General features: G+C 42.5%; 1 pseudogene; it reads right to left on the minus strand.

Moving 5' to 3' along the window:
- Positions 1–22762: 22762 nt before the first annotated feature.
- On the minus strand, positions 22763–23784 carry LOC119816596 (annotated as a pseudogene).
- Positions 23785–66217: the final 42433 nt, after the last annotated feature.

Consider the following 66217-nt stretch of genomic DNA (forward strand, 5'->3'; position numbering starts at 1 on the left):
ATGTGTCAGGTGGGTTGCTTGGATGTCAGAGGCAATGTGAGCCACAGTGAGAAGGCTGTCCTAATGCTTGCATCAAGCCTATCAAACTTAAGTAGGGAAAGAGAGGCTCCTACATCAGGACCTCTGCAGGGTAAACAACTCTGCCCACTGCTTCAGTGTTAGGGATTCTGGGTAGAGAGTCTTGGAAAAACCCTGCTAGGATTTTTCACACAGCACACGTCTTTAGCTAGGCCTCGTCTTCTGCATCCAAGAGCTATGCATTCAAAAAGGAGGTTCTGCCAGGTGTGGTAGGTAGCACAGACACCTCTAATCCCAGCTCCTAGGAGGTTCTGTGCATTCCAGGCCAGCCTGGGCTGCATAGCAAGACCCTGTCTCAACAATAACAACAACAAAACCACTGTCACTACCAAAGCAGCTGCCGACGGCCACTGAGCCATCACAGAGACTGACTATGGGGCTGACATCAAATAATTATGAAATTGCAGTTGACTCTATGAGCAGGATATTATTAAAACGATCAAGTCAAGATAAAGTCGGGAGTGTACAGGGGCAACCCATCACATGATGGAAATGGCTCGTCTAGGAAGGAGCATAAATGAGTCACAGCAGGTGTCATAATCCCTCCCCTGCAGCCGGCACAGACCCCTGGGGCTTCCTCTAGCGCAGGGCGGGGGGGGGGGGGTAGAAGAAGAGAACTTGTGGGCCTGATTCTCATTTGCAGGTGCAGCTGTCGGTCAAAGTGAGAGGAAATAGACCGTGGTCCACTGCAGCCCCAGGCAGGCTGGGAGGAAAAGGCCGAGAGGGGCAAACAGCAGCAAGTGGAACTGAGAGCCTTTCTCTAACACATGCTGTGTATATTTGTGTGTGTGTGTGTGTGTGTGTGTGCCCGTGTGTGTAAAGGCCAGAGGATAGTCTGAGATGTCATCCTCAGATGCCATCTGCCTCCTTTAAAGCAGGGTCTTTGATTGACCAGGTGCTCATCAGGTAGGCTGGACTGACCAGCCAGCAAGCCCCAGAGATCCTCGTGTCTCTGATGACAAACGCAATCTGCGCTTCCTTTTCCTGTGAGTTCTGTAGCTCACACTCAGGTCCTTGTGCTTGCGATCCCATTCCTGACTGGGAGCCTTTGGTGGAGGGAAAAGTGACTTAAAGCACCAGCTGGCTGGTCGCGGAAGCAGATTTGGGTGGACCCATGGGGACAGGCACTGAGTCTGAGAGCATCAGCGCCTCACATTGATGTTGACTGGGAAGAATGGAAGGACTGCTCTGGAGATGCCAGGCAGCCCTGCCCTCGGCCTCTCTAGTATTGAGCAATAGACTCACGGATGGAGGGGGCACAATGGCCACTGTGAAGTTCTGCATTGTTTTCCCATTCACCAAAGCAGGTCTTGGTGCTACCTTGGCTGACCCTCCAGTGTGCCAACAACAGAGTCAAGAATGCAGCTCTCCTCCTGGAGAAGACCGGATGAGTGGAATGCCTCCGTCTTTCCAACCAGGCAGAGAGCACTTGTGGTACCCTGTCAGTACCATACAGCACTGACAGTGTTCCTGGTTTTCTGGGTCAAAACTCTGCCTCGTACTACAAGAGTCCTGTTTTATATAAGGAAGGTGTGTGCACAACGACCCTTTTCATGGGGTCCACTGATCTATGATGAATGTCACCAGGAAAGGATAGAGAAGGCGAAACTCTGGGGAGTCATGGTGCTACCCTGCCCTGTGGGTTTGGAGGATGTATTTAACTGGCGGCTCTTGTGGAGGATGCTGTCTCTATAATGTAGAATATAAAGGATCAGCGACCAGAAAGTTGAAAGAGGAGCAGACCCTCTTACTGCCGTAGAGATGGACCCATTTGTGGAAGTTAGTATTGCTTCATGCTCCTACAACTTCAGGCTCTGATGGATGGAAAAGCCCTGGTCTCCAGAAAGAGGGAGCTCCTCCATAAAGTGACACAGGAAAGTCCATCCATCTGAGAAAGAGCTGCTTCTTATAGACTTTTAGGTTCCCAAGCCAAATGAACTCATTTTGATGGTAAGATGGTAAGGTATAAGCAGAACAAGGAAGTTGCTAACACTGGGGCAGAAAGGAAAGGTGGGGCAGCTCAGAGGGTTGTTTAACCTCCTCCTTTGCAACAGCTTGAACGGGATACTGAAGTCTGGGAAGGGCAAGCAGTAGGACATACAGACCCTTCAGGAGCAAAGAACAGGCAGCTAGATGGGCTGAGCTGCTGCCTGGGTGGCTGAGGAGAGTAATGGGTACTGACAAGAGAAATGGATATTCAAATGTCATCAAGATTGGTTCTGGCTGTAGTTTAGTGACAGAGCAACCAGCCTGGTGTATTTAAGGTCCTGAGTGCCATCTACGTGGATTGTGTGGAGGAATAAAGAAGGAGAGAAGAGAAGAGAGGAGAGAGGAGAGGAGAGGAGAGGAGAGGAGAGGAGAGAAGAGGAGAGGAGAGGAGAGGAGAGGAGGGGAGAGAGGAGAGGAGATAGGAGGGGAGAGGAGGGGAGAGGAAAAGAGAAAGGAGAAGAGAGAGGAAGAGGAGAGAGGAGGGGAGAAGAAGACAAAAAGGAGTGGAGAAGAGAAGAGGGGAGAGAAGGGGAGGGGAGGGGCCGGAAGAGGTAGGGGAGTGAAGAAGAGGGAAGAGGAAGAGAAACGAGAGAGATGAGAGAGAGGCCCACTCCTGATCCCCAAATGAGAATACCTCCCATGGTTGGACTTAACCTGTCATAGGCTGTGAAGAAAATGGAGGCTCACACATTGCTGGAGGGAGGGGGAAAGACATGGAACCCACAGGAGGGGAACAAAGCAATAGCTAGCAAAATTACATACACATTTACCCATTTCTAGGAATCTATCCCAAAAGTACACTGCCAAAAACCTGAATTGCCATTGGCACAAAGCTGCCTGCTGCCAGCCTTCCTTGTGCTCACAAAAGACCCAGAGGGATGCCACAGGGAACTGCACTTCTTTGGCGAAACCCTGGGGAAGGGGTTGGAGTCTGGACAAAACGCCGGGTGATTAATTTGTTTCTCACTAATGTGTCCTGAGTGCCTGCGATGTGCCTGGTGGTTTACACGAGCCAGTCTGCTTAACTGTTCAATGTGGAGCAGCAGTCTTTTACCTAGCGGTTCTCAGGATAGCAAGGAAACATAACCAAAAATGGTAAAAATTCTGTGTAAGATGTTTGTTTACCGAAATACTTTTCTGGAATTAAAAAATCTATTCTATCAAAATCATGCAGGCACATAGTAACTCCACCCCCAAACACACACACACCCCACTCCCAATTACCACCCTCGACACACAAGCAAAACTATTACCTACATTGGTGCCAAATGCAGAAGTACATGTGATGAGTAATGATACCCACAATCCTCCATTCTGCACCTCCCTGCCCCCAGTTTAGTCTCCAAGGGCAACCAAGCCTTTTGCACAATTTCAGTTTTATATCTTGAACGGGCTTTGTCTACATCCTTAAATAATGTGTTTGTGTGATTCTGGCTTGATCGAGTTTAGATGTTATGGATTGGCTTCCAGCTATAAGTTAGACTAGGACCTCTTTACAAGTAAAAATGACTTTTTATTTCTCTCTAGAGACCCAGGGCCTGGCCTTGGGAATGCTCCGTGAATATATGATATAGATGGATAACCTGAGGGATTATGGGAAGGGAAGGCATTGGAAGCGCAGAGGAAGGTGGGGTGTAAGGGCAGAGCCCCCTTCTCCCGTGTTGCCTGGTCCTAGCTGAGAAGATGAGAGTGACCGAGCAGATGAAGCCCAGGCAGGACACTTGTCCCTTGCTGGTGTCAGCCCATCTCTGCTCCCTCCTCACTGGAGCGAGGATGCAGGTTTCTGGAGGCGGGGCAGCCATTCGCACTCACATTCTGAAGACGGAAGAACGAAATGACAGAGGAAACTGGATTTCTGAAGACATTATTCCATTCCGCAGAGCCCTGGACGGCAGGTCTATAGACTCTGCAATCTGTGGTGAACGGTGCTTTTTGTTTAGAAGCGTGTAAGCAGGCTTTCTGTTGGTTGCTGCAGCCTATCTTCTTCACTGAGGGAGATGGAAAAGAACGGCCCACGCTGGGTGGTCATGGCTGGTACCTGGGTACATTCCATTATTCTCTCTGGTTTTGTTTACTTCTAAAATTTTGCACAACAGAAAGATTAAAAAGAAGCTGCACAATACCATTCTATTTTTGTTTATTTAAAAGTTTTCCACCATAAAAGGTTTAAAAGAACCATGAAAGCAAACAATGCATCTAAGTCATCCTTGCAATGTGAAATCCAGAAAGAAGCGTTGTGAGGCGCATTGCTGGGACAGAACCAGGGTGCTGGGATGCGCGATAGATTTTAAAACATTGTTATGGGGGCTGGAGAGATGGCCCACTGGTTAGAGCATTTGCTGCTCTTGCGGGGTCTTGGTCACCATGCGATTCCTGATAGCATCCTAATTCCATTTCCAGGGAATCTAACGTCCATTGAAAACCTCTTCTGATCTCCGAGAGCTCCAGGCAGGCACATGGTGGTTATACAGACCTGAGGACAAAACACTCACAAAATAAAAATCCCAAATACTATAGAAATTTATGGTGGTGGTGGTGGTGGTGGTGGTGGTGGTGTGTGTGTGTGTGTGTGTGTGTCCATGTATGATATGCATGCCACAGCTCAAATATGGAGGTTAGAGGACAATTTTGTCAAGTCGATTCTATCCTTCCTTCTTTATGTGGGTTCCAACAGTGGAACTAACAAGTTCCCCAAGTTTCCTCAGACAGGAGGTAGCCCTGTTCACCATGTAGCCCAGGCTTACCCTGAACTCACTTGTAGACCAGGCTGACCTCTAACCCAAAGAGATGTGCCTGCCTCTGCCTCGGAAATGCTGGGTTTAAAGGAAAGTACCACCACACCGGCCCAAGCCTTCTTAATGGTTAAAAATTTGGCAAATTGGTGGTGACATCTAAATCCACACCTCAGTTTGGGGAAACGGTACAATGACTTGTAACTTTTCTCTTTTTAACCAAGAGAGATTATTAGCACAACTTCTTCCACTATATACCAAAGTGAAGTCAAACTATTTTTTTGTTGGATTTCTTATTTAAAACAAAAGCCATTTTTAGCCCCGTTAAACTGATAAACTGGTTGGAAGCTGAAAGCAGAGGTTATGACCTGCTGAGTCTGCACGTGAGTCAAGCTAAGGCTGGCAGAGTCAGTCTTCTTGGGTGGGCCACGCCTTGGACCCTGCTCACATTTGTGAGTCTTGCTGTCAGTCAGCATGGCCGGCAAACAGAGCGCTCCTCGCTGAGCTGTTTCCCTCCTTCCACTCAGTGGGGGAATGCCTATGGAGGTTCACAGCCCTCAGGGGAGCACAAGCCAGAGATGTAGGGGGAGTTAACATTCCAATCAGTAACATCACGGGAGCATGGGAGCCAATGGATCCCTTCTCCCACCCCACAGATGAGCAATTCTATACTCTGTACTATGGCATTAAACCAGACCAGAAGCACAGCCTTGAGCTGGCTTCCCTTCGTCTGGGTACAGGAATTCACCAGGGACCACTCCTCTCAAATCTACTTGGGACATCTTGGGTTTCACCACGAAGTCTCACCTTTTAGAAAACCTCCCAGTGTCCTACAAACCGGGACAGCTGGTCAGCGTACCATTCCTCATTCCTGCACCTGACACCGCCTACTAAGTAAATCTTCATAGAGGCGACTTCTTGACTCAGGCTGTTGTCAGGCAATGCATCTGAGTCACCACGGGGTGCCTGCCTCTTCTGGAAGTACGCTAACATATTCGGTACAACCCCGTACAGGAGCTCCCAAGAGCATCTACAGGTAGCGGAGGTGAAAAGCATGGCGCTGCTTTCTGTCTGCGCCTTGGCTAGATGCTCATGATGAGGCCACAGCTCCTCAGGAGGAGTGCTCCCTGAGAGGCCAACAATCATCAGCAGATTGAATGAACTTTGTGTCTCGGTCCCCAGAATGACTGCAACTAAGTTCTGGGTTATAATGTTATCTGATTACAAGTGTGAGTGTTTTTTTTTTTCTATTCCAATTAAGGCCCAGCTAAATCAATTTCTCCCAGAGGCTCCAAGAAGCAAAACTGACTCATATTTTTCACCAGAAACAAGGAATTTACGCCCCCTAGAGGAAAAATATGTGTATGACACTTTGGGGAAGCCAGTTACTCACCCCTATCTCGACATATGCAAGAATTTTTTACTTTCCTTTTCTAGGGAAAAATGCTATTGCTTAAATTTTATATTTATCGATATTGTAATAATTGCTTTTGTTTAACTGAGAAATATCCATCCTATATGAATGCCATTGGATTTGAATGGATCTGAACGGAAGGACTTGAAATACAGAATCCAAGGTGATTCTAGAAGGCCAATAGGTATTTGAGCTAATTTCTGGACAAGTAGCCCCAATATGCCATAGGTGGGGAGGGAGGAATGTATTTGGTATTAAGGACAGCTTTTAATTAATTAGGTCTCCTCTGTAGGCTTGGAGGCTGCTATGACTCCCGGCCTCTGAGGATTACCCAGTAACAGCCCAGTAAATCAAAGATAAAGGGATTTCTTGTCTTCCTGGGGCCGGGTCGGGATGTGAGTAGACGCAATGGGGGCGGGGCAGCTTTCAGAAGGAAGCCTCACCTCTGATCCTTAAAGCGTGAAAAGCCCTTCAGGCTGAGGGAACAATTAAAGAAAATCAAATAGCAAAAATGCCAGGATTACAAAAAGACATGAGCTGCAATTTGTATGCTGTAATTTATGTTAATGTATTTTAAAAGATTAAAGAAATCAGTCTTCAAAAGGAAGGATCTTTTAATAGTTGTCTATTTAGAAAAAAACAGTTTGAAGTGAAAAGGGAGAAGATACTGCTCTGCTGAATTAAAAACCTTTGAATGAACGGTAAATTTCACGTCTTTACAAGAACGAAATAAAATATTGTGTGTGAGATAATCTTGAAGAACAAGCTGTTGCTAATACTAATCTCAGTCTGTTCTTGCCTTCAAACCTAAGCTCTTTCCTAACAATTTGGGTAGAAAGAGGAAAAAAATGCCTTTGGTTGAATACCTTCAAGGTGCCAGCCTGGTTATAAAATAAATATGCAGCTCAGCCCTAATAATATGTAAATTTAGTCAGGTCAAAAATCGGTAGTGTAGAAACATTAAGAAACCCTTCAGTAGGAAGACTTCTGATCAGGGTTTAAAGAATTCTGGCACAGTCAGGCACAGCAGTGCAAGCCTTTAACCCCAGGCTTCCAATGGCAGAAGTAGGCAATTTCCTTAAGTGCCAGCCTGGTCTACAAAACCACTTACTGACTCAGAAATAAACTCATGTAGGTAATGTGCTCGTTGCAAGGAGGACACTTGTTTCGTTCCCAGCCACTTAGCCCTGAAATAACCACACAGAAACTCTATTATTTAAATCACTGCTTGGCCCATTAGCTCTAGCTTCTTCTTGGCTAACTCTTACATATTAGTTTAACCCATTTCTATTAATCTGTGTATGGCCACGTGGCTGTGGCTTACTGGCTAAATTTCCAGCATCTGTCTCTGGTGGGGCTACATGGCTTCTCTCTGACTCTGCTTCCTTCCTCCCAGCATTCAGTTTAGTTTTCCCCCACCTAGCTCTGTTCCCCTATAGCTCTGCTATAGGCACAAAGCAGTTTCTTTTTTAACCAACGATATTCGCAGCATACAGAGGGGAATTCCACATCAAGTGTTTGCTTTGGATAGAATGCTTTTGGCATAAGTGTGAGGACCCAAATCCATGTAAAACCAGATACAAGAAAAGGAGTCTAGTCCCAGCACTCCCATATGGAGTTGGGAGGTAGAGACAGGTAGGAGAATCCCCAGAAATTCAAAGGCCAACTAGGCTGACATATAGTGGGGACATCAAGAGAGTTTCAAATGAGACAGAAGATGATGACTGACACATGAAGTTGCCCTTTGACCTCCACATGAGTGCTATAGTAACCATGCATGTGCACGCACGCACACACACACACAGTCACAGTTGTCTCTCAGTATCCAAGCTTCTGGGATTCACCTTGTACTTTGGAATCGAATAGTATTGGCATGTAACCAGTGAACTTTGGTCATCTCTAAAATATTTATAATGACTCATACACCATAAATGCTATCAAAATCATCACTAGCCTGTATTGGTTAGAGAATAATAATAACAACAACAAAGCCAAATTCTGTACATGGCTACTACAGATGTGATTTTTGTCCTGGGTGTTGAATGTGTTCTTAATTTTTTCAATTTGCTGTTATGGTTGGATTCACAGATCTGGAAGCCACAATTGCGGAGGGGCAACTCTACTCTGTAAAACAAATATAAAGAAGCCCTAAGCCCTGCTGTCCAGTGACCTGTGTGCAGCCTTGCCTAGATGCTGCATCCATATCTGTGGGTTACAGGGCTTCCGTTTGCTGCCCTGGCACATGACATCTGACCCCATTCATAAATTATTGAATGTGCAGCGATTCTGCAGTGTTCAATTTGAATCCTGTTGGGAGTTCCAAGGTGTCTCATTTCCTCTCTTGAGTTCCCATTTTAAATTATCGGGACCCTGTTTATCTGGAGAATTTGTAGGTAAACGACAGATTGTGCAGATTCTTAAACTTATTAGTTTCCTGCCCTCAAGAATTCTTTCTTCTCCCCTTGTCTTGGTAGGCCACCTCTCTCTCAAGTTCTGGGCAGCAAGGTTCTGGTCTGCATGAAATTTTAGATCCCGCTTGTAAGATGTCTGAACTCAGAAAGGCTTTGTTATGTATACACTGCGCCCTCTGGTGGTATCAAGTGCTCACTGCAGACTGGCTCCAATGCCCTACATCCCAGAGGAGCTAGTCTCTAAGCCCCTAGGCATCACCAGGTGCTTGACTCTCCGGATTCAAAGGGGCATTTTCTAAGCCATACGAAAAAGGACTCTGCGAGTGGAAACTGTGTCATCTTCTCCTGAACGCACCCACTTCAGCCAGTCTATTCCTCAAAATAGTTTTCACTTCTTCCTTTTCTAAGGAAAAAATAGCATCAATTCATTTGTTTTAATTCCAACAGGGAAAGGTTGGCTTCTGCTGAGTGGGCAGCTGGTATTTTAATTATCTCAGTTTTCCCTGTGTCACAGGGCAAGGACTTTCGCCGCTCTACTCCGTGGTGTGGGCTTATTATTACGGTGGGTTCAACAGCTCCAACCCTACCCGGGGGTGCAACTGTCCTTTGGTGTTGGTTTTGTTTGACTAAGACCTTAGCAGAATTCTAACTTTGTGGGTACCCCAAAATGCTAATCTTGAAGAGGAGGGGCGTGTTTCAGGATGAATATGCATCTCCTGCGATCCGTCCCAGCTGAGGGATATTTTAAACGCGTGGAACAGAAGCCCTCACAGGGAGAGTGGGCTGCAGATTCTGCACAGAGCATGGATTCACCGCAAAATCAGCTGCTCTGTTTGGAAGCTTGAGGAAGAAAAGGAAAAGAAAATTAATAAAAGCCATCCAGTCTTGCCCAAGTATGCCCTTTATCAGATGGAGTTCTGTTTAATTGTCTCCTGATCCCCTGGGCATCCCCCAACCATGCACTTCCATCAATTCGGATTTAGCCGGTAGAGCTCTCAAAGAACAGACTCGAAGTGTGTGTGTGTGGGGTGGGATTAAAAACAACAAAGAAATTAAATGCTAGTGCATGTGCATTTAGTTGTCTTCACTGAAGCAGGAGCTCTGATGAAAACGCATGGAATTTAGTTAAAGATGACTATGGGTCTTCCTCCCACACAGGAACAAAAATGTAAATGTGATATTTTAGCTCCCGAAGGATGCTGAGTTTAAAATTTTAATGTTTGAAAAAGCCAAATGAAGTGAAATATCCAAATTCTCTGGTTATTTTTTATTTCCTGTACTGACATTCAGGAGACCGTGAGTGCAACTAGCTGAATTACTCTGAAGAATCAATATTTTATGTTCATATAATACACATCCAAAACATTCCACTTAAAGTAGATGGTTTTGCCACTATATTTCTTTTAGAATCTATTATTATCATAGCTGCATGCTTGATGCCCCCGGTTCAGTCTTCAGTACTACAGGGGGGAAAACCCTAGTAATCAAAATGACTGATTTAATAGTTTTTTTTCTAAACTTTACAAATGATGAGGTTTTAAGACAATACATTATTTCTAATTACCTGGAGATTTTTAAAGAACTAAAATTCAAAAGAAAAGTAAGTATGTAAAAACTGCATAATTCCCAGGTGTGGTGGCACACACCTTTAATCCCAGCACTGGGTAGGCAAAGGTAGGCCCATCTCTGTGAGGCTAGCCTGGTCTATACAGTGAGTTCTAGGCTATTTAAGGCTACATGTAAGACCCCGTCTCAAAAAAAAAGTCAAAAACAAACTAACAAAACAAGCAAATAAAAAAATCCTACATAATCCCAGACAGGTTTCTGACCCATGCATTTAATGTTCTATGTATGACACCTTTGGTCTCTGAAACTTTCAGAGTAAGAGGATAAAATTAATCTGTGTGTCTTAAACTCTACTGCAAATGCTTGAGAGCAATTGTCATTTGGTTGTATTATCCCACGGGACTGTGTGTACAGCCGGAGGCTCGTGTGTAGACATTTTATGAGAAAAGGGACTTTAAGCAGCAGGATGGGATCAGGAGGGGACAAGAGTACATCCTAGTGCGGACACTTCCCAGGGCCAAAGCTGTGGCCTTCCCATATGAGCATCAGACCTGGAGAGCAGAAGTGACCAGCTTTAATCTTTTGATTCTGCCTTCGTTGGTTAAGGGTTGTCCTGGGTAGCTTGAACCTTCTCACGTTTCAGGGTTACAGATACGAAAGCAAGGTGACCTTTTCCAGGTGTCTGGGGCCTCTGTGTGAGAGAGAGCCTCAGGGCAGAAAGCGGAGACCAAGTCATGACGGTAGAGCTCTTACAGACGGGAGTACAAAGGGACTCTGGAGGACTAACTTGTCCCCTCGCCATAAGAGGGTGCAGCAGAATGGTGGCTCACTATGGGCCATCAAAGAGGACTCATCAGAGACCAAACTCAGTGGTGTGTTCATATCAGACTTTCCAGCCCTCCGAACTGAGAAATAAATTTGTGTTGTTTCTTTTCATTTTTAGCAGGTTCTCCTCTCTCCTGGGGTGGTGGTGGTGCTGGTGGTGCTGGTGGTGGTGGTGGCCATGGGGGTGGTAACAGAGGTGGTGGAGGTGACAGAGGTGGTGGTGGTGATGGAGGAGGTGGTAATGGAGGTGGTGGAGGTGATAGAGGTGGTGGTGATGGAGGAGGTGGTGGAGGTGACAGAGGAGGTGGTGGTGCTTGTAGTGCTGGTGGTGGTGGTGGCAGTGGGGGTGGTAATGGAGGTAGTGGAGGTGACAGAGGTGGTGGTGGTGACAGAGGTGGTGGTGGTGGCTGTAGTGATGAAGCAAGCAGGCCTGCTTTTCGTCCTGCCCAGCTCCCGCATGGGTAGCTCTACACCTGAAATAATTACACGGAAACTGTATGCTTTTAAACACTGCCTGGTCCATTAGTTTCAACCTCTTACTGGCTAACTCTCACATCTTGCTTAACCCATTTCTAATAATTTGTGTAGCACCACGGAGTGGTGACTTACTGAAAAAGATTCAGCATGCCTGACCATGGCATCTGTCTCACTTCCTTCTTTCTCCCAGAATTCTGTTCTGTCTTCCCCGCCTACCTATGTTCTGACCTATCAGGCCAAGCAGTTTTCTTTATTAATTAACCAATGAAAGCAACAGATAGATAGATAGATAGATAGATAGATAGATAGATAGATAGATGATAGATAGATAGACAGATAGATAGATAGATAGAAAACCCTCCCACATCATTTCCCCTTTTTCTGTTTAAATAAAAAGAAAGGCTTTCACTTTAACATAGTAAAATTACATATAACAAAACAGTTATCAAACAAGAATTACAGTTACAATATTTAGATCTACTTTATCTTTATCATAATAATGGAAAACTATAACTAACCATTCTTCAACTCCATCAAAGACTCCAGAAGGATATAATATTACCTAAGTAAACAAGAAATAAACAACTTCCAAAACTCTAAAAATGACAGAGACATCTCGCTGCCTGGACAGTCACCCAAAGTTCCTCTGTACCGTTGGGGCATTCATCTTCAGCCTACAGGCCCATAGTATCTAGCAGACTTTTCCATGAAGCAGGAAATTTCAAAGACAGTTCAGTCACCTTCTGCTGTGTCCTACAGAATGTCTCACAGACTCATTCATGAATCAGGAACCCCAAAAGACCATCTCACCTTTATCAAGTTCAGCATTCCTCTTTCTGTGGGTTCTTTGTGTCCAGTTTATACAACAGTCCAGGAAAGTATAGTTTCTTGCCCAAATGGCTATCAAACTCCATAAGGAGCCTCTTCGATGCCCATCTTCCTCTTGAAGTAGCTGGTGCTGCCAGGAGCAGACGTGTCTCATTGTCATGAAAAGCCCTAAGTTATTAAAACATTAAATGGCATATTTTGTAGTCTTTGAAAGATATGAAGAATGCCTATAGGTCTGATAGGTCAGAACATAGGTAGGCGGGGAAGACAGAACAGAATGCTGGGAGGAAGAAGGCAGTAAGACAGTCGCCATGGAGCCAGCTGCCAGGTCAGACATGTTGAATCTTTCCCAGTAAGCCACCACTTCACGGTGCTACATAGAAATGGGTTAAGCAAGATGTGAGAGTTAGCCAGTAAGAGGCTGAAACTAATGGACCAGGCAGTGTTTAAATGAATACAATTTGTGTGTTGTTATTTCGGGGCATAAGCTAGCCAGGCGGCTAGGAGCTGGGCAACAGGAAGAGGCCCGCTGCTCCTTCTACAAATGGCACCCAGACACAGATAACTGAATCCACAGAAAGCCTGAGAAAGCCTTGGAAAGAATAGAGTAAAGCATGTTTTCTTGGTAGTGGCAATTTCTCGGGTCTGCTCTGCTTGCTAGAGGCAAGCAAGCACTCTCATTTAAGAGAGGCTTCCTGACTCAGTTTTAGCTGCAAAACCCTGCAGCTCTATAAAAGCTCCTGTCACGAAACACTTAAATGGTGTTAATGAAAAGCTGACTGCATGCTTTTCAATTTTCAGCCATAGCAGGAAAAAAGCTATGCTGTTTTAAAATGCTGGCTTTTTGGGCCTTCCTGCCAGAGAAAACTCTGACTCTTTCAAGCAGGCAGTCTGGACTATGGAGCTATGGATATATTGTTGTAGCTTGCTTCCTGGCAAGAAAATGCCATAGGAGCTTTTGACTGTTGTTCATGAACACACTATTGCAGCTTGCTTCCTGGCAAGGAAACTTCTCCATATTCCTTAGCAAATTAAAGACCCATGTGGTCACAAAAAGAGAGATATACAGTAAAGAGAGATTCAAAGAGTAATAAAACCTCTAAATGATTTGCAGTATGTTAAAAATATATACAGGCTAAAGATTAAAGTTCTCAACAAAAAAGAGAGAGAGAATAGCCTGGGAGGCAGAGACAGACGGATCTCTGTGTGTTCAAAGATAGCCTGGTTTGCAGAGGAAATTCCAAGACAAAGATATACAGAGAACCTGTCTCAAAAAGCCAAAAGTTAAAAGTGAAAATAAAAAAATAGAGGTTAAAATAAAGCCATGTAAAGATGGAAAATACACAGAGAATCTTGATACTGTATGTTATTATGCTGTCTTTGAATTGTTTGAATGCTGAGGAAGGAGCAACAGCTGCTAAAAGATATTTGCTTATAAATGTTGCAGATAGATATTTTGAAAATACCTCGGCTTCAAAATTGAAGTCAAAAGGTATGTTACTTTGGAGAAGAGATTTTGCTTTTGTTTCCACAGAAAATGAGAGGCTGTGGATTTATTCAGAGTTAAAAAAAAATCCAATTTGATCAAGGACGACCACCTGAGAAATCTCCGGCAGGAATGGATGGCCCAGATGTCTGAGTTCTTCATCTAGAATAGGTTCAAGACTGCTGCCTGAGATGATAAAGACTCACAGGATACTTCAGTCAGGACTTGATCATAACTTTAAATTTTCTTTAGGTCCCCATAAGATTATCAGTGCCCCCAACCAGCTGGAAGTAGCCTGAAATACTGCGCCCACATTCCCCAAAAATGGACTATGGATATTTCCCTTTGTTTGTTTTTTTTTTTAAAGAGGGGGAAGTGGTGCGGGAGAATTGTCTGTAATCTGTCAATCATGTTTTAAATAAAACACTGATTGGCCAAGCAGAAAGTATAGGAGGGAAAACCAGACAGGAAGTAGAAATGATGTAATGAGAACAGAACTCTGGGAAGGAGGAAGTTGATTCCTCCCACTCCTGCCCAGATCACCAAAGCAGCAGGATGTGATCTGCCCCACTGAAAAAAGGTACTGAGCCACATGGCTAACATAGATCAGAAAAATGGGTTCATCAAGATGTGAGAGTTAGCCAGTGAGAGGCTAGAGCTAATGGGGCAATCAGCTTTATAACTTTAGAGACCTATGTGTGATTTTCTTTGGGGCTAAACAGTTGTGGGGTACTGGGCGGAAGAGAAACCCCAACAAACAAGCAGGCCTGGCTTCCTTCATGTTACAGGTGGCAGTGGAGGTGGTGGTGACGGAGGTGGTGGTGGTGGCAATGGAGGTGGTGGTGATGGAGGAGGTGGTAATGGAGGTGGTGGAGGTGATGGTGGTGCTGGTGCTGGTGGTGGCAGTGGGGGTAGTGGTGATGGAGGTGGTGGTGGTGACGGAGGTAGTGGCAGCTGTGCTGGTGGTGGCAGTGGTGGTGGTGGTCTGTGTGTGTGTGTGCCCGGGGTCAACTTAGATGTTACTCTGCAGGTTCAGTCAACCTTGGCCTTTGAGACAGTCTCCATGGGCAAGGGCTCTCTAATTAAGCTAAACAAACCCAGGGATGCTCTGTGTCCACCTTCCTAGTACTGGGATTCTAAATACATGCCATCATCTCTGGCTTTTATTTTTCCCCTTTTGGATTTACGTCTTTTACTTGTATAGTGTTTTGCCTGTGTGTATGTGCACCATGGATGTGCCGGGTACAGCAGAGATCAGAGTAGGGAATCTGATCCCCTGGAACTGGGCTTATGGGTGGGTGTGAACTACCGTGTTGATACTGGCAACCTAACACAGGTCCTCTGCAATACCGAGTGTTCTTAACTGCTGAGCCATCTCTCCAGCTTCATCCCTGGCTGCTCAATGATCAAACTCAGGCACTTGAGTTTGTGTGGCAAGTACCTAACATCCCCACGACCAGTTATCACTTCTAATTCTCCCAGGTTGTGACACCTTCTTATGATTAAAGAAACTATAAATCCACGAATTTCTCACTACTCTTGTCTTCCATAGCTACCATAAACCCCTGGAACTCTGGTTAATTACTGAGTGAGCTGCAGCCACTTACTGGTCTCACCCACTTCAATACCATTGATAACCATCCAGGGTCTTGAGTATCTCTTTCGTTTGTTCTCCTACTTCAAGAGTAGGCCTTATACTTAGAACCTTCCATGCAGGCCAGACTTTTCCCCCAAGCCATCTTTTAGTGCTCCCAAAAGAATTAGTTGGTAGCATCAAGATACCTGCGTGGTGATTTGAATGAGAAATGTCTCCATACATGATCCCAGAGACGCATGTATCTGAACACTTAGTCCCCAGTCTGCGGTTGTTTGGGGGAGGTCATGGAAGCTGGAGAAAGCACATCACGGGGGGGACTTCAAGAGCCAGCACCACTCTGAGTTTGTCCCTCCAACTTCTTAAATGCGACTGAAATGCGACCTCTCAGCTTCCGCTTGGGCCACCTCTCAGCATGCCCTCCCTCCCTTTATGGACTCGACCCTCTGGACCTGTAAGCCAAAAATAAACTTTCTCCTTTCTGATGTTTTATGGTAATCTATCACAGCTGCAGAAAAGTAAATAATCTGCCCTGTGTATACAAATCCCAGATCTGTGCCCATCGACACAAACGCCTTCCAGGAGGGGTTTAACACCAGCCGAGTGTGCCAGAGCTATCAGAACTTTACAATACTGGAGGCTACAATGTGGGAAAAACTAACATGACAAGCCTTCCTGCGGTTGCTTTTATCAAGCGAAACACTGGCTGCCCCAGCACATTTGAGCGAGCAGACGCACATCGGAAGGTTGCACAGTGCGACTCCCGAGCGCCGTCTGTTGCAGAGTTCAGAAAGGTTTCTGAAGGTTTATTTTTCAGCTCAGATCACCCTTATCTATTATTAGTTGCCTTTGTGCCTCTCATCATGTAGACCCAGAGAAGGTAGCGCAACTTCACAATGGAGTTATAAAAATGATGAGCCCCTTAGGGTTTGCTCGGAAACTAGACTAGGGTGGCCAGCTGCCCATCCATAGCTCTTATGAATGGCATGCACTGAAAAACAAAGACGGGACTCTTCCTACGTGATCAGTTTCTAAGCGATGTTATTATGGCCTGGATATAAAATGTACCCGTAAGCTCATGTGTTTGAACTCTACCTGGTGGTGCTTTAGGGATGAGGGGGACATGGAATCTTCAGGAGTGGAACCTAGCTGGAGGAAGTTGGTTGCAGGGGCAGTTGGTCTTGCTGGGTACAGTCCAACTCTTATTCCCGCCCTCTGTTTACTTCTCGGATCTGCCCACATAAAAGCAAGTGTTCTCGTATTTCCCCTGCCGCGGAGGCAACCATTCCCTCTTCTACGCTGCTGCTGCCATGATGCATTGTTCTCTTAAAGTGTGGGACAAAATAAATCTTGCTTCTCTTAAGTTGCTTATCAGATAGTTGGTCACAAAAAAGGTAATAGCATAGGAAAATGTGGTTGTTGCTGTGTTTAAACTTCATGTCTTATAGGTCTTCGAAGCTGATTTGGGGGAGGAATGTGGAAGAATTGTAGACCCAGTTCCTGCAATGTTGTGATTCTGGTGAGCATGTGGGAGACCAGAGTGCTGGCAGGAGAGCAGCAACCACACTGACCTCTCAGGATTGCAGAGAGGAAAAGGGACTCTGTTGGAAACTAGACTAGAGGCCATCATGTTGAAATTCAGCAAAGACTCTGCCTGCAATCTGCTTGTTCCCTAAAGACCTCTGAGGATGTATTCAAGACTGATGGACTAAGTTATTTGCTGGAGGAAATTCAGGACAGTGTGACACCCAGGCTGTGACATAGTTGCTGATAACTGCACTTCGTTAGATTTAGTGATAGAGATCAGAACGATATGAAAATGTACATTTGGGCCAAGAAAGTAGTCTGGGTGAATTTCGAGTTGCTACCTAGGCAGTGCAGGCAAAGAATCTGTAATTATTAAAGGGATTAATGCCATTAAAGAAGAACCACAGAATTTGCACTGGGTCAATAGGGAAAGCTACTGGAGGGTGTGGCCGGATTTATTGAGAGCTCCAGGGTGTGGCGCTGCAAGCTCATTTGAAAGAAAAAGGTGATGGGATAAAGAGATTCTCCACTGCATCTTCTCGAGCAGATCCACCTAGGAAAGTGTTTGTCCAGGTTTAGCTTCAAAGACACTGATGCTGTGCTCCAAAAGAATCAGACTACCTATTGATCTGGTAGCAGAAATCTATTCTGGGAACTGGCTCTCCCATTTGCAGGGGCCAGGAGTCCTCTATCCTGCTCTCTGTAAGTGAAAGACCCGGGTGAACTGGTGGCAAATCCAGTCTTCACCTGTCTGCTGTTGTCTTAGTTACTTTCCTATTGATGTGATGAGACTTTATTACCATGGCAACTTACAGAGGAAAGAATTTGTTGGAAGTTTATGTTTCAGAGGATTTAGCCCATGACAGTTATGGTGGGAAGCATGGAAGCAGGCTGGCATGGAGGCACTGGAACAGTAACTGAGAGCTCACATTAAGAAGTATGTGGGATGCACACGTGTGTACATGAGCTTGCACACATGTATGCACACACACGGGGGTTGAGGGACTGGGAATGGCATCAGCTTTTGAAATCTGAAAGCCCACCTGCTGTGACTCGCTTCCTTCAACAAGGCTAGACTCCCTAATTCTTCTCAAACAGTGCCGCCAATTGTGGACTAAGTATTCAAACAGCCATGGCAGCCATTCTCATTCTAACCATCACAGCTGTCCACATGGTGCTAGCTTTGAAGCATACAAAATGCAGCAGTTTTGGGGTCCTGAAGGTTTCTGCTAAGGTTGCAAAAAGCTGCAGAGACCAAGAAGTGTATAAGGAGGTTAGAGTGCTGCATGAAGCTCCCAAACAGTCATGGATGCAGGCTGCAGTAGAGCTCCTACGATACTGGAGATGCCCAAACCACCAAATATTGCCGAGAAGAGCTATAGATCCCAACTGGAGTCAGCCCAAGAGAGGCCACGTGTGCCACGGGCTTTGGTGCTGGAGGGTTGGACTCTCCAAGCCTGTTGGAGTAGAGATGATGCCATCATAAGCTCTGGGTGCTAGAATGGCACAATAAAGTCTTCTGAAGGGATAACATCTGAAGGGATAACATTAAATAAACCATTACATTGGAGTAAAGAAATTTTTCTTAAGCAAGACACAGTAACATCATGAAAGAAACTGTGGCTGATTTTCCTTTCTTTTTGGCCACGGTGACGAGGTGAGCCAAGACAGGTGCATACAAAAACCTTCAGGAGCTGTGGAATACGTAGTTGATGTGATAGTATTTTCTTACGAGGGTCCTCTGATGGCAGGAATACCCGTTCTCTGGGCTGTGCAGTGTTCCCCATATCCCCATAACTGTGCAGTGGGATAACATGTGTAAGCTAATGTTGGAGCCCACAGGACTCTACACTGAATGCACAGCTGGCAGACCAATAGGCAGATCTACAGGAAGTGTATACGTACATGTCGACATGGAACACCCGTTTTGCAGAGCTGCAGGAACATTTGTCTTTTGGAAAAGTCACTGTCATATCTGTAACAACCTTGTGAAGCCATGATTTTTCCCTTCAAAATGAGTTCATTCCCAGAACACCTCAGCAGTGTAACCTTTGCACAAGCAGTGGAATGACCTAGCTCCATCCCCTACACCCTGAGGCCTTGGAGCAATGGCATTCACTCTTTGTTCTAGCAGTCAAATTTACATAGAGTCAGTCCCACAAAACTACCCACTAACAGACCACATAGAAATGTCTATAGAAGACAGGCACTGAGAAGGAAGGCAACATGCCCCACCTTTGCTAACAAACAAATCTGGTGTCCCCAAAGCTGGTTATCACCAAAGAGATTAGATGAGGAGAATGGGGGAATCCAGGATTCAGGGGTGTTTAGTAACCTTATCTAATGGTTTGGGATGTCAGGTACTTCCCCTTGAATACTGGCTCTTTCCTGGGTCAGGTCACCTGTTCTGGAGTACAGTTTTGTCAGGTTCTACCTGCCCTTTTTGTGACTTTGATATGCATATTATCATTGTCCTTGCCTATGGAATTTTCCAACTATGTCTGTGAAAACTAGAAACCTCGTGGAGATCAGATGTTACCCTACTATTCCTCCTCCTCCTCTTACTTCTATTCCATCCTTACTCCCCTTCTTTCTTCTCCTTATTCTCTCCCTTCCTCTTCTTATTCTTCCTCTCCTCCACACTCCCTTCACTTCATTTTTCCCCTTGCACGAAAAATAAAGAAAATGCAGAGGTAACGTACTTGAGTTAAATTTTTACCCTCAGATCCTCCCCTGCCATAGACATCCAATTATGAGCCCTGATAGGGTGCTGGGGCTGGTACTCAAGGCCCCTGATAGGCTGAGCTACAAGGCCAAGCAGGATTCAAGTATGCCATAATGGACCCAAACATAGAGTTCCTAAGGATGCAGCCATAGCAAGCCTGTCCATCCCAGTATGAAAGAGCTGCTGTGTGTGACATCTTCAGTCTCTTTGAGAGTCCTGGATTCTTACTGGGCTGGAGAGGTTTGTCCCTTAAACCACTGGTTTGTCCCTTAAAGCTGCCACTGGAGCTGGTGCTGCATCAGTTGCTCGCCACATTCTTGTGCAACGGAGTCTCTCACTGAACTATTTGATCTATTTGGCAATACGACTAGCAAGCACTGGGGCTTCTTTTTCTAGAGGCTCAGTTCTGGAATTACAGGCACAAGCTGCCATGCCTGGCTTTTTACACAGATGCTGGGAATTCAAACTTAAGTCCTTGTACTCGTGGGACAAGCACGTTGCCAGCTGAGCCACCCCCAGGGCCTACAAATTTTAATCTAAATTTTTCTTTCACAAACATGAGTGTAAGTTAGTTTATAAAGTACATTGTACACATTTATAATAAGAAAGGAGTAAGATATAAACATATGTCCAAAAACTCAAAGGAATTCTTGCTATAGTAGGCTACATGCTGATTATAAACTTGGTTCATAACTTAGAATTTGAGAGTTTCTTAGCGAAAAGGGCATAGTTCTTTGTAAATAGATTGGTCAGTTGTGTCGAACTTCTTGACTCACAGTCAATGTGAGACCTAAGCCAGATCCAAAGGAGTTCAATTCCTGTGCCCCCTCTCCTGTCAGTCAGTGATAGGTTCTATTCCTGTGTCCCCTCTCCTCCAGTGTCCCTGTCAGTTATGGGTTCTATTCCTGTGTCCTCTCCTCCAGTTCCCCTGTCATTTTAGCCTACTTCAATAAAACTTGCCTCATGAGGCTTTTATAAAAAAAATTGCCATTATATTTTTATTCATATTTTTGTTTGTGGGTGTGCGTGAGTGGGTACGTGCACTGAGAAATGTGTGTGGAGGTCAGAGGACAACCTACAGGAGGCTGCTCTCTCCCTCCACCATATGGGTCCTTCGTATCTAACTTGCGTCATCAGGAGGTGGCAGATCACTTATGTATGGTATCTTGAAAAACAAAGAGATAGCAAATGTAGTTTAGAGACCAAATTGGCCTTTTAGTAGCCCCTCCAGAGTCAGGCACCACCTCATCCCACAGGAGCATCTCTGAGAGATGCACAACATGAACTTTCTCAGCTGCATCAGTGTGGGTATCAGACCTCATGCCTTAGGAGAAATTCTCAAACAAATAATACAACCGAGACAAATACCTAGTCACAGAAAGCCAGGTGTGGTTATAAAACGTTTATTTCCCTGGGTTGTAACATTAACCATATACTGAAAACTTTAAAACTGTTACTGCTGACCAGACAGACAGACATTGCTTTTTGTCACAGTAATGATAAAAGGGCAGTAAATCTGAAATTAGAGAGTAAAGTTTCACCGATAGACCCAGTAGGTTCCTAGGGTGTCTACGGAAACCATTGAGTGTGAAAGTAGATCTCCCCAAAATGATCCCACCCTTCCTTCTACCATAGATCTTAGAGAACCAGCCAAGTTCTTGTCTCTTGGCCTCCCTTCAGCACTCAGACCCAAAAACTGCAGGCAGGAAATGGCTACAGCTCAACAAGAGGAAGCAGCTGGGCCAGGAATCCAGGTAGCACCACAAGCAGTGGGAAGGCACAGCCGTCTCCGGCTCCTGTAAACGGGAGGACAAAGAAAGATTTCCATGTGGGATATCTCAAGACACGGGTATCTCCCCTAAACAGTCAGGACTTTACATCCAGCTCAAAACCCAGGAGAGTAGGCTCTAGGGGGGCATTATGCCAGGCTAGGCTCTTCTGGCTTCCTGGGGATTCCTAAAATACTCAAGTACCAGGAAGTGAGCAGACAGATGGATCCCACCTCTTCCAGGGTCCTGTGCTCTAAGACACTGACTGGGGAGAAAAAGATCTTTCCTATTCAGAGAGCTTTTCCTTCTTCAGCCAAGAAGAGGTTTCTGAGTCCGAACTATCTGAGAGTCTAGTGTCACAGCAGTGTGTATTCCTTTTATGCCAGCGGGTGTGAACTAGAACCCACCTGTGGCTCCCAGCGCGCCTGGACTGGACAGCAACCATTTCTCCCAGATGGACAGAATCTTTCTAGCTGATATGTGTACCTGGGTAGCGGTCATGCTTTCCTAGGCCCTGATCCAAATTCATAATTTCTCTGTGCAAATGCATGACATCCCTGTGATCACTTCCTGTGGCTCCACTTCCAGCTCCAAAGACTTCCATGTTTCCAGCCTTCTGAGTGTCCCTGCTAGTTAGAGCTGTGATTGCCCGGCACGCGGCAGGCTAACTGCAACTTATTTCAGGTTGCTCCCTGTCCTTTCAGCCAAACTTAAATTTCTAGGACAACATTTAGTGGAGCCTGGATATGTGTACGCCAGCCACTGCAGCAACTGAGTGGTGGGCAGTGGAGACAGGGTCTCCAGGATGAGTTTGGATCAGATATCTGAGATGTGTTCATAGTTCTTCATGTTTAAAAATAAAAAGCATTTCTGGGATGATATCTACATGCTAATTAATATATCCTGAATGCTTTCTTTAATTCTCAAATTAATACTCCTAGAATATTTGTCATATGGTTCTTTATCATTCAAATGGGGAAACTGAGGCACAGATATCTGATAACTTTCAAAGAGTCACAGGGTAACGATATTTGAAACAAATTATGATGGAGTCTGATCTCAAACCCATGACAGAGAGCAGGGTACAGCAATTTTCTCTGGAAGTATTTAGGAAGGATTACTATGATAGTGATACTTGACCTGTGTCTTGAAAGGTAATCAACAAACTAAAATTGATGGTGTCTTTGCTTGCAGAGATTGAGATATGGTCAAGGGATGAAGAAAGAACCCAGGCCACAAGAAAAGATGGGTATACATCCACAGAGACGCCCAACCACGGGGGAGCTTTGTCTTGAAAGGATGGATGAATACCACTGATAGCACTGAAGTCCCTCACCGTGTTCAACATTTTGATACACTGTCACTGAGGTGTGTGCCCCTTGGCCTTACCAATGCCACCTTCATCATTCTAGGCACTCTCACTGTGTGCATGGTCTGCCAGGCATCTTCTGGTAGGGAGCACCCCGACTTCCATTTCATGATGGCCCCCACCAGCTCCACCTCTAACAGAGACGTAGACTCACCTGAGCTGTTTAAATGACTGTAGTCTGTTTCAGTAGAACCGCTATAAAAGCAATTGAAGTTGCTCTTCTCTCTTCGTGGGGAGTCCAGGAAAATCTCCTTTCCACTTCGTGTTACATTGACTTTGTGGTATACTTCATAAGCTGGAATCAACACCTCCTCATCACTTGGAAAGTAAGAAAATGCTTTTATATACACCCTCAAGCAGGTTTTGATGGTGTACAATGTCCCAGTAGCACCATCAAAGTCATCAAGGGCCACTTCCTTTTCCAAAGACCAGGAAGCGAACTGCCCAAATCACACAGAGCCTTTTCCATTGTAATGAAACCTATCCTTGGTGCCTCTATAAACAAAGTAACAATTCTGGTTACTCAGAGGCTGAAGGGCTCTTGTTAAGTAGTAATGGAAGGCCCTGTAATGAAAGTTACTGGGATTTTTCTTGAATTTTCTAACAGCATCATTAAAATCTTTGTGGATATTACTAGTGTAGGTCACTAAAGCCGTTCCATGGAAATTATGAAAACCTTTGGGATAGCTTATTTTGTTTTTTTATCTTTTCCTATTGTTGCCTTGCCTTTTCCCACTCCAGTTTTAACTGTCTACTCATGTTGAAGTCTTTCTTTAACAGCTCGGGTGCTTTTTTCTCCATTTCTTCGACACAGCCCTCATACTGATCATCAAATGCATCGGGGGCCATGTCCAGGTTGGGAGGCTCAGTCAGGCCTGTCACCTGAAAGGAAGAAGTAGGGCTCTTTGTTATTAGCAAAGTTTGCTAAGTTATCAGCATGTGTCGAGTGCTGTCTGGAGCCTACATCATGACATGTCACATATGCCAACCTCATATATGGCACATGCCTGGGCACAATCTCATTACATTATGAGGGCTACAGAAAGGCAAAGTTGAGTCTCTGATTCTTTTGTGTTTATGGATACTATAATTTTTTCTTTATTTAATTAAATTTTTAGTCAGTACACAAAATAACAGGCTTTGCAATGACATTTTCATTATATGTATAGCATTATATACAGTTCATATTCACCATACACAACAATCTTACTGGTACTGTCCTTAAATTACTTTCTCAACATTCATGCTCTTTGACATCCTCTAGCCACAGATCACTCAGATGGCTGCAGGGGAGAGCAAGGTCAACAGCATGTGGGTTGAGAACATCACCTGCTGGGCTAACAACCAAGTCAGAAGGAACAGATGATGTGAATTTTTGATTCTAGAAAGAGATTTCATCTTCAGCTTCAAGAACATCTGCAAACAAATACAAGACAATGAAAGTAGGATCCTCATATCTATCACCATGCACAGAACTCAAGTCCAAATGGATCACAGACCTCAACATAAAGCCAGCCACACTGAACCTTATAGAAGAGAAAGTGGGAAGTACACTTGAACGCATTAGCACAGGAACCACTTCCTAAATAGAACCTCAGCAGCACAGACACTGAGAGAAACAATAAATGGGACCTCCTGAAACTGAAAAGCTTCTGTAAAGCAAAGGACACGGTCAACAAGACATAACAACAACCTCCAGAATGGGAAAAGATCTTCACCAACCCCACATCAGACAGAGGTCTGATCTCTAAAATATACAAAGAATTCAAGAAACTGGTCATCAAAAGAACAAATTATCAAAAGAATGGAGTACAGATCTAAACAGAGAACTCTCAACAGAGGAATCTAAAATCTTAAGACACTTAAGGAAATGCTCGATATCCTTAGTCATCAGAGAAATGCAAATCAAAACAACTCTATCTTACGTCTGTAAGAATGGCCAAGATCAAAAACACTGATGACAACTTATGCTGAGAGGTTGTGAGGTAAAGGAAACACTTCTGCATTGTTGGTGGGAATGCAAGCTGGTACATCCCCTTTTGATATCCGTGTGATGATTTCTCAGAAAATTAGGAAACAACCTTCCTCAAGACCCAGTAATACCACTTTTGGGTATATATCCAAAGGATGCTCAATCGTGCCACAAGGACATGTGTTCAACTATGTTCATAGCAGCATTGTTTGTCATAGCCAGAACCTGGAAACAGTCTAAATGCCCCTCCACCGAAGCATGGATAAGGAAAATGTGGTACATTTACACAATGGAGTACTACACAGCAGAAAAAAAATAATGACATCTTGAAATTTGCAGGCAAATGGATGGAGCTAGAAAACGTCATTTTAAGTGAGGTAACCCAGACCCAGAAAGACAATTATCACATGTACTCACTCATAAGTTGTAGAAGGAGCGGCAGGGCTGTGTCCCGCCACCCGGCCACCGGCTAGCTTTACACCCGAAATAATTACACGGAAACTGTATTCATTTAAATACTGCCTGGCCCATTAATTTCATCCTCTTACTCACATCTTGATTAACCCATATTTTGTAACCTGTGTAGCACCACGAGGTGGATCGCTTACCAGGAGAGATCTTAACCTGCATCCATCTCAGAGAGGAGAAGCATGGCTACTGCATATGGCGACTGCCTGAAGCGTCTCCCCAACTCTGCTTCCTTATTCCCACAATTCTGTTCTGTCTACTCCACCTACCTAATTTTCTGTCTCTTAAAGGAGCAAGGCAGTATCTTTATTAATAATGAAAGTAACACATAGACACTCCTCCATCAATAAGTGGTTTTTAAACATAAAGCAAAGAAAACCAGCCCACAAATCACAATCCCAGAGAACCTAGACAACAATGAAGACCCTAAGAGAGACTTACATAGATCTAATCTACATGGGAAATAGAAAAAGACAAGATCTCCTGAGTAAATTGGGAGCATGGGGACCATGGGAGAGGGTTAAAGGGGAGAGGAGAGGTAGGGAGTGGAGCAGAGAAAAATGTAGAGCTCAATAAAAATCAATTTTAAAAAAAGAAAGTGGCATCCTGCTCAGTTCTGAGAAGAACAAGTCTGTGCCCAGAATTTTTCTGACTTCCTCTAGCCATGTATTCCCTTCCACTGTGGCAACGGCTTCTCTACCATTACAGTAGAAATTATGTGACTCTGCCCTCAGAGCTGCAAATAAAACATGAAATGAAGAAAGCAGACTAACACCATCAGCCTTATTAATTGTTGTGTCTTATGAAAATGTATTGTTTTCTATTCTTTTTGTGGGGTAGAGCTCTAACATATACACTGAAAGACAAGTCATGGAATGATAAGGAAGGTCACTGCTCAATGATGTGAACCCATCCTTCATTCCTGCCTATGGCTTTTGGAAAATTATGAAAACTCGCCCCCCCCCCCACACACACACAACGAATCCTGTTGTGTTACTTTAAATAGCATTTTGACATAAAAGCTCTCCCCACACCTTGAGAATGGCAGAGGAACTGCATGTTGTGGCTAACTAGTTGCTTTTGGGAAGGTTCCTCCTTCACAGCTTGGCTTCTCTTGCCCTGCCTCTAGGGGATACTACAGAAACAACTGACCTAGGAGTTCAACCCTGCAGTGGAGGGTTCAACCTTCTGTACGTCCTCAACTTTAAACCATTATTAATTGTTGTAAAATAACCATAGTTAGCTACATAAGATATCCTCTCTAAATTCTTAAAATCCTTATAGACATCCAGGTATGGCAGCACACACCTATAATCCTAGCCCTCGGGAGGTCCTTGGGAGGTGGAGGCAGGGGCATCCCAAGTCCCAGGTCATTTTAGGATGTAATGAGACTCTCTTTGTTTGAGATTAAATTAAGCTCTGGCCAGAAATAGAAATGCAGACACTGTCCTTTGTTCTTGAGTATGTCCCGGAGCCACTTAGAATTTGGCTTTTTATTCAAAAAGGTTCCTGAAGTTTGACTGTCTGAGAAGTTCTCTGGAAACTTGTCAGCAGCACAGACTGTGGACCCCAGTTTCAAAGCAACGCATTCAGCATTTCTAATGAGTTCCTTTGTTAGTTAATTCTGATACAATTTGCTTAAAAGAAAATATTTAATTTTCTTCTTTAATAGTAAGTATGAATGCAAGTCCTGGGTTGGGGTGCAGGTGCCTTCTGAGGCCAAAGGTGTCAGGCCCTCTGGAGCAGGAGTTACCGGCACTTGTGAGCTGCTGACAAGGGTGATGGAACTGAACTCTGACTCCTCTGCAAGAGGAAGTGCTTGCTCTAGCCACTGAGAGATTTCTCCAGTACATAGTTTGCTTTTGGGGAGATAATGCCATGCATGGATCCCAACTGATCAGTGCTGAGGGTGAACCCAGGATATTGTACACGCCAGGAAAGCATCTGGTCGGCGAAGCCTCTTTACACAGCACACATTACCATATTCGAGATCTTTCTCTGGCCTCAGCTAGACTCCCACACACACACTTTATTGTCTTAAAACTTAAGCTTCGAAACTGTTTTGAAGGCAGAATGTCTGAGAAAACTCAGACGGAGGTGCCAGTAGATCCTGTAGTGTTGGTCAGTCAGCATCGGGGCTTCTCATTCAGGAAGCATGCATGGTTCAGCCATCCTGCATGCAGTAAGCTTCCAGTTCTTTCCTCCCCTCCCTAGTTCCTCATGTGGTTGATCCAGAGATTTGCCGTTCAAAAGACTGGTGTCTACTTCCCTATGGACAGCTAAGTATAGACAGCCCCCTTCACTGGCCCCTCAGCCCCTCTGCCCCTCGGCTCACACAGACTGAAGCTGCAGCTTGAGTCACCTCAGCCCCAGAATGAACTCCTGCCGATTAAAATCTCCCTGGAAATCATGTGGCTAACACCTTGAACTTCAATGAAAACACCGTCTCTCTCTTCCCTTCAGCCCATCCCCTCTCTCCTCACGCACTCCCATTCTCCTTCCCTCCTGCTTTATGTCTGCACTCGATCTCAAGATCCTACATTAAAATAAAAGAATAAGGCTACCATTCCAACACAGAGGGGATCTGGTGCAGGAGGATCTTGAGATCTGAGTTAGACTGGGCCATACAGCAACAACGTACCTTTTAAAATTCTTAAATTAAAAATGAATAAATAAAGCAAAGAGGATGATAGCAGACAATGAATGTTTGTGTGGAGAAAAATAAGATTATTTGAGCACATCCCTGTTCTTATCTGAAAACCCAGGAAATGCAGAAAGAAACAAGTGTATTTCCATCAGAGACTATGTACACAGACGCCAGTTGTTTCCTGCAGGACCCGGGAGATAAACTGTGTGGTCCTGCATTATATTTTTAAGTCTCTAGAAAGATTGATAGCCTCTTGTCTGTCTTCCCTTTCTCTTGATCTGACCCATCTCCTTAACTGGCTGTTTCTTGCCCAGAACTGACCTTCTGGCTTTAACCGTTGAGTCACAGACACCGCCGCCCTACCCACAATTCTACATCCACTGTAGCCCTCAGATTTTCCTCTGTGTCCCCTGGACTTTAGAGGCCTTCCTTTCAGAGGACAGAGTTCAGATTTATCAGGTACCTGAGCAGGTCTTTGGTGGCTGGGTCTCTGGCCTCTTCTAAAAGCAAGTATTGCAGCAGGGCTGATGCGGTCTTTTTATTCTATGGTCAATGTACTTTCAGTTTCAGGTTAGTTTGAAAGCCAGATGGTTTGTGAACTACCTAAATTAGATAAACTACTATATATACCATTTCTAGTCTCTATCACTTTTTGTTTTGAGTTTTTCATTTTTTGTTTTTGTTCAAGACAAGGTCCCATTAGCACAGATTGGCCTCTTACTGGCCATGTAGCTGAGGATAACCTGAAATCCTTATTCTCTTCCCACTAAACTAGATTTATTTGTGCAAAACTAAAACCAGGACCTGGTGCGCTCAGCAATCGCTCTAACCAACCAAACTGCATTCCCGTCCTGCATCTTTTCTCTTGTCTGTGCCACAATGAGTCAGGACCTTCCTTTCTGCTGCTCCCCACTGGGTTGATGGGGGGAGACTGTGTGTGCAATATGTGGGTACTGCAGAAAGCAGAAGTTTGTTGACCTTTGCCCTATACACCAATTTTAGAAATTGTTTGGCCGGGAGCTTTACCCCAGCCCCATGGCATTCATATATACAAGGAGTCTAAAAAAGTTTAGTTAAAAACATCACCTCAGCCCTAATATCCTTATTCAAATAAGCTTGGAATGTTTAGCTGGGGGCCTCACCCTAGCTCCTGGCATAAACTCCCTCCCCTGGGAGTTGCCTCAGTCTTAGCCTACCAAGCAGCGATCCCTTTCCAGGGAAGGTCAAGACTACACCAGAGGCTATTTAAACTGTCCTCCAGAGAATCAACACGTGGTCTCCTGGTTTTTCATGGTCTTTTGGTTCTCTGTTTCCCCTCTCTGTGTTTTCCCAGGTGGGGGGCACCTGGGAATGCTGGCAGCCATTAAACCTGAGTATCTTCTAATTCAGTCTAATTTGGTCTGATTGGAATTACTGTGTCTGTGGAGAGGTTGGCTGTTTAAGGAAAAATATGTAACACACATAACCTGAAAGCCTGTTGTAGTGGCTCACACCTTTAATCTCAGCAGTTGGCAGGCTGAGGCAAAGGATCCTGTGAATTTGATTCCAGCCAGGTCCACATTGTGAAACCCTGTCAGCAAAACAAAACCACCAGCAAATCACTTGAGCACGTCAGGGGAATTATGTAAAGGTGAAGAGAGGTGACCATTTCAAGGCTCATGTTTTTCATTCTCCGTTGCTCCTGGCTACAGTCGTCTTGTATGTTGGCTAGAGCATATGAACAAAGTGTTGATTTTAGAGTTTCTTCTGGCAGCTACCTGCTTCTTTCAATCCTAGATCTTATAACAAACCCATCAGCTTTCTGTGTTCGTAGACACCACCACTGGGTGACATGCTAGGTAGAAAATGCCATAATAGACCAGGTTGTTGGGTCCAGGAGGGTCCCGCAAAGATGAGAACACCACCAAGTCTAATAAATCAGAAGCAAACTTTATTCCAGAAACCAGATCCTAGGAAAACCAGAAGCAAACTTAAAAATAAAAAATAAAAATAAAAAAAACACCACGGGGCACAGAAGCTTATCAGCTAGCTGAGACCACAGCCAGAGATGGTGTTTGTTAGGCTGTGGCCAAAAGCCCGTTTCTGAACCTACTTTTTATAGTAGGGGCACCATGCATTAGGTCTGAACAAAGGAATTTTTATGATTCTGCCCTGACCATAGAAGGGAAGTGGGTTCTAAGGTCAATGGGTAACTAGGCAGCCATCATGAAATATGTTTCAGAGTAGATTACAGCGAAAGTCACTAATTGCAAGAAAACAGGTGTCTTCTAATTAGTCAGAAAAGGGACTGCTAGTAATACTAGAAGGTTAATAAATTAGAATTAACTGGTTCTTAGGCTGAGAATGTAGGGGATAGCAGAAAGCTTCTCACACTTTCTCAAGGTAAAACTCAGATACAGACTGTCATACTTTACAACCTCCATTATCAGAGCTCATTTGTAGTGAGGGGCAGATGGACCGCGTTCCCGCTGCCCAGCTCCCGGCCACCGGCTAGCTTATGCCCCAAAATAACAACACACAAACTGTATTCTTTTAAATACTGCCTAGCCCATTATTTTCAGCCTCTTACTCACATCTTGACTAACCCATATCGAATAATGTATGTAACACCACAAAGTGGTGTCTTACCAGGAAAGATTCAGCACGCCTGACCTGGTGGCTGGCTTCATGGCATCTAGGAGAGGCACGGCAGTCTGACTAACTTAGGAGAGGCATGGCATCTGACTGAGCCATCTACCTCACTTCCTTCTTCCTGTTCTGTCTACTTCACCCACCTAAGGGCTGGTGATATGGGAGGGTATTCTGTTTTAATAAAGAAACTGCCTTGGCCAGCCCTTAGGTGGGTGGAGTAGACAGAACAGGAAGAAGGAAGTGAGGTAGATGGCTCAGTCAGATGCCACGCCTCTCCTAAGTTAGTCAGACTGCCGTGCCTCTCCTCAGAGAGATGCCAGATGCGATGAAGCCAGCCACCAGGTCAAACATGCTGGATCTTTCCCGGTAAGACTCCACTTTGTGGTGTTACACAGATTATTCGATATGGTTTAGTCAAGATGTAAGAGGCTGAAAATAATGGGCCAGGCAGTATTTAAAAGAATACAGTTTGTGTGTTGTTATTTCGGGGCATAAGCTAACCATGTGGGATCCAGGCAGGACGAAAAGCCGGCCCGCAGCTCCACACTACAGAATGGTGCCCACGTGGATAACTGGATCCACAGAAAGCTTGAGAAAGCTTGGGAAAGAATAGAGTAAAGCTCTATTTTTCATGTCTGGCAAGCAAGCTCTCTCATCTAAGAGAGGCTTCCTGACTCAGCTTCAGCTGCAAAACCCTGCAGCTCTTTTAAGAGATTCTGCTATGAAACACTTAAATGGCGTTGATAAAAGCTGACTGCATGCTTGTTTGTTTTCAGCCGTAGCAGGAAAAAAGTTGTGCTGTTTTAAAATGCTGGCGTTCTGGTCTGTACTGCCAGGACAAACTCTGACTCTTTCAAGCAGGCGGTCCTGACTATGGAACTTTTGATTGTTGTTTAACACTGTTGCAGCTTGCTTGCTGGAAGGGACCTTGAAATGCCACAGAGTTGTGGTAATAAAAATGGCTCTAGCAAGTACCTCTGCCATGAGGCTGGAAAGCTAAGGAATGGGATGGATCTAGCTGGCAAAGCTGCGGCTTGAATCCTACCCATATTGCTCAGTAATTTAAAGGCTCATGTGGTCACAAAAAGAGAGAGATACAGTAAAAGAAAGATTCAAAGTCAAAGAAAACATCAAAATGGTTTACAATGTGTTGAAAATATATGTAGGCTAAAGGTGAAAGTCCTTAAAAGTAAAAAAAGATAGAGTAGTTGGGTGTGGTAGTACACACCTTTAATCCCAACACTTGTGAGGTAGAGGTAGATTGACCTCTGTGACTTCAAGGTGTGGCAGGACACACCTTTAATCCCAGTGCCTGGGAGGCAGAGATAGACAGATCTATGTGAGTTCAAGGTGTTGTAGAACACACCTTTAATCCCTGCACTGGGGAGGCAGAGGCAGATTGATCTCTGAGAGTTCAAGGACAACCTGGTCTACAGAGTTATTCCAGGACAAAGATATAGAGAGAACCTGTCTCAAAAAGTAAAAGTAAAAAATAAACAAAATAGAGGTTAAAATAAAGCTGCACAAAGATGGAAAATACACAGAGAATCTTGATACTATATACTATTATGCTCTCTTTGAATTGTTTGAATGCTGAGGAAGGAGCAACAGCTGCTAAAAGATACTTGTTTATAAATGCTGCTGAACTAATCCAAAATAGACATTTTGAAAATACCTTGACTTCAGAATTTGGATCTAAGGATATGATACTTTGGAAAAGAGATTTTTCTTTTGTTTTTACAGAAAATGAGACCCTATGGATTGCTTCTATCCCAATATGGTATGATAGACCACGCCCTCCTGAAAGGTTGCTGTGAACACCCTCAAAAAATTACTTCGCTCAACTGATGACTGAGATGAACCTGGCACACGGGTTACACCATGAAAGATCTGATTAACAGTGTCCCCATTCAGCAGGAAGCAGTTTGGAGAGAAATAACTGCGCCCATGTTCCCAAATATTGTTTATAAATGTTCTTTTACATTTAAAGGGGGATATGATATAGATATGGATAATTTGCATTGATATGGATTTTGCTTCAGTGATTTAAATTTAAGGTCAATTTTGTTATATGTATATGTATTTCTGATACTGATTAAGGTATTGTGATTGTGTAGTTCATTTAAAAATGAAATGTATATCGGTTGTTAATGGATAGTCATCAATAATAGTCAAGCTTGTAGTCATGTTAGTTAGATTTTCTAGATATATAGAGATATATTTCAGTTAGGCATTCCTAATATCTTTCAAAGACTATAGAATATGGCATTTTAAATGTTTTAATAACTTAGGGCTTCTCATGACAATGAGAGACACATCTGCTCCTGGCAGCACCAATCTACTTCAAGAGGAAGATGGACATCGAAGAGGCTCCTTATGGAGTTTGATAGCCATTTAGGCAAGAAACTGCTCTTGCCTTGACTGTTGCATAAACTGGACACAGAGAACCCTCAGAGAGAGGACTGCTGAACTTTCCTAAATGTGAGATGATCTTTTGGGGTTCCTGCTTCATGAAAGAGTCTGCGAGACATTCTGCAGAACACAACAGATACTGAGTGAACTGCCTTTGAAATTTCCTGCTTCATGGAAAAGTCTGCTGGATACTGTGGGCTTGAGGCTGAAGATGGATGTCCCAACAGTACAAAAGAACTTTGGGTGACTGTCCAGGTAGCAAGATGTCTCTGTGATTTCTAGAGTTTTGGAAGTAGCTTACTTCTTGTTCACCTAGGTAATGTTATATCCGTCTGGAGTCTTTGATAGAGTTGAAGAATAGATAGTTATAGTTGTTTTCCTTTTATCATAAAGATAAAATAGATATAAATATTGTAACTGTAATTCTTACTTGATAACTGTTTTGTTATATGTAATTCTGCTGTTAAAGTTAAAGCCTTCTTTTTTGTTTAAACAGAAAAAGGGGAAATGATATGGGAGGGTCTTCTGTTTTAATAAAGAAACTGCCTTGGCCAGCCCTTAGGTGGGTGGAGTAGACAGAACAGGAAGAAGGAAGTGAGGTAGATGGCTCAGTCAGATGCCACGCCTCTCCTAAGTTAGTCAGACCGCCGTGCCTCTCCTCAGAGAGATGCTAGATGCGATGAAGCCAGCCACCAGGTCAAACATGCTGGATCTTTCCCGGTAAGACACCACTTTGTGGTGTTACACAGATTATTCGATATGGTTTAGTCAAGATGTAAGAGGCTGAAAATAATGGGCCAGGCAGTATTTAAAAGAATACAGTTTGTGTGTTGTTATTTCGGGGCATAAGCTAACCAGGCAGGACGAAAAGCCGGCCCGCAGCTCCACACTACAGGCTGGCCAAGGCAGTTTCTTTATTAAAACAGAAGACCCTCCCACATCACTCATTAGTCAAATCTGTGTTTATACCTTGTTCAGTGTGTCTCCTGGTACCTCCAGGCAGTGTATACTGAAGCCCCATGCCTCCCCATTAATGGTGCCAGTTTTCCATAACAAAGACAGTGCCTAACCCCGAGATCAGTGTCTCTGTCTCCTAAAGGTTAACTCAGTTTACGTCTGTCATTTGTCAAGTATTGCTCAGTTTGCAGGGAGAAGCTCAGGCCTTGTAAATGAAACAGCCAGTTGTAACATGAAATGACCTAAGCTGATGGAGGCTTCCCAGGCATCCAAGAAAATAGCTCACTGTGAGCAATTGATCCTTGATCTGCTGAGAAAGCTGCTGAGAGTCTGTTCTCATTCTCCTAGACTTATAACTTTATATTTCTTTATTTCTACATTTTTATTTTTAAAATCTACATATTTATTTTCTTATTCTTGGACTCTTCACAAGTGACCAAAAATCTGTAACCTCCTGTCCCATCATGTGTAGGAAAGAGAAAAAAAGAGGCTTATCCAAAACAACGTCCGGAACCTTTTCTGCATCCTGCTTTCATAACTGAACTTTCCCAGAAATAGAACTTGGAAGCGTGTATTCTTATGCTGGTGTATATTTGGAGGTAACTCACTTTCTCAGATCCTACAAGTTAGAGACCTAACCCCTTCCTCCTCCTCCTCTTCCTCTTTCACTTTCTACTTCCTTCCCTATTCCTACCCTTCTTCCTCCTCCTTGCTGGAGACAGGGTCTTGCTATGTTACTGTGACTGACACAAAGTCTTGGTCTCAAGCCTCCTCAGTGGCTGAGAATATAGGTAGAATTTCTCTGGCCCTAGCTCTCTCTTTATTCTAGATCTCTCAGACAGTCTTGGTGCCACAGACTCCAGGGCTTTGGCTTGTTCTCACACTACTGGATAATCCCATAATGTTATATTGGACAAAACATATCATTGTCTGGTCCTGATGATTGATATTGAACTAAAGGCACAAAATCCTAGTGGCAGAGAAATGCAAACCTGAATATTGTGCTAAAGTTCCCAGGTGTGGTGACCTGTGTCCCTGTAATCCTAGCCCTTAGGAGTCACTGGAGGCGATGCTCTCCTCCTGCTGCTCATGCATCTGGATGCAGGCCTCTCAGGGTTTCTCCAGGACAATGTCTGTCTGCATTCACCATGCTTCCTACCATGCTGATGATGGACTAAATCTCTGAAACTTTAAGCAAGTACCAAACAAATACTTTCTTTTATCAGAGTTGCTGTGGTTCAGAACAGTTGATTAGACAGAAGTTGGTACCAGGGAACAGGTGATAGACCTTACCATGCTTTTTGTTAGCAGAATATAAACATTGGTTGTTTGACTTGGTTAAACATTTAACAGGGCTTAATGGATCATACAAGTAGGAGCCTGGAAGACACTGGTGCTGAGGATGATTTGAACTGACGGAACTCCCAACTCAAGAGCTTTCAGAGCAGGAAAACACTACTAACTGACCTCAGGCCACTGTTGCGATAGTTTGGCAAACAATGTGGCTACCTTCTGCCCAAGTCCAAAACAATCTGCCAGAGGCTAGATGGAAGAGTTTTGGAGTTTAATTTCATTAGCAGAGGAGATTTCAGGACAACCTAGCATTGACTGTGTCCTGTGATTATCAGTGGTCACTCTTACGGAGGTCTATAATGAAAAGGAGCAAGATCAGGGTGGAAAAGTGATGAAGGAGGGTCATCCATCTATGTGTTACTTTCATTGGTTAATAAACTGCCTTGGCCCTTTGATAGGACAGAAAATTAGGTGGGTGGAGTAGACAGAACAGAATGCTGGGACGAAGGCAGTGAGGCCTCAGGCAGCCGCCATGATTCTTCAACCTGAGATGGATGTTGGCTAAGATCCTTCCTAGTAAGCCACCACCTCGTGGTGCTACACACATTAATAGAAATGGGTTAATCAAGATGTGAGAGTTAGCCAGTAAGAGGCTGAAACTAATGGGCCAGGCAGTGTTTAAAAGAATACAATTTGTGTATTATTATTTCTGGGGCTAAGCTAGCAATGCGGGAGCTGGGCGGGACGAAAAGCAGGCCTGCCCGCAACTCCTTCTACAGAAAAGTTCAAAACGTAGTGTGAGGAGAAAAAGAGCCCCAGGAACTGCAGTGGGGCTAAGTCAAGTGCTTGCCAGACAAAACCTTAAAGAAAAGCTGAATCTGAATGAAATGAAGGTAGGGGTGACCTCAGGCAAAACCCCACCCAGCTAAGCTGCCAACTTGTGAAAAAGAGTTAAGGACGAACTTAACCAGTGAAGCAAACTACAGAAAGCTGAAGGCTGATGGAGATGTGGTCTAATGAGGGGCGAGTTCCAGCCCCATCAAGCAGCAGAACTGGGCAGTTTGGGTCACGTGGTTCTGGATTGAGAGTTAAAAATACAAAAGGGGCTGTGGTATTTTAGGGTGTCCATCAGAGAATACTGCTCAGATGTGGACTTAAACCAGTAGGAAGTCTTTCTTAGCCGGTCAGTGGCTACACTGAGTGTCAGGGAAGACAGTGCGGCAGGAAGCCTTTCACAGGGTGAGCTTTTAAGCACAACAACCACACTCTGGTTGACACACTTCACTTAGCAAGAAGAGTAATCCAAAAGCAGAACTACAGAATGTTTTACCCATTTTTAACTCTTGTTATTCTTTGTTCTTTTGGGGGGCCCACCACACAGCTCCCAAATAAATCACACATGGAGGCTTATTCTTACTTACTTATGTCTGGCCTTAGCTTAGCTTGTTTCTAACCAGCTTTTCTTAACATAATTATCCCATCTATCTTTTGCCCCTGGAATTTTTCCTTTTCTTACTCCTCTGTATCTCACTTTCCTTCTTACTCTGTGGCTAGCTGGGTGACTGACCTCTGGTGCCCTCCTCCTTGTTCTATCCTGCTCCTCCTTCCCTCTTCCACAGTTCTCCTATGTATACTCTCTTCCTGCTAGCTCCACCTACCCTTTCTCCTACCTTGTTATTGGCCATCCAACTCTTTATTAGACCATCTTTGTTAGAATTGTTTTAGACAGGCAAAGAATTACAGCTTCACAGAGTTAAACAAATGCAGTATAACTTTACATCGTTAAACAAATGTTCCAGAGCATAAACAGACAAATGTAATACACCTTAAAATAATATTCTACAATATTTCCCCTTTGTTGTCTAAATAAAAAGAAAGGTTTGGCTTTAACATAATAAAACTATATACAACAAAACAGTTATCAAGTAAGATTACACATAATATTCTGTCCATTTATAGTTAGCATATTCAGAGAAGAAATGCATTATCTTAGTAAATCCAAAGTTTTATAACTGATTTACTTTCTATTATAACCAAGGAAAAATGAAGCTATACTTTTAAAATAATTTATTTGAATTTATTTCATGTGCATTGGTGTGAAGGTGTCAGATCCCCTAAAACTGGAGTTACAGACAGCTGTGAGCTGCCATGTGGGTGCTGGGAATTGAACCCGGGTCCTCTAGAAGAACAACCAGTGCTCTCAACCACAGAGCCATCTCTCCAGCCCATATACATTATATTTTAAATGAACTGCATAAGCACAATGTTGAAAGCAAACTTTCTCTGCCCATTTCTCAACGTTCTGTCAGAATCAGTACCCTGGATAAGGAAGTGGCCTTTAAGTTCAGTTCTTCACGTTCTCCCAGTTACAAAGGAGTGCTTTGCTTCTGTATACTTTTTTGTCTTGTTTCTATGTACTTCTTTTCATTTTTATTACTGTTATTAATTAAGGTATTGTTTCTTGCAAGGAGAGGCAAGAGTTTCTCATGATCATGTACGTGAGTAAAGGGGGGTTTCAGTAATGAGGTAATGCTTTTTAGTCTGTATAAAAGGCATACAAAATAGAGCTTGTTATGCAGTTGTTCACACTCTGCATCCCCTGAGTCCTGATTTGCGGGAAATCCTTACCCAGGGACCCCAACGCACTAGATGTTGACACACAATATCCCAAACAAGAATAGAACCATATATACAGTGTAACAAGATTAACTTTAAGTTTATATCAATATACCAAAATATCTGAGATAAATAGTTGTCTTTTTATCCTGTGCATGGCAACAAACATCCATAAACAACCAAAATAACCAAAAGCCTCCCAAAATCTGGCTCTTGGGAATGTGGACATTGTGTCCTCTCGACCCTTTCTGTTGAATAAGGGCAAAGCATGTTTAAGGTTCCTGATAAAACTTTAAGATAATGACCAAGTCCTGGAAAGACTGGTGGTAACCTTTGTTGATATATCACCTGCCAAATTTCAGGTTGTCTCTCCTTTGATCAAACCAGATCCAGATCAACCTGGAGCGAATTGTATCCTGTGGGAACAAAACCGCTTCTCCAAAGCATTTTTGATTTCCATTTGACAAATACATTTTTGATGTTTTTTATAATAATTAAGGCATCCCTAAAGTGTATAGGCTGGTTTATTTCAACAGCCCCTCTTCCAGTTCCAGGTCTCTTAGCAGTTGTCTTTTGCTATTACTCAATCAAAAATTTCAAAATCAACACAATACTATACAGGATCCAGACTCCCTGTGTATTTCCCATCTTTACATGACTATTTTATTTTATATTATTTTTACTGTCTCTTTAAAGACTTTAGAAAACGATTTCTTTCTGTAACTGTCTATATCCACTTTCTTCCTTTCTTAAAGCTACAAACGCTGTACGGCACACTGGAACTGTTCAAAGGCTTTCTGTCTGGACCTCTTCACTGTGTATCTTTAGCCTGTTTTGTCTGCACAAGCAAACTTCAGACTGTTCAACTACTCCAAGTCCTCCACATACTCTAGCAGCTGGCTGGACCCGACTCTCATTTCGTGAGAACAAAGCCTAAAGCTCTCTGCCCAGTAAGAGATAAGTGACCAAGAACTACATCCAACCTTCCTAGGGCTCTCAAATACCGATGCTTGCCTGTGGCAGGCATTTTTTACTTAATTCTTTTTATCTAGCATGAAAAATGTGTTTAGCTGTTCTGCTGCACATGGGAGTTTTTAAAGGAGCCATATTTTTTCCAGTTTTCTCAGGCTCTGGATGGATGTTCAAGTTCCACATTAGTATGCCAAAATGCTGCTGGTTATTTTCTGCTCTTTACTCTTTGTTCTTTTGGGGGCCCACCACACAGCTCTGAAATAAATCACACATGGAGGCTTATTCTTACTTATTTATGTCCAGTCTTAGCTTGGCTTGTTTCTAGCCAGTTTTTCTTAAAACATAAATTATCCCATCTATCTTTTGCCCCTTGGAATTTTTCCTTTTTTTACACTTTCCTTCTTATTCCGTGGCTAGCTGGGTGGCTAGCCCCTGATGTCCTCCTCCTTAATCCTATTGCCTATTCTTCCCTCTTCCAGATTTCTCCTTCTATTTATACTCTCTGCCTGCCAGCCCCGCCTGTCCTTTCTGCTGCCTCGCTATTGGTCATTCATCTCTTATTAGACCATCAGATGTTTAGACAGGCAAAGAATCATAGCCTCACAGAGTTAAACAAATGCAGCACAAACAAAAGCAATACATCTTTATGTCATTAAACAAATGTTCCAGAGCATAAATAAATGTAACACACCTTAAAATAATATTCTATAACAACGAAGCCAAAAAAGCAAGGTTAATACATTTAGAGACTTTTCCAAACTATGGACTTTGAAGCATTAAGCCTTTGTTTTCATTTTGGCAGGTGGTACTCTCTATATTTTGAGCTTTGTGATTTTAATTGTACTTACATTATGGAATCAGTTATGCTAAGGTCTGCCTGTTACATTCCCCACTAGTCTAAGTGAATGTGTCAAATCATGGACTCATACAGCTCTATAGTTTTAAGATGAAGGGCCCCTCCATATATCCAATTAGAATGAGAATTAAAGGACCAGTCAGTACTGGTAGCAGAATAGTTAGCCAGGAAGACCAAGAGAACAGAGATGGGCACCCTAATAACCAACCGTGATGTATTTTTTTTGTAATTACTCCTGATTAACCAGCATAAAAATAACAAGCTTCTTCCCAAGGTGCACAGTCCCATCTATCTCGTGAGAAGTAGGTGTAAGCCTTTCTGATTTTGCAGGAGCACTTCTACAAGGGAGTCTAAATGTTGTTCTATTTCAGACATGGAAGCTTACAATGCCTCTAGGTTCTGATCCGCCTGTCTACTTACTTTCTTAAGGTTTGATCTCCCATGACAAAGGCTGATGTGCTTATGGTGCTGGAGCTAGCACTGCCTTCTCTGACCAGGAGTGGGAGAAGGACAGCCGCAGATTGCCTATTTTTTTCCCTGTAGTCCAGGGTCCAAATTAAAATTTATTGTTTCTTTTTTCCATTACATAAAGCATCAGAAGAGGCACATTTAATCAAGCCATTAGTACATGCCAACCATGTAGTCTCGAGAATATTGCTGTTGTCCAGATGAGTTGACCCTCAAGGCAAAATGGCGGACGTTAGAATAAGGGAAAGAGCTTGGATTAAAGGATTTGGAAATTGACAACTTCCAGCCTCCTCTAATGTTAATTTAGGCTGCCACCAATTACAAGGAGTTTGACCTGACAATCTGGTCAGTTCCTAACTCTATTTATCATGGAGGCTGAGTATCAATGCATAACCAGCAATCGTGGCTGATTTCAGTCTGGGAATGGTTAACTCTATCCCCAGGGACACTTCCTGTGGCATGGAGTCTGATTCCCCAGGTTTTCCCAGTTTTCCAAATGACAGACACTTTTATGGAATTTTCAGATTTTTAATTCTATGCTCATTCTATTACATTTTCTTATTGTGCATTGCTAAGGAGAGGGCTTTCTTTCTAAGTATTCATCCATGTATTTTCAGGAAGCCTTTGTTTTACAACCCCACTTTTTTATTTTATTTTTTTAAAAAAGGAAATAATCTTTTTTCATTTTATATACCAACCCCAGCTCCCACTCCCTTACCTCCTCCCATTCCCTCCTTCTTCTCCCTCACCCCACCCCCATCCACTCCTCAGTGAAGGTAAGGCACATTGCTTTGTGGAAGGACCAAGGTCCTCCCTACTATATCTAGGCTGAGTATGGTATCCATCCAAAGATAACAGGTTCCAAAAAGCCATTACAAGCAGTAGGGATAAATCCTGGTGCCACTGCCAGTCTACCCCAGGCATACAACTGTTACCCACATTCAGAGGGTCTAGTTTGGTCCTATGCTGGTTCCTTCTCTGTCCAGCTGGAGTTGGTGAGCTCCTATTAGCTTAGGTAAACTGTTTCAGTGGGTGTCCTCATCATGGTCTTGACCTCTTTGCTCATATTCTCACTCTCCCACTCTTCAACTGGACTTTGGGAGATCAGCCTGGTGCTCCACTGTGGGTCTCTGCTTCTGTTTCCATCAGTTGCTGGTTGAAGGCTCTATGGTGACATTTAAGATAATCATCTGACTACAAGACAAGGTCAGTTTGGTCACCCTCTCTGCTATTACTTAGGGTCTGAGCTGGGGTCATCCTTGTGGATTCCTGGGAGTTTCTCTAGTGCCAGATTTCCTTCTAGCCCCATAATTGGTCCCTCAATCAAAATATCTCTTTCCTTGCTCTCATCTCTGCCCTTCCTCCATTTTGACTATCCTGTTCCCTCAAGTTCTTCTCCCCCCCTGTTCTTTTCCTCCTCCTTCCCTTTCACCCTTCCTTCTTTTGCAAACCCCATGCTCCCATTTTTGTCAGGGGATCTTGTCTATTTCCCCTTTCCTGGGGGATCTATGTATGTTTTTCTTAGGGTTTACCTTGCTACTTAGCTTCTCTATCCTTTATCTCTTTATCTCTATCATTATCCTTTGCTTTACAGCTAGTATCCACTTATGAGTGAGTACATACCTTATTCATCTTTTGGGAGTCTGGGTTATCTCACTCAGGATGATTTTTTTCTAGTTCCATTTATTTGCATGCAAATTTTAAGATGTCACTGTTTTTTACCACTGAGTAGTACTCCATTGTGTAAATGTACCATATTTTCTTTATCCATTCTTCAGTTGAGTAAGCATCTAGGTTGTTTTTATGTTCTGACTATTAAAAATAATGCTTCTATGAACATAGTTGAGCAAATGACCTTATAATATGATTGAGCATTCTTTGGGTATATACCCAAGAGTGGTATTGCTGGGTCTTGAGACAGGTTGATTTCCAGTTTTCTGAGAAACTGCCATACTATTTTCCAAAGGGCTTGTAGCCCTTCATCTAGGGGTAGAACCTTGTAAGATTTCCCCATCCACTTTGTCACATCAACTGGTGTTGTCATTATTCAGGTCTTGTGTAGGTATACTGTTGAGATTTCATGGGTGCAGCTTACCTGTAGATCTAGAAGACAGTCTTGCAGCACACTCTCTGGTCCTCTGACTCTTACAGTCTTTTCCAACCCCACCTCCTTCTGAGATGCTCCCTTAGCCTTAGGTGTAAGTGTTGGGTTGTAGATGTAATGTTTGGAGATGGGCACCCAGTCTGTTGTTCTCTATTATGGATAGTTGTAAGACATTAATGGGTGCTAGGAGTTGAATCTAGATCCTCTACAAGAACAAGTGCTCTTAACCACTGAGCCATCTCTCCAGCCCCTTTACTTTTTAAAAAATATTCTTTTATACATATATCAATTATGTGTATACACACACACACACACATATATATATATATACATATATATAATTATTCCATCCCTTTATTTTTAACTTGCCTAAAGTATTATTTTTGAAGTGAATTTCTTGTAGAGCACATACAGTTGAGTCATATTTTATAGCCTATCCTGGCTATTTATGTATTTTGTTTTATTGTTTTTTTGAGACAGGGTTTCTTTGGTGTGGGAAGTCCTTCTGTCTATGTGTTGCTTTTATTGGATAATGAATAAAGAAATTGGTTTGGACATATAGCAGGGCAGAACAGAGCTAGGTGAGGAAAACTAAATTGAATGCTGGGAGAAAGGAGGCAGAGTCAAAGAGATGCTATGTAGCCATCACCAGGAATAGACGGGCCAGAACTTTACCAGTAAGCCACAGCCATGTGGTAATACACAGATTAATAGAAATGGGCTAAATTAATATGTAAGAGTTAGCCAATAAGAAGCTAGAGCTAATAGGCCAAGCAGTGATTTAATTAATAGAGTTTGTGTGTGGTTATTTCGCGTTTAGGCATCTGGGAACAAACAAGTGGCCTCCAAAAACATTTCTCTTTGGCTTTGGAGCCTGTCTTGGACCTAACTCTTATAGACCAGGCTGGCCTCGAACTCACAGAGATCCACCTGCCTCTGCCTCCCAAGTGTTGGGATTAAAGGTGTGCACCACCACCACCTGGGTGTTTATTTATCTTAGCTGCTATCTGTTGGATCCGGGCATCACACAATGATGTGGCAGAGAGACCACCAAAGTCTATTAAACCAGAAGCAAACTTTATTTCAAAAAATGAAAAAAAAAAGCCAGGTGGTGGTAGTGCATGCTTTTAATCCTAGTTAACTCAGCTCATGTCAGTTGCTGGTCATGAGTGGCCAGAGGGTATCTAAAAACTGACCCTCAGTTTGCAAAGGTCTGCTTCAGCTTTGCAGACAGAGCTATCAGTTGTAAAGTAACCCAGTGTTAATAGTTAATCCTTAGACTGCTGAGAAAGCTGCTGACAGCCTGCTCCCATTCTCCTAGCCATACAACTTTATAGTTCTTGTTTCTACATTCCTGTTTCTGGAATCTACATCTTTATATTCTTATTTTTGAACTCTTCACTATTCTTAAACCATTTCCATCTCATATAGTTATTAATATGTTAGGGATTAAATCTACCATTTTGTTTTTGTTTTCTGTATCCTACCCCTCTTTTCTTTTTCTGACCTTTCTATAATTACCTGTAAGTTTCTCTTTAGATATTTAGTTTTATTTGTTTACAGTGTTTTTTTAAAAAAATTGGGTGGGACAGTAACCAAACAGGCCTCAGACTTGCTATATATTTGTCAGTCCCTGCTGTAGAATATTAGTTGAAGATGTGGTACATTCATTTATGCTGTGAAATATTTGTTTGATGATGCAGAGATGTGTTGCATTCTTTTATGTTGCATTTGTTTAACTCTGTGAATCTGTGTTACTTTGCCTGCCTAAAACACCTGATTGTTCTAATAAAGAGCTGAACAGCCAATAGCGAGGCAGGAGGGAGGGATAGGTGGGGCTGGCAGGGAGAGAGAATAAATAAGAAAAGGGAGAAGAGAAGAAGAGACGGGAGAAAAGAAGGAGAGTTAGCCAGGGACAAGGCACCCAGACCAGCAACAGAGTAAGAAAAAGACATATAGAATAGAGAAAAGTAAAAGAGGCAAAAGGTAGATGGGATAATTTAAGTTTAAAAAAAAAGCTGGCTAGAAACAAGCCAAACTAAGGGTGAATATTTATAAAGAAGAATAATTCTCTGTGTACTTATTTGGGAGTTGGATGGCAGACCCCCGAAGACTCAAAGAGCAGAGAGTAAAAAACAAAACAAAACAAAAAACCCTACAGATCCCACCAGCAAGAATAAGATCACTACCACAATTTAAGACAAATTTGAAGCAAGCTTGATTTTTGTTGGGGTGCACCCAAAAGACCCAGATAAATCCAGACCCCTCTAGCAGGAAAAATAGAGCCAAAAATCTAAGCAGGGAGAGAAGAATCAAAAATCTAGATTAGCCAGTTCAGTGACTCTGTTTCAGGAACTAGCTGAAGATAAAGTTAGATTATAATCTTAAAAATAATCTTGAGAAACAGGGAGTTACCCCCTTGTGATTATCACTGGTATTTTCGGAATTTTCCAATGATACCCTCCCTACCCCCTTTGGATTACTGGGTTGTGGTTTCTTCCCTTAAATACCCCTTCTCCCAGCTACTCAGGGTCGAACTGTCTACCTCTGCATGGGAAATGAGTTTTGGCCCCAGTGCACTGGTTCCTGTCCTGTCAATAAACCTCGTGTGATTGCAGCAAGGATGGTCTCTCGTGAGTTCCTGGGGGTTCGTGTTATCCTGAGACTTGAGTGAGAGTCTTCCTGCTCCGTAGGTCTTTCACACCCAAGATCTGGTCAGTGACTGCCTCTTAAGTTGGGTTAAAGAGAGCAGCCCTAAATCCATTTCTGGGCCCCTTTTAAGGAGTAAAACTCTGAGTACTTGCAAAGTTTACAGAAGAGAAACAATGGAGCAATAAGGAAACATCATGTGGTCACCATGTGACTAGGGAAGATTCAGGGAGGGCCAGAGAGGACCAGGGAGGATTCAGGGAGGGCCAGGGAGGGCCAGAGAGGGTCAGGGTGTCCTCAAAAAACAAGTCAAGGTCATGGATTAGGGAAGGTCAGGTTCCAGGAGGCCACAACTCGACTCTCACAGTAAACAGAAACTTATTTTTAACAATACAGCATAATGGCTCCTGCCTTCAGAATGGAGTCAGGCAGTTTCCCCATATCCAAGGATTACAAGCTCTTGACGAAGGACCCAGATTCTCACCACCACCCTCACCCCCCTGCTTTGGCAGCCATGACAGGCTGCAGAAAAGACCCAGCATATTATGACTCAGCAGGATTATGCTAACCCCGCCCATCCTCGGCCTAATTTCTGGAAAGAAACTGCCAGGTATCCTCCAATCACAAGTTAACTGGTAGGCTCTCCGGATGTACTTTAGTGATAGAAGGGAAGTAACAACCTCCATGGTTCCATGCAGCATCCTTTCCACGGCCTCCAGGTGTAAAGCAGGACAGGTTCCTCCAGCCTGGAGGTGTACCAATCCTGAGACTGTTGTTATGCAACTTGAAGACTCCCAGACCTGCCCCCTTGCTCTACCCTCAATAAATGCCCTACCCACTGCAGCTCTGGGTCCCTCCTACTTCACCCCTGTGTCATCTGAACAGAGACCCCAAGTTAACTCTTAATTAATTAAAAAGACTCTTTTGCATCAGATCTGGTCTCTTGGTGGATGTGGGGGTCCAGATCTGATGCAAAAAGGATCCACTTGATCCTTCTGTTGGTTCGAAGACTGAAGCAGGGTTTCGTGCATGCAAGGCAAGTGCTCTACTGACTGGAGCTACGTGCCCAGGCCTGTCTGCAGGGTTTGTGAGGTCATCTATACCTTCGTATATAGCTTTAGATGTTTTTCCTGGGAACATTGTATATGTCTATATACACCATCGTAGTCTACTGGTGTCATCACTGTATAAAGTTTGGACCTAGAAACAATCTTGTTTATTTCCCCACTTACTATTATTTCAAATATTTCCTCTCTATGTGTAGAGGGAACGAGTAATCACAGATAAATCCTAGAAAAAACAGGAACATTAATCATGAAGGGTCATCTCCTCAACAGAGGAAGTGAATATCCATTTTCCACCCAGAAGTCTGGGAACGGATGTTGTTAACGATCTGCTAACCTTTGCTGTTTGTGGAGTTAAACCTCACCAACCCCCACCCCCAGGAAAATCCCAAACAAGCCAAATCACAGCAAGCCAAATTAAGAAATATCCACGGATTTTTCTGTCGGCGGAGAGCTCGCATTAGGAAAAATTCCTAACAACAGCGTTACAAATTTGTCTGCAATTACCAGATATAGTTTAGAAACTCAAGAATAGGAAGAGCTAATCATAGTGGCTCAGACCTGTAATCCTCGCACTAGAGAAGCTGGAGGAAGGCTCATCGCAGAGGGTTCAGTGTGTCAGACAATGGGCCACGTTAGTCAGCTCAGGAACTGGGCTACAAAGACCGACCTCATCTCAACCCACAAAACAAAACAAACAGAGGAAGGGAAGTTGGTTTTTTTGCTTGTATTTTCCCTCATTTGTTCTCTATCCATTTTCTTGCAAATGAGATAATTTCATTCCTTATTCCTTGCCAGATAATTCTAAAATTGATGTAATCTTGCTGCTGGTGTCAATAAGTTGTTGTGTATGAGTGTATGTGTGTGAGTGTATGTTTGTGTGTGAGGGAGAAAGAGAGTAAATGAGCATGTGTGTGAAATGTATGTGTGTATAAGTGTATGTGTGTGTATGAGAGAGTGTGTGTGTAAGTGTATGTGTGTGTATGAGAGAGTGTGTATAAGTGTGTGTGTATGAGAGTGTGTGTAAGTGTGTGTGTATGAGAGAGTGTGTAAGTGTATGTGTGTGTATGAGAGAGTGTGTGTGTAAGTGTATGTGTGTGTATGACGAGTGTGTGTATATGAGAGGGAGTGGCGTGTAAGTGTATGTGTTATGAGAGCATGTGTGTAAGTTTATGTGTGTGTATGAGAGAGTGTGTAAGTGTATGTACGTGTATGAGAGAGTGTGTAAGTGTATGTGTGTGTATGAGAGAGTGTGTAAGTGTATGTGTGTATGATGAGCGTGCTTGTGTTATGTGGGAATGCATGCCTGCATGCTCACGAGGAGGAGACCAGAGGTCACTGTCAGGTGCTTTTCTCAGTCACTCACCACCATAACTTTGTGAAATAGATTCTCTAGCTTGAAACCTAGGTCTTACTAATTCAGCTAGACTGGCTGGCCAGCAAGTCCCTGAAAGTCTCCTCGCCCCTGGATCACAGGTCCCTGCTGCCCCCAGCCCACCTCCCTCCTTATGTGGGTGCTGGGACTCTGAACTCAGAGACCCATGCTTGTGGAGAAAACACCACACACTGAGCCTCTTCCCAACCCCTATAGATGTTGTCTTTTTAAAGTGCAGCTTGGGGTTTCCTGATTCTTGGTTTATTCTGTAGGCTGACTGTCTGATTCCCTTAAACCCATCTCTTAATCTCCCTTAATGTCCAATGTAAGAGCATTCGAATAGAGCCTTGGGAGGCAGTCAGGGCTAGATTGAAGTTCTGAGAAGCCGGGTTGCAGTCTGCTGAGAATAATACCCTCAGAAGAAAAAACAGCGATGGTGGCACATTCTCGCACCTCTCACTCAGGAGGCTGATAGGCAGCAGAGTCCCAACTTGAAAACCAGCCCTGGGCTACACAGGGAGACCTTGTTCAGAGGGAGTTGGGTATTGTCAGGCAGCGAAGCTAAGGAGTCCTGAGTGAGTGAAGTCCTGCCGTGCACAGGACCAGGTCCGGCTCAAGAAGGGGTCCCAGGGAGAGTGACGTTACCAGCGTGTACAAAAACTAGCCGTGCGGCTTCTTCTTCCTGATATGTGTACAGCCTGAGAGTGCCCATCCGTACGTCCTACTGAGGACTAGATATCCTGCCTCCCGTGCCATGCAAAACTAACACACTAAGGTATCAGGTTGTGGTTCCAGGTTACGGGAAGTAGTAGGGTGTGCTCCATCAGTGTCCAGAATGCCCACAGGACCCAGCTTTCCTGTACATGTGTCTGCATTCCTTCCCAGTCAGGGTTCCGAGACCCAAGCCTCACTGGTTATGGCAGAGCATCAAGAATCCGTTCTCTCTCTGCCCCTCATTGGAGCACAGAGTTAGCTGAATTGGAGGATCTCACAGGAAATGTGCGTCTACAAGCCAAGGAAGGGAGGTTCACAGGGAGCCAACCTGTCCTGTGCTTTGCTCTGGAGACGTCACAGCCAGCATAGCTGAGACATAAATTCTGGTGTTCTGAGACATTAGGACTGGGGGTGTTTGTGAGTAAAAACCTGAGCGGGCAAGCTTACCATAGTACAACGAGCAGGTAGTTCAAACCTAGAAATCTTGGGAGTTTGCATGCTGAGATTCTAAACCTGTTCCAGCAGCATAAGGGGCAACAGGTTCCACCTAATTATTGCTAACTGTGGGTAAGAGGACCAGTTCTCACCCAGCCTCCAACTTCCAGGTTCCAACTGTGTAAAAGGAGGGCTTCCTGTGAGAGCCTTTGGGAAGCAGAAGGCCTGTCTCCCCGCAATTCTCTACACTGACTGCAGGATGAGGAAGTCTTGTTAAGGCTCTCAGGGATGAGTGTGCCAGCTCACTACTCCACTTTTCCTGCTGTCCCCCAAGCAGGGAGCTCAGTGTCTCACTGCAGATGACAGTGGAATCTACAGTCCCACTCAGTGTTTCCTGGCATATGGGGAATGAAGCCACAGATTTCCTCCTTTTGGTGCTTGGCTAGAGTACAGCAACTTCCATTAGCACTGCCTTGGAGAGTCATCTGCTTTTTCATATATGTTACTTATTCATTATTTCTCATTGATGATTAATATTTCTGCTCTACTTGACATTTTAAGTATAACCCAAAGGCCTTGTCTCCAGATAGTATGGTGGAAGATAGCAGACCTCTAAGAAGCAGGACTTAAGAGAGATCTTTAAGTTATTGGGAGCATGCCCTCAAAGGGAGTGACAGGACCCAGCTCCTCCTTCTCCTTGTCAGTTTCCTGGCTACGAGGTGAGCAGTTTTGTCCTGTCACTTGCTGCTGCCAAGTTATGCTGTCATGGGCCCCAAACCACTAGCCAAGTAATCAGTCATGGACTGGAATCTCTGAAGCCATGAACTAAAACCCCTCTCTCTCCCTCATGCTCTACACCTGCCCATTATACTTCATAAGTTAATTACCTCAGATATTTGTGAAAGTGATGGAAAGCTGACGGACAGTTTAATATATGTGATTTATCATTGTTTTTCTCAGTGTCTGTGCTGCTGGGGTTATATTTAGGAAGTGGTGTCCTGTGCCAATGCGTTCAAGTGTATTTCCCACTTTCTCTTCTATAAAGTTCAGTGTGTCTAATTTTTATGTTGAAGTCTTTTTGTGCATGGTGATAGATATGGGTTTATTTTTATTCTTCTACATGTTGATATCCAGTTATGCCAGCACCACTTGTTAAATATGCTTTCTTTTTTTCATTTGATATATTTTGCTTCTTTGTCAAAAATCAGGTGTTCACAGATGTGTGGATTGATATCCAGGTCTTCTATTCCATTCCATTGGTCCTCCTGTCTGTTCTTATGCCAATACCAGGCTGTTTCAGTACTGTAGCTCTGTAGTAGGGTTTGAAGTCAGGGATTGTTGATGCATCCAGAAAGTTCTTTTATTGTACAGGATTGTTTGGCTATCCTTGGTTTTTGGTGTTTGTTTTGTTTTGTTTTTGCTTTTCCAATGAAGTTGAATACCTTTCTTTCAAGTCTTTGAGAATTTTGCTGGGCATTGCATTGAATCTGTAGATTGCTTTTGGTTAAGATTACCATTTTTACTATATTTAATTCTGCCTACCCAAAGCATGGAGATCTTTCCACTTTCTGGTGTCTTCTTCAATTTCTTTCTTCAAAGATTTAAAGTTCTGTCATACAAATCTTCCACTTGTTGGTTAGAGTTACTCTGAGGTATTTTATGCTATTTGTGGCTATTGTGAATGGTGTTGATTCTCTGATTCTTCCCAGCCCTTTATCATCTCTTGTACAGGAGGCTACTGATTTTTTGAGTTAATCTTATATCCTGATACATTACTGAAAGTGTTTACGAGTTGAGAAGTTCCTTGGTAGAATTTTTGGAATAGCTTATGTAAACTATCACATCATCAGCAAACAGTGAGGAGTTTGACTCTTCTTTTCCAATTTGTATCCCCTTGATCTCCTTTTGATGTCTTATTGCTTCTAGCTAGGACCTCAAGAACTATATTGAATAGATATGGAGAGAGTGGACAATCTTGTTTTGTTCCTGATTTCAGTGGAATCGCTGGAGGTTCTTCCATTTAGTTTGATGTTAGCTGTTGGCTTGCTGTATATTTCCTTTATTATGTTTAGATATGTTCCTTGTATCCCTGCCCCTCTCCAAGACCTTATCATGAAGGATGTTGTATTTTTGCCAAAGGCTTTTTTCAGCATCTATTGAGATGATCATGTGGTTTTTATTTTTCAGTTTGTTTAGATGGTGGCCTACATCAGCAGATTTCATATGCTGAACCATCTTGTAACTCTGGGATGAAGCCAACTTGACTGATTTTTCTGATGTGCTCTGGATTTGGTTTGCCAGTATTTTATTGAGTATTTTGCTTCAATGTTCAGAAGTGAGATTGGTCTGTAATTCTCTTTCTTAGTAATGTCTTAATGTGGTTTTGGTATCAGGGTAATTTGTAGCCGTTATGAAAGCAGTTTGGCAATGTTCCATCTGTTTTCTATTGTGTGAACAATTTGAGGTGTATTGGTATTAGTTCTCTTTGAAGTCTTGTAGAATTCTGAGCTGAAACCATCTGGTCCTGGGCTTTTTTTGGTTGGGACTTGAAGACTGTTTCTATTCTTTCAGCAGTTATAGGTCTGTTTAATTTGCTTCTTGGTCTTGATTAATTTTGGTAAGTGATATTTATGCAGAAAGTTGTTCATTTCCTTTAACTTTTCCAATTTTGTGGAGTACAGGTTTTCAAAATATGGCCTGATGATTCTCTGTATTTCTTCTGTTTCTGTTGTTATGTCCCCCTTTTCATTTTCGATTTTGTTAATTTGGATATTCTCTCTCTGTCTTTTGGTTAGTTTGGATAAAGGTTTGTCTATTTTGTTGATTTTGTCAAAGAACCAACTCTTTGTCTCAATGATTCTTTGTATTATTTTCTTTGTTTCTATTTTGTTGATTCCAGCTCTCAGTCTAATTATTTCCTGTCATCTAGTTCTCCTGGTGACTTTGCTTCTTTTCATTCTAAAGTTTTCAAATGTTCTGTTAATTCACTAGTGTGTGATTTTTTTCCAGCTTCTTTATATAGGCATTTAGTGCTATGGACTTTCCTCTTAACACTGCTTTCATTGTGTCCCATAAATCTGGGTATGTTGTGTGGTCATTTTCATGGATTTAAGGAAGACTTTAATTTCTCCTTTTATTTCTTCCTTGACCCATTGATGGTTCAGGTGAGCATTGTTTAATTTCCATGTGTTTGTGGGCTTTCTGGAATTAGTATTGCTGTTGACTTCTAGTTTTAAACCATGGTGATCTGATACAGTACATTGGGTTAGTCCATTTTTTTTTTGTATTTGATGAGGTTTGTTTTGTTACTGAGTGTGTGGTCAATTTTTGAGAAGGTTCCATGAGGTGCTGAGAAGAAGGTATATTCTTTTCTGTTTGGATGGAATATTCTATAAATGTCTATTAATCCATTTGAGTCATAACATCTGTTAGTTCTCTTATTTCTCTGTTCATTTTTTGTCTGACTGATCTGTCCAGTGGTGAGAGGGGAATGTTGAAGTCTCACACTGTAAATGTGTGCGGTTTAATGTATGTTATAAGCTTTAGAAGTGTTTCTTTTACATATGAGGGTGCCCTTGTATTTGGGGCATTGAAATTTCCTCTTGATGGATTTTTCCTGTGACTGATATGAAATGACCTTCTTTCTCTCTCTCTTTTTTTAAAAGATTTATTTATTGGTTATATACAGCATGTTTCATATTTTCCTGCACACCAGAAGAGGGCATCAGATCTCATTTCAGATGGTTGTAAGCCACCATGTGGTTGCCGGGAATTGAACCGGCAATTACTCAGGACCTCCGGAAAAGCAGTCAGTGATCTTAACCTCTGAGCCATCTTCCAGCCCCCTTCTTTGTCTCTTTTGACTGATTTTAGCCTGAAGTCTATTTTGCTAGATATTAGGATAGCTACACCTGCTTGTTTCTTAGGTCCATTTGATTGGTATATTTTTTACAACCCTTTACTCTGAGAGCATGTTTGTCTTTGAGGTTGAGATATGTTTCGTATATGCAGAAGAAGGATGGATTCTGTTTTGGTATCCAATCTGTTAGCCTGTGCCTTTTTATAGGTGAGTTGAATCCATTTACATTAAGGGATATTGATGACCAGTGACTGCAATCTCCTGTTAATTTAGTTTTCATTGTTGGTGATGCTAATTTGTGTATTTTTCCCTTCTTTAGGATTTGCTGTTAGGAGACCATCAATTGTCTGTGTTTTTATTGGTGTAGCCAACTTCTTTGGGTTGGAGTTTTCCTTCTATTATTTTGTGTAGGACTGGATTTGTGGCTAGATATTGGTAAAATCTAGATTTGTCATGGAATATCTTGTTTTATCCTTCTATGGTGATTGAAAGTTTTACTGGGTATAGTAGTCTGGGCTGGCATCCGTGGTCTCTTAATGTCTGCATAACACTTGACAATGACCTTCTGGCTTTCATTGTCTCCAATGAGAAGTTAGGTATAGTTTTGATAGGTCTACCTTTATATGTTACTTGGCCTTTTCCCTTTGCAGCTCTTAATATTTTTTCTTTACTCTGTATGTTTAGTGTTTTGATTATTATGTGGCAAGCAGACTTTTTATTTGGATCCAGTCTATTTGGTGTTCTGTAAGCTTCTTGTATCTTCAAAGACATATCTTTCTTTAGGCTGGGAAAGTTTTATTCTATGATTTTTTAAAATAAATTTTCTGTTGTTTTGAGTTGAATGTCTTCTCCTTTTTCTATACCTATTATTCTTAGATTTGGCCTTTTCATGGTGTCCCATATTTCCTGGATATTTTGGGTTAAGTTTTTGTTAGATTTAATGTTTTCTTTAACTGACGAGTCTATTTCCCCTATTGTATCTTCAGTGCTTGAGATTCTTTCTTCCATCTCTTTTATTCTGCTATTCATGCTTGTGTTTGTTGTTTCTGTTAATTTTCTCATAATTTCTGTTTCTATAATTCCTTCATCTTGTGTTTTCTTTATTGTCTCTATTTCAGTTTTCAAGTCTTGAATACTTTCTTTCATATGTTTCTTTTTCTTGTTTTTCTTTTTTTAAATTTTATTGTTTATATATAAGACCATTCAAAATTCCCAATTCCTCCCCTCCTCCCATTTCCCTTCTGCTCCCCACTTTCCCTCCCCCTGCCCATCCAGTCCTAAGAGAGGGCAGGGTACCCTGCCCTGTGGGAAGTTCAAGGCCCTCCCTCCTCCATCCAGGCCTAGGAAGGTGTGCATCCAAACAGACTGGGATCCCAAAAAGTTAGTACATGCAGTAGAGACAAATCCAAGTGCCATTATCATTGGCTTCTCAGTCAGCTCCCATTGTCAGTCACATTCAGAGTCCAGTTTGATCACATGCTCATTCAGTCCTAGTCCATCTGGCTTTGGTGAGCTCCCATTAGATCAGGCACACTGTCTCAATGGGTGGACCAACCCCTCGCGGTCCTGACTTCCTTGCTTATATTCTCCCTCCTTCTGCTCTTCAACTGGACCTTGGGAGCTCAGTCCAGTGCTCCTATGTGGGTCTTCTCTATCTCCATCTGTCGCTGGACAAAGGTTCTATGGTGACATTCAAAATAGTCATCAATGTAACTATGGGACAAGGCCAGTTCAGGCACCCTCTCCTCTACTGCCCAAGGACCTAACTGGGGACATTTTTTGTTTTTTTTTTAAGTGATTTGCTAATTACTTCCAATTTTTTTTTGTTTGTCTTTTCCTCCATTTCTTTAAGGGAATTTTTCATTTCCTTTTTAAGAGTTTCAAACATTCTCTTGAAGTTATTTTTTAGGTCATTTTCATCTTCTTCATCCATATTTGGTTGTTCAGGTCTTGCTGTTGTAGGGGCTTTAGGTTTTACTGGTATTGCGTTGCTCTCTGTGGTGTAGCGTGTGATCTTACCTTTTCTACTCATCTTTTCCTCTAATAGGTGTGGTTGGGGCTGTCTGAGATTCTGTTGAATAATCTTCTAGGTGCCAGTGAATCCAAAGCTCAGATGGTTGTTTCTTATGGTACAGTCATTGTTACAGTTCTAGTTACCCCGTTGGTTACTCCATGTTTCTGGAGTTAGCTTAGTGTTCCTGTGCTTTGCTCTACTCCCTTGCAGTTTGCTGTCTCAGGCCTACTTTGCCCTAGGTTGCCAGCTTTGCCATGTATCTGTAAATCCTGATCTAGATTCATTCCTGCAGAAGTCCCTGGCTTGGAGTTGCACCTGGAAAGGTTTCTGGCTCCAGTCTACTGCCCCAGAGGTTCCAGGCTCGGGTGCACCTGGACCTGCAGGGGACCTGCTTACACCCTCAGAGGTCCCAGACTCATGCTCAGACCCTCAGAGGTTCCAGGTTCCTACCTATTCCCTTTGATGTCCCAGACCAATGCCTGGACCCACAGAAGTCCTGGCTCAGGCCTACTCCCTCAGATTCACACCTGGCCCTACCGAGATCTCTGGTTCCTGCCTATTCCCTCAGGGGTCCCAGGTTCACTCACACCCAGACTGGCTCAGGCCTAGTTCCTGGAAGGTCCTAGACTCATGCCCAGACCCACCAGGGTCCTGGCTTAGGTCTACTCCTTTGAAGGTATCAGATTCATGTCTGGACCCTTAGTGGTCTCTGGCTCTGGCTCATTCACTCAGTGGTTACTCCCCTGTACCTGTTCTGGTGGAGATCGCTCGCTCTGGCTCTGGTCGCTGGCTCAATCCTGATCCACCAGTGTCCCGGGACTGCATTTGCTCCTGGGATTGGATTTGCTCCTGGCTTCTGCTCCCAGTGGAGCTTGTTCCTTCTCTGTCCTAGGTAGCTGGTTCAGTCCCACTCTGATTCTAGTGGAGATTGCTGACTCTGAGTCAGATCGCTGACTCTGAGTCAGATCGCTGGCTCAATCCTGATCCGCCAGTGTCCCAGGACTGGGCTGGCTCCTGAGACTCGACTTTGAAATTTTTAATGCTGTTGAGCAAGTGGGAGCTGCTAAGAGACATGGAATTGTAAAAGAAACTGCTGAATTAAATCAGTCTAGATACCTTAGGGGTGTCTTAACTTTAAAATGGAATTTAGAAAATGTACTACACTGGGGGAAGAGGCTATGCTTTTGTTTCCACAGGAAATTGAAAGACTATGGAATTCTTCAAAATTAATACAGACCAATTTGATTGGGGGAGACTTCCTGAAAACCTTGGCTACAGACATAAAGAAATAAACCTAGAAAAACTACAAGACAGGTGACATACGTACTGATCCTTTGATGTGGGAGCAGTTTTGAGACTGGATGAGACATGATAGATCTTATTGGTTACATTCTTCTCACTATTTATTATTACATGCCATCATTTCATATGGCATGGATAGAAGTTTGGTTATATAGTCCAACAAACTTATAAAGTTGACATATTTCTTTTACTTCCTCAAACATAAAACAAAAAAATCATTTCTGGCTGGTTTGTATACAATGCACAGTCCATACTTGTGTCAATGCAGCTATGTGTGTTACCTTTGAAAGCCTGTGTGTTTTCAGAGCAAGAGGACCAGACACCAATGAAAACAGTGATCCAGTTGATCCAGCCTTTCAGAGTGACTCTGTTACAGTTTCCTCAAAGTTCTGAATTCAGAACAACTTTAAGGCTGCTAGCCAAGATGGTCCAGCCTCACAGACTATTCTAGCCAGAACTTCAGAAAAGCCTACATTTTCCAATTACACAGAGACTACACAAATATTATAGCTAGTTTTCTTTGGACTTTACCATTATCTTATTTATCTCAGGGTCCCCTGGGGTTGCTATCACCCCCAAACAACATGAAACAGTCTAGAGAAAACAATGCCTATATTCCCAAGAGGTGAGGTTATGGTTATTTGGAGAGTTATAGATGTTTGGCATCATTTAGTGGGGATATAGAAACATAAAATAAGAAGACAATTATCCATCCCAAATATTTTACATATGTATGGATTTTGTATATCAATATAAATTTAAGTTTATTTTTGTTATACTGTGTATATGCTTCTACTCTTATTTAAGGTATTGTACCTATACAGCTCATTTAAAAATATAATATAAAGCTCTAGTCCTTGAAAGTTATTATTACAAACTGTTTAGGATAATTAAGAAATGCAGGTTAGTAGTTAGTCATCTATAACAAACTTGTAGTCATGTTAGGTATGTTTTCAGAGTTAAACAGATATATTTTAGATAAATAGGTAATATTCAAATTCTTCAAAGACCTATATAATATGACATTTAATGTGTTTAATAACCTAAGGCTTTTAATGTCAGTGAGACACATCTGTTCCTGGAATCACTAATCTACTTCATAAAAGGTTGTTGGGCATTGAAGAACCTCAATGAAGAGTTTGTTTTCAATGTGACAAAGCTAGCCATTTTGGCAAGAAATTGTCCTTGCTTCAACTGTGGACAGTATACTATACAAACTGGACAAGCAGGATACGAAGGGAAAGGACTGCTTAACTTTGCCAAGACAAAGTGGGACAGTCCTTCAAAAATCTACCTTCACAGAAAAGTCCTATCAGATATACTAGGTCTGTAGGCTGAAGATGAATACTCCAAAATTGCAGAGGAGCTTTGGATAACTGTCCAGGCAGCCAGATGTTTTCCCTAGATCAAATTCTAGGTGAGGGACTTTACTCTGATCCTCAGGATCAGGCTCTTTATGATGACCACACCTTGTCCCTATGTAGTACAGCAGCTTTAAAGTCTTGGGACAGGATTCAGGAACTAAGAAAGAGTGTTGAATCATATCTTAGGGTTAAACAGGGCCAGAGAGAACCTTTCAGTGACTTTTTACAAAGACTAACTAAGGCTGTACAAATAGGGGTAACTAAGCCAGGGGCTAGATTATAATAATTGAATTTTTGGCTTATGAGAATGTCAACTTAGAATGCAAAAGGATCCTTGGACCTTTAAAGATCACATCAGCACCCATGGATGAATGGGTCTTGCATACAATGAATGTTGAGACACTTGACTATGGTACTGAAGCTTGGGTAGGAGAAGCAATTTCCAATGGTAAGAGAAGACATCAAAATATAAAGTTTTAATTGTTGTAGAATGGGACATATGAGAAGGGATTGTAGACAAGGGATTCTTAGGAATAATGCCTCTTCTGGGAATGACAGAAATAGGAGGACTCAGTCTTCAGGTATATGTAGGATGTGTGGCAAAGGCCAACATTGGACCAATGAATGTAGGTCAATGAAAAATAGACAAGGCAACCTGATACCATTGGGAAATGCTGTAGGGGGCCTTTTGTAGACCCCCATGATGAATGTGGTCCAGTCATTCCCAGTTACTGTAGAGAACGTGTCTTGCCAGGAAAATTTAAAAAATCCAATGCCTACTGTAAAAAGCAATACTGGCCTTAATGATGGAATAAATGTGGCACATGAGTCAAAAACTCAAGTAGGACATAGGGAACGTATATTCTGGCAGACTTCTATAAATGATCAAAGACCAATGCTAATAGTATGTATAAATGGCATTTTTATTGAAGGCTTACTAGACATGGGTGTAGATGTAAGTGTCATTACTCCAGAATCTTGGCATCCAAATTGACCTCTTCAAGAGGCAGATGTTCATTTCCTAGGAACTGGAACCCTATCTCAGGTAAAACAAAGCATGAGATGGGTTGAATGCCTAGGGCCAGAAGGATAAAATGGAAGACTGAGGCTGTAGGTAGCTAATATTGCAGTGAATTTGTGGGGTCATGACCTATTGCAGCAATGGAATACCCAGATTAACATTCCCACAGCCCCCAAAACTTATGTTTCTGGGGAAAATATTAGAAGATATTATAGACAACAGTCACCAACCATTTGGGCTGTACAAGAACACAAAGCAGTTGATAAACCTTCAGAGGTACTAACGGCCCTGCCTTTAAAATGGTTAACTGAGAAACCAATATGGGTTAAGCAGTGGCCTCTAGCTGAGGAAAAGTTGCAGGCTTTAGAACAGCTGGTACAAAAGCAACTAGATGCTCTATGTGTGGAAGAATATACCAGCCCTTGGAATTCTTCTGTATTTGTTGTTAAAAATAAATCTGGAAATGGAGAATGGTGACAGATCTTAGAGCTATCGACAAGGTTATTCAACCTATGGGCCCTTTACAGTCTGGAATTCCTCTGCTTTCTCTGTTACCAAAGTGATGGCCTCTCATAGTTATTGATTTAAAGGATTGTTTCTTCACTATACCTTTACAAGAAAAATATACAGAAAAATTTGCCTTTATAGTGCCTACTTATAATAATTCTCAGACTACTAGGAAATATCAATGGACCATCCTCCCACAGGAAATGCTCAATAGCCCCACCATGTGTCAATACTTTGTCAGCCAGCCATTGGAAATAATATGTAATCAATTCCCTAAGTCTATAATCTATCATTATATGAATGACATTTTGTTATCTGATTCAAATACAGATACTTTAGAAATGATGTTTGAAGAAGTAAAGAAACTTTTGCCTAAATGGGTATTACAAATTGTTCCTGAAAAGATTCAAAAAGGAGATTCTGTTAATTACCTAGGTTACAGAATAGGTTTTCAGAAATTTAGAACACAAAAGGCACAAATTAGGAGAGACTGGTTGTGGACTCTTAATGACTTTTAAAGATTATTGGGAGACATCTCCAGTCTATGACTGGCTGTTGGGATAACACCTGACCTAATAGTTTATTTGACTAAGACTTTAGATGGTGATAAGGACATAAATAGTTCCAGAGAATTAACAGCTGATGTGGAAAAGGAATTGACAATTGTTGAACAGAAATTACAGGAGGCACATGTGGATAGGGTGAATCCAAATCTTAATTGTATTCTAGTTATATTGCCTTCCAGAATTTCTCCTATAGGAATTTTAATGCAGATGGATAATATTATCTTAGAATGGATCTTTTTCCACATAAACCAAGTAAAAAAATTAAAAATTTATGTGGAAAAGGGCTCTGAATTAATTATAAAAGGTAAATTGAGACTTCATCAGTTATCAAGTATAGGCCCAGCAGAGATTATAGTGCCTTTTACTGCTGGTGAAATATAAAAGTTATGGGAAGACAATGAACCCCGGCAAAAAGCTTGTGCTAATTTTTTGGGGGGGGAGAAATTAATAGCAATTATTCCAAAAGCAATAGACTTAACCTTATAAAGAGAACTTCTTAGAGTTTTCCCTCAATTGTATGTGATGTACCAATAACTGGAGCCTATACATTTTATATTGATACAAATAAATCAGGGAAGGCAGGTTACAAATTAGAAGAATTAAGTAAGGTGGAACAAAGCCCTTATAATTCTATCCAGAAGGCAGAATTATATGATATTCTTATGGTACTAAGGGATTTTAAAGAATCTCTCAATATAGTTACTGATTCACAATATGCAGAAAGAGTTGTCTTGCATATTGAAACTGCTGAATTTATACCAGATGATATGAAATTGACTTCATTATTCATCCAGGTGCAAGATATAATCAGGAATAGGCATTGTCCTATATACACAACACACTTCCAATCCCATACACGTCTGCCAGCTCCTCTAGTACAAGGTAATGCAGAAATTAATCAATAATTGATTAGAAGTGTATTACAGGCCTCAGAATTTCATAACAAAAGTTTCAATAACAAAGGTTTAAAGAAAGAGTTTTCTATTACATGGCAACAAGCTAAGGAGATTATAAAGAGATGTTCTACTTGCTCTTTCTATAACCAAACACCACTGCCTGAAGGGAGTAACCCAAAGGGTACTCAAAGGAATGAGATCTGGCAGATGGATATGTTCCACTTTATGAAATTTGATAAATTAAAATATGTACACCACACCATAGGTATGTATTCAGATTTTCAATGGACAACTGCCTTGAGCCCAGAAAAGGCTGATTCAGTAATCACGCATTTATTAGAAGTTATGGCCATCGTGGCATTCCTGCATAAATAAAGACAGACAATGGTCCAGCATATATAGCTAAAAAATGAAATTTTTGCCTATTACAATATAAAGCACCTTACAAGTATACCAAATAATCCTACAGGTCAGGCAGTTATAGAAAGGTCAAATTGTACTATAAAGGATATGCTAAACAAACAGAAAGGGATGGAAAATACCCCCAGAAATAGATTGCATAATGCTTTATTAACCTTGAATTTTCTTAACACTAATGAGAAAGGAACAACAGCAGTAGAGAGGCATTGGATAACAGAAAAAACTTCTGAATGGAATCAATCAGTGTATTTCAATGATGTGCTATGTTGGGGAAGGGGCTTCACTCTTGTTTCCACAAGAGAAGAAAAACTATGGATAGCATTAAAACTAAAAAAGATTCACTTTGAAAAGGAGAAACCTCTTGAAAAAGAGAAATTACAACTCATCCACAGTGGTGACAGGAAAGCATATAAGGTTGTGGCAGGGTTCTGCTCTTGTCTTTACAAGAAAATACACATCTTCAAAAATTCAAGAGACCCTGGATGTTTGAATGCTGACAGAAGGAAAATAACTATCCACTAGTTATTTAGAAAAAAGAATATGAGTGATGGGTCAGATAATTCATACATACATACATACATACATATACATATATATATATGAATATATAGAGCTGGTTTTGGCATTGGACAATGGAACATTCAGAGTTTATGTATCATATTGGGAGACATCTGGTAAGGGACAGAAGGAAGACTTTAGGAAAAATTTTACTTTCTCTAGTCTATTTTGTCTATATTGTATTCTTTATTGAATGTATATCTCTATGAATAATATTTAAGTTTTCCACGATGAACAATAGATTTTCCTACAGATCTTTTTCCTGCAGTAATCTTTGAAGTTTCCAAGAAGAAGATGGGGCCCCACAGAGATGACTCCACCTGGTTGAGATGACATGGTGATGCTGATAGCACTACTATAAGACCGAATTTTTGGGTACCAGCTACAGAAATGGTGCACCTTCTCATTACATTCTGGCCAGAATGTAAATAAGAACTTTGAAAAAAAATAATAAGCAAAAACCTATCGACTGCTCAGAAATCATTTACAGCTATACTAGACAGTAATTTTAAAACTTAACCATCATTTTAATTTTGCAGGATCCCATTAAGAGAACACAGCCCCCATGACAGCTGGAAGCAATTTTAGAGGACAATGCCCCCATCCCAAAAAAGTTTGTCCTCAGGGTTTAAAACACCATTTAGGGGTTGTTAATTATTATGTGTATTAGATAGAGGGTTAGGGTGAAAACTATGTTTGTCTTTTTTTTAAAAAAAGGATAATATATTGGATAATAGAGTGAATACTTGTAAGCTATTATTTATGGACAATTTACATTGGTATAGTTTTTGTATATTGACACAAGTTCAAATTATATTTGTTATTCTGTTTACAATATTTGTACACCTATGCAAAGTTATTCTGTATATATATATATATATATATATATATACATGCTTATACCTCTGTTTAGGACATTTTGTATATTGATACAACTTTTAGGCACTGGGTTTTGATTCTACTGCATGTACTGGCTTTGTGGGAACCTAGTCTGTTTGGATCCTCACCTTCCTAGACCTGGATGGATGGGGAGGAACTTGGACTTCCCACAGGGCAGGGAACCCTGACTGCTCCTTGGACTGGAGAGGGAGGGGCAGGGGGATGGGGGAGGGAAAGGGAAATGGGAGGAGGGGAGGAGGTGAAAATTTGTAAAATTATATAGATAAATAAATAAATAAATAAGGGATATAGTTTCATATTGCATTATTTATTACTCCTACCTCTGATAAAGATACTCATACTTTGTTTACATTTTGAGGTTATTGTCCTCATTTGTTGCACATTTGTTTCAGATTTTTTAAAATACTCTGACATGAAGTTTTAGTCTTTAAGTTATATGTATTAAATATTACAGGTCAATAGTTGTTCATGTTTGTTGTACATACAGTCAGATCAATTAGGTTCTTTAGATACATAGAGACTGTATTCTGTCTAAATAGGTAATCTTCAACCACTTCAAGGATCTGTGGAATATTGCATTTAAATAACTTAGGGTTCTGTTGACATGAGACATGATTGCTCCTGACAGCACCAATCTACTCCTGAAAGAATGCTGAGCACCAAAGACACTCCATTCCGAGATTATTTTCTTCTTGGCACAATTGTCATTTGGGCAAGGAACTGCCCATACCTCAACCACTGACAAAGTATATGGTATCTGGAAATGGATAAGAAGGACACAAAGAAAAAGACTATCAAATCTTGCCAAGACAGGGTGAAATGGTTTTGAAATATTTCCTACCAGGCCTTAGCCAAAGTTGGTTGCTTCAACATTGTAAATGAGACTATGGGTGATTGCTCAGGTAGCTAATTGTCTCTGTCATATATTGCTCACTTTGGAAGCTGTTTGATTACACTTCCTGTCTACTCAAGTAATATTATCTCCCTTCTCAGGCCTTCAATAGGGTTGAGGATTAGATAGTCATAGTTATCACCCTCTTATGATCTAGCCAAGCCATTTCCAATACAAGACTTAGACTCCTTAGGATAGACTGTTTAGTAAAACATTTATTTAGCATACATTCCTTGCTTAATATTTTTTATGCTGGTTGTAATTCTAATCTTATACTTGATATCTTTTCCTAGTGAATATAGTTTTGTATTGGGTTTGGAACTCTCTTATTTAAACAAAGGGGGGAGGTGCTGTGGGAGATCTTTCCACTCCTTTGGCCAATAGTCTTTAGGATACCTGCTCACTTGGGTGTGACCTCTTATACTGTAAATACAGCTGTAAAGCCTGCACTCGCTCTCTTGCTTCCGGCTCGCACTTCCAGCTGCTAGACTCTGTTCCTGTTCCCCTTTCGTGCAGAGGACTGTGATCTAGGACAGTGATCTGTGAGTCTCCCCTAGATAAATAGCCCTTTATTATTCATAATTCTGAATGACTATGGGATTATTTTGTGACTTCTGCCATCATTTATGCTGTGAAATATTTATTTAACTATGTAAAGATATGTTGTATTTATTTAGTTATTAAAGATGTGTTGCTGTTTTACTTTCCCTGCATAAGGTACCTAATTTGTCTAATAAAAAGCTAAATGGCCAGTACTCTTCCAGGAAGGAGAGTAAGTAGGAATTTAGGCTCAGGAAAGAAAGAAAAGGGATGTCATGGAGATGCCAGGGACCAACAAACCAGGTACAGAAGAAGCAGGAAAGTAGAATATACAAAATGAAAGAAAGGTAAAGGCCCTGAGGCAAAACATAGATGAACAGAAACAGGTTAAATTAAGTTAAAAGGCCTAGTGGGACAAGCCTAAGCTAAGGCCAAGTGTTCATAATTAATATTAAGTCCCTGTATCTTTATTTTGGAGCCAGTTGGTAGCTCAAAGAAAACCCAACTACAGAAGTTCTTTTCTTTTTTGCTTTTCTTTCCTTTTTTCTCTTTTCTTTCTTTCTTCTTTCTTTCTTTCTTTCTTTCTTTTTTTTGAGACAGGGTTTCTCTGTGTAACTCTGGTTGTCCTGGATTATGTGGACTAGGCTGGTCTCAAACTCACAGATATCAGCCTGCCTCTGCCTCCTGAGTGCTAGGGTTAAGGGCATATGCCACTACCACCCATACACAGAAGTTCTTAATGAAATACCCATCTCCTTTTTAGTAAATCTTTTCCATCTCTGTTCTTCAAGAAACTTGACTTAGCTCCACATTAAAGTCTATAACCCACTCTAAATTAATTTTTGATGACTATGTAAAAGGGTCAAGGTTCCTTTCACAAAATAGTTATCTCATCAACCCATTTTTTTAAATGGCCCAACAAAGTGGAGTGGAGTCTGTGGATCTGCTGCTGGGCTCTTTATTCTGTTTTGGGGTCGATTTGTTCTTCGTTGGTGTTGGTGGTGATACTCCCAGAACAGCAATAAAAAGCTATACAGAGGAAACACAAATAAAGTCCTCCCACCTTCTCTCTTCAGGGTGACCACAAGGCTACTGGGGAGATATTTATCTCCCCTCCATGTTTTAACAGACACAAATGGTCACATGGTCTGTATTTACAAGGAATTTTTTAATGATGTGGAGAGAAGTTTACTTGTAAAGTGGAAAAAGTCAAATATAAATGTGTCAAGTGGTATAATTATACTTTGCAAGTCGTGGGTATCACAGTGACTTTTATAATTTTTTTAAAAAATGCTGCAAGATCCCCGGTGGCAGTAAGCAGCAGAAATGCTGTAAAATGCTGTAGGTCCCAAGTGGTGGTAGCAGGCCATGTGGCGTCAGACAGCAGGTCCTGGGAACAGCCAGTCCTAGGCAGAGACGGCTGCCGGTCCCAGAGCAGTGGCCCTAGCCATAGTGGCAGGCCATGTGGTGGGTGGCGGGAGGCAGTGGGCTCTGGGAGCAGTCAGTCCTAGGCAGAGATGGCTGCCGATCCCCAAGCAGTGGCTGGTCCCAGGCAGGGAGACACATGGCGGGCAGGCAGGAGACAGAGACATGGATAGACACGACTTGCAGAGTGAGGTTGAATATTTATTCAGGGTGGTATGAAGGGGGAAGGGAGAAAGGAAGGAGAGAGAGAGAGAGGGAGAGAGAGAGAGAGAGAGAGAGAGAGAGAGAGAGAGAGGAGAGGCAGAGAAGGAGGGAGCAGAGAAGTGGGGAGAGAGGCAGAAGCGAAGCTGCCTCTCCAAGAGGAAGATGGAAAAGAGAGCAAGCTCAGGCCGGAAGCTGAAGATCAGCCTGCCTCAGTGGATGGGGGAGGGAGTGGGCGTGGCTTGTCTCTTAAGGGGACCAGGGACCAAAACCATAACAGTGACCCTAAGTGTTTAGATTGGCTAACTTATTTAATTCCACAATAGCTTAAAGGAGGGGGTGTTGGGGACCAGCCTCCACAAAATTTCCTTTATCCCAGAGTGGAGGTGTGGGAATTTAGAAATATAGTGCGAACACGCAAACAAAAATAATAAAATGCAGAAACATATAGGATAGTATGGGAAGGGAATTTCAGTGAGTACTGAAAATTCTTCCATGTTTAATTTCCAACAGCTTAATATACCCCTGATTTCAAAAGGTAGGAGTAGAACAAAAGGACTGCATTAACATACAAATTTAAAGTCATGGGGTACATTCATCGCTCGTGCCCTTGACTGATGCCCTAGACCAAACACTCTGTAGGCAAACCACTCACTCCTTGGGTGAAATCCCAAGTTATTTCCATAAAGGAGACTAGAACTTAATTGGATACTTAGACTTTTATTTTAGATAAGAACTAACTACTTCCCTATTTCACGAGTGTGAAGTCTGGCAAGTAGCCATACCTGTTTACAATAGCCTTGAGAGAGCAAAACTCTGGTGTACAACTAGGTGGGAACTTTGTTTTGAGTTACAGGCACAATAATCTCGAATAAACTAAAAACAAGTCCCAAACTCTCTGACCTTTGGCCTCTTTGGGCCTCCACAGTGGAGTAATTGTTCCCAATTTACATAAGACAAACATGCCCAATGACACACCAATATACAGTGGACAGAGAAATGAAACCCAGGCAGTCTAGTCCAGAGTCTATTCTGGTAACAAAACCTCACGCGAACAGCAGCTGTTTGACTCTGCGATGGGTTGTTTCTTACATCTGGCTCACTACCCATGCCAGGACTCTTGCCATCCAGCACAGCACCGACGCACCATGACTTCCGGAGAGGGCCTTTCAGCAGCGCTCTCCCTTCCACCTTCAGACGCCACCCGAACACAGCATGTGTGGTCCTGACATGTAGAAGACAATACCTGAAGGAGACATGAACTCAGGTTCCTTTCTTTGTGCTCCAGCATGACGCAGTGGAAGGTGCTGGAAGCTGATGCCTATCCCT

This window comes from Arvicola amphibius, chromosome 1 (genome assembly GCF_903992535.2).
Source record: "Arvicola amphibius chromosome 1, mArvAmp1.2, whole genome shotgun sequence".
Lineage (NCBI taxonomy): Eukaryota > Metazoa > Chordata > Mammalia > Rodentia > Cricetidae > Arvicola > Arvicola amphibius.